The sequence below is a fragment of the Euphorbia lathyris genome, chromosome 4 (assembly GCF_963576675.1).
Source record: "Euphorbia lathyris chromosome 4, ddEupLath1.1, whole genome shotgun sequence".
NCBI lineage: Eukaryota > Viridiplantae > Streptophyta > Magnoliopsida > Malpighiales > Euphorbiaceae > Euphorbia > Euphorbia lathyris.
This window is the reverse complement of record NC_088913.1, coordinates 95,131,734-95,192,681: the sequence shown is the minus strand read 5'-3', so window position 1 is coordinate 95,192,681 and position 60,948 is coordinate 95,131,734. Positions and strand designations below refer to the sequence as shown.

The window sequence follows — 60,948 nt, the reverse complement described above, 5'->3', positions numbered from 1 at the left end:
TGAGGTTGCTCATCAGCATTTGTTCTTTCCTCAATTTCAGGCTCTTCTTGCCTGCTCCTTTTCTCAGCTGACTTAGGTTTTTCCTGACCTGGTTCAGCAGCTGACTTTGACTTCTTAGTCTGAGGCTCAGCCTTCTTAGAAGAGGTCACAACAGCTTTTCTCTTGCGGGCAGCTGGAGCCTTTGTCCTTTGGCTTTGCTTTGGAGCTGTTTCCTCAGCTTGTTGTTCAGCAGTAGCTTTTCCTTTCTTTAGTGGCTGATTGAACTTCAAAGCCCTCAACGAAGCAGCTGTTATTTCAGATCCTCTAGCTTTAACTTCATCAGTTAGGTCTATTTGATGATCAATGAGGATCCTGGTGATGAGCGATCCCAGCCTGAGAGTTCCAGTGCTCCTTATGAACCCAGCAATCAAGAATACTGGCATGTTGATAGGCGTATATGTCAGCATATGCCATATAAAGCATTGCTCGAAATTTGTCGCTGAGCTGGTGCAATTTATCTTTGGGTAAATAAAGTAGGTCAGCAGGTAATGAGCCATCTTTTCCCTCATTTTTTAACTTTAGCAAATTCGACAAATAGGTGGGATTGATGAAAATCGTTTTCCCCTTTACCACTGTTGTTAAGTAGTCCTGGTTATCGTCAGCGATTAAGAGATTGTGGTAGAACTCCCTTACTAGGTCAGGATAGGTGTGATCCCTAATGGAGAACAGCTCGGTCCATCCATTTTGCGATATCCATTCGTAGAAGGGTTGTTCGGATGTCACGAAGGCCTCAGAAACCCATCGCGAGAAGTCTACTTTCCATTCGCTAATGTTATCAAATACCTTGGTATAGGTTCTGATTTTGGTCGGTTTTCCTTTGGAGGAGGTAGCTTGCCCAGTTTTTCCTTTGCTAGGCATAGTGACCTTGGTGGTTTCAGGCACAGTAGTTTGCCTGGAGGGTTCATCGGAGCTGGTCTTAGGGTGACCGGCACCGGAGATGTTGACAGAAACTCTAGTCATTGTTTCAGAGAAGGGATTTGGAAGCTTTGAGAGTCTTAGAGAGAGAGAGAGAATGATTTGCCAAAGAATTCGGTAAGTGTAAAGAAAATAAAGAATGGGGATTTACCCATTATTTATAGCGATGAAGTGTGGATCTTATCAAATCCATGTGTCAGTTTTGCCTTGGGATTGTCAACCGACAAAGATCCTGGCTTTTATGACACATTCGGCGCATACGTCATCCTAGGTGGCTATTCGCGTGCTTTTGCATTTAATACAACGGATCTAACACTCAGCGTTTAGAATACTAAGCGTTTTATATTCTGAGTGGTCTGTAGTATATGAAAGGATGATTTCTCAGTTTGAGATTACTACTCGGTGTGCATATTTACTCAGTATTGATATGTTAAGTACTCAGCATAACATTTGCATAACTCATTCAGCATAGTAATTCACTCAGCATAAATTTACATTTTAGAACAGGAATTTACTGAAGTGGATTAAACATACCAATGGCTTCTCTCAGTATGCTGAACTGTTCACGAGCCAGTGGCTTTGTGAAGATATCCGCAAGCTGCTCATCCATTGGGACATAGGTCAGCTTTATCTCACCCTTGAGTACATGGTCTCTAATGAAGTGATGTCTTATGCTGACATGCTTCATCCTGCTGTGTTGAATTGGGTTCTTTGATAGATCAATTGCACTTTTGTTGTCGTATTTGACGTCTATTGTCTTTGTATGAATACTATAGTCTTCAAGCTGTTGCTTAATCCATAGGACTTGAGCAACACAGTGACCAGCAACAATGTACTCAGCTTCAGTGGTAGACAAGGCTACTGACGCCTGCTTCTTGCTGAACCAAGATACAAGACAGCTTCCTAAGAAATGACATCCTCCAGAGGTGCTTTTCCGTTCTAGCTTGTCTCGACCATAGTCAGCGTCAGTGTATCCGACGAGTGTAAAGCCATGAGTGTTGGGATACCATAAACCTGCGTTCACTGAGCTTTGCAAATATCTAAGGATTCTTTTTACAGCTATGTAATGAGATTCCTTAGGGTTAGATTGATATCTAGCACAATAGCATACTGAGAACTGAATGTCCGGTCTACTGGCTGTTAAGTAAAGTAGAGAGCCTATCATACCTCGATACAATTTGCTATCTACTGACTTACCATTCTCGTCAGCGTAGAGGACAGTATCAGTGCCCATAGGAGTGGATATTGGCTTGCAATTTTCAAGATCATATTTCTTCAATATCTCCTTGGCATATTTAGCTTGACTGATGAAGATGCCATTCTTTCCTTGTTTGATTTGAAGTCCAAGGAAGAAGTTGAGTTCTCCCATCATACACATTTCAAACTCAGTCTGCATTTGCTTGCTAAATTCCTTGCACATTGACTCATTAGTAGCACCGAAAATAATATCATCAACATATATTTGAGCCAGCAGGGTATCTTTACCCTTTCTCTTAATAAATAAGGTTGTATCAGCTTTGCCTCTGACATAATTTCTAGTCAGCAGGAAACTGGTCAGCCTCTCATACCAAGCACGCGGTGCTTGCTTGAGGCCGTACAGAGCCTTTTTGAGTTTATAAACGTGGTTTGGGAATTTAGGATCCTCAAACCCTGGAGGTTGATTAACATAAACTTCCTCGTTTATAACTCCATTAAGGAATGCACTCTTAACATCCATTTGAAACAGTTTAAAGTTCATGTAAGATGCGTATGCACATAAAATCCTAATAGCCTCTAGCCTTGCCACTGGGGCAAAGGTCTCACCATAGTCAATACCTTCTTGCTGACTGTAGCCCTGAGCTACAAGCCTTGCTTTGTTCCTGACTACGTTTCCTTGCTCATCCAGCTTGTTGCGGAAGACCCATCTTGTTCCAATGGTCTTCTGACTCCTTGGATGTGGCACTAGCTCCCATACATCGTTTCTTCTGAATTGATCAAGTTCCTCTTGCATTGCGCTTATCCAGAATTCATCTTCCTCAGCATCAGCGAAGTTCTTAGGTTCCTGAACTGAGACGAAGGCTACATTGCTGAGGTACCTCCTGAGTTGGTTTCTTGTCATCAGGGTATTCTCAGCGGCATCAAGGATTGCACTCTCTGAGTGCCCTCTTGGAATCCTTATCTCTTTGGGTAGATTGATGTCTTGTGTTGTCTGTGTTTCAACAATCTCTGCAGGTGAAGACTGGTCAGTGAAAACAATATTTGGTTCACTTTTACCTTTGGTCAGCCCTTGAGGGAATGACTCAGCAGCTGTATCTTGATCAGCGGGTGCTGAGTGTGGATCATCCTCGGTCAATGGAAGATGTCTTCCTGCAGGGTTAGATTCGTCGAACTCAACATGTACTGACTCTTCTAAAACTTGAGTTTGTTTATTGAAAACTCTGTATGCTTTGCTGTTTGTTGAGTAGCCTAAAAAGATAGCTTCATCAGCTTTTGAGCCAAATTTAGCTAGGCTATCTTTAGTGTTTAAAATAAAACATTTACAGCCAAAGGCACGAAAGTATCCAATGTTGGGCTTTCGTCCTTTCCAAAGCTCGTAGGGGGTTTTCTTTAGTATAGGTTTAACAAGAGCCCTATTAAGAATATAGCACGCTGTGTTAACAACTTCTCCCCAAAAATACTTTGGAAGCCTATGCTCACTCAGCATTGTCCTGGCTATTTCAACCAGAGGTCTGTTCTTCCTTTCAACAACCCCATTTTGTTGAGGCGTTCTAGGAGCAGAAAAGTTATGGTCAATGCCACTGGCTTCACAGAATTCAACAAACTGTTGGTTTTTGAATTCTCCACCATTATCACTTCGGATGTGAGCTAGTTTTAGGTCTTTATCATTTTCAAGTTTTCTAACCAAATTTGAAAATGTCTCAAAGGTCTCATCCTTGCTACTCAGCAAGATGACCTAAGTGTACCGAGAGAAGTCATCCACAATGACCAAGGAAAATCTTCTTCCACCCAGACTCAGCGGCTGGACTGGACCGAAGAGATCCAAGTGTAGTAATTCTAACGGACGTTTAGTTGAGAGAATGTTTTTGCTATGAAAAGATTGTTTGGTTTGTTTTCCAGCTTGACAAGCGTGGCATAATTCATCTTTTTCAAATCTAAGTTCAGGCAGTCCCTCAACCAATTGCTTTCTTGCTAATTTGGCCAGGAGGTCCATGCTTACATGACCAAGTCTCCTGTGCCATAGCCAGGAATTTTCTTCCTTTGAAACTAAGCATACAGTTTTTGAAAACTTTTTCTCTAAGTCTAGCATAAAGACATTATCAATCCGAGGGGCAGTTAAAATTAACTCATTTGTTTTTCCCTCGTATATTTTACATCCAGTAGCATCAAATATAACTTTTCTCCCATTGTCACATAGCTGAGCTACGCTGAGTAAGTTATATTTGAGTCCGCTGACTAGGGAGACTGACTCAATAGTAGGATTACCTCCGATGGTTCCTGACCCTACTATCTTACCCTTTTTGTTGTCTCCAAAACTTACGCTTCCTCCTCGTTTACGCTCAAATGTGATGAACTGAGTTTCATCACCAGTCATGTGCCTCGAGCATGCGCTGTCAATATACCACATCTTTGACTTCTCAGCACACCTCAGGCTTACCTGCATTGTAACTAGTTACTTTTAGGTACCCAATTCTTTTTGGGTCCTTGCTTGTTAGGTTCAACAGGTAAAGCATCATATTTTATTTTATGGCGGCATACTTGGACAGTATGGCCATTCTTTCCACAGAAGTCACAGCTGACCTTCCGTTTAGGATTTCTCACTGACTGGTTAGCACCCCAGTGCTGAGCGTGCCAGCACACCTTTGTGGTGTGTCCTTTCTTCCCACAGAAGTCACACTGGACATTCCGCTGGGGATTCCATCTCTGCTGACCAGTACTTCGGTACTGAGCATTCAGAGGAATATTTCTTTTGTTTTGAACCTTTAGTTGGTTCTGGATATTTGTGACGTCCTTTCTCAGTTTCTTTGAATCTGATTGGACTTCAGAGACAGACTTATGTATGATCTCCATATTATCATGCAAAGTTGAGTTGTCCTGAAGAAGGAATCTGAGGTCACTTAGCTTGACCTCTTCAACCTCGTCACAGCGCCTGCTGAGTGCTCTAATTTTCTTATTACACTTTTTGACAAGTGTATAGAGGTCACTCAGGGCATTACCCATTTCGTTTCTGAGCTGAGAAAGTGATATTACCTCATTTGATTGCTCCTCATCGTCAGATGCAATGGAGGGGTCAGCATGCTCAGAGACGCACGGCTCAGCAAGTTCGTCAGCCATGAAGCATATGTTTGCTGACTCGGTGGCCTCAGCTTCTGTTGATGAAGACTCATCACTGTCGCTCCATGTAGCCACCATTGCCTTTTTGCCGTTCTTCTTATCTTTCCTCAGCGTAGGGCAGCTTGACTTGATATGCCCAGTTTGATGACATTCAAAGCATGTAATGGGCTTTGAGTTGTCTTTCTTGTATTTGCTGTCGCTGGACTCAGCTTTATACTTATCAAACTTTCTGTAAGGCTTCTTAGAATATTTGTCATTCTTTCTGAACAGCCTTTTCATCTTCCTTGTGAACATAGCCATCTCCTCATCATCTGTTGAGCTCCCATCAGTGGAGTCAGCTTTCATGACAAGAGATTTCTGCTTCTTGTCTTCAGACTTTTCCTTCACGTCGAAGTTTTTCATTGATATCTCATGGGTCAGCAACGAGCCGATGAGTTCGTCATATTTGTAGGTGGTTAAGTCCTGAGCTTCCTCAACAACAGTCTTCTTTGCTTGCCAGTCTTTAGGAAGACTCCTGAGTATCTTTTTGACTTGTTCTTCCTCAGTGAAGATCTTCCCAAGTCTCTTGAGCTCATTGATGATGTTGGTAAACCTTGCATTCATGTCAGATATACCCTCATCATTGTTCATTTCGAACAGCTCGTACAGTCTCATCTGCTGGTTCACCTTGGACTCCTTTACTTTATTGGTTCCTTCGTAGGTGACCTCCAGCTTCTTCCAGATCTCTTGCGCCGACTCACAACCTGAGATTTTATTATATTCTGCAGCATCGAGCGCACAGTGAAGCATATTTATAGCCGAAGCATGATTTTGTAGCTTCTTGAGATCATCCTCTGTCCATTTGGCTTCAGCTTTAACAACTGTTTGGCCAGCCACAACTTCGACAGGTACAAATGGACCTTGGACTATGGATAGCCAGGCACTCATATTTGTAGCCTGAATGAAATTTTTCATCCTATTCTTCCAGAAGGTGTAGTTAGACCCGAAGAATAGAGGAGGCCGAGTAATGGACAGCCCCTCAGGTAAGATCTGAGTTGTTTGGTTTCCTGGGAGAAACCGAGTGATGTTTTCGCCCATAGTGGGGATCAGCTCAAGGTGGTTAAACCTTTTACAGTGAGCTTTTAAGCTCTGATACCACTTGTTGGTCCCTTATAATGTTACAAGTATAGTTCCAAGGGGGGTTAGGAACTATTTAAAAATTTTAAGCTAGGGCAGACTTCTTTTTCGTGAGAAAAAGGTTTGGACAGCGGCGCTGAGTGAATAGCAAGATACTGGCTTAGTCAACTAGTGACTAGGTCAGTTTCTTTTCTTGAGTCAGGAGATAGCACTTAGAGTTTATTCCTGAGCTCGGATATTCAACGCGCACAACTCAGCTTGACCTCTTTACTTGGTCAGTTTTTATTTAAGCAAGCAATAAATGTATGAAGGAGTTAAAGGTTAGAAATATGTTACTCAGCAGATTTATCCAGGTTCGGCCTCCAAGCCTACGTCCTGTCCCCGGAACACGTTCCGAGATTTCGAATTCTCTACTGAGCTCTTTAACGGTAGAGCATCAAACCTTTTACAATCTTAGCAACTGAGTATAACAAGAGTACCTTCCTCTATACCTCTACTCAATCATAATCTCTCGCTGAGTACTATAACCGAGTACTCAGCCTCTCCTTTCTAATCTCTAGAAATGATAAGTGTTTGTCCTAAACAATGATTGCTAAGACACCTTAGATGATTGAATAATCACTCTAGACTTTTACACAAAAGATATGAAATTTAGTGTAAGATTGCTTTGCTTTTGCTTGGAGAACTTTGCGTAGAAATTTGGTCAGCGTAATGGCTTGATCAAGTTCTCTCTTGAATGAAGCAACTGATGGCACTATTTATAGAGACGTCTGAGGCATCGGTCATTTCGAATTTCGAAATAACCGTTGGAGGGAAACGGCTTCCTGTCGTTGTCATCCTGACTTGCTCAGAGCTCTCGGCCAATCAGATTTGAGTATCTTCTGTCCTTGGTCAGCTTTTGGTCAGCTCGGTAGAGTGTCTCTCCATTTATGGTAATGTCAACTAGACAGCATACTGTGTCTTCTGAACTTTACCCAAAGTAAAAATACTTTGTCTGGAAGTTGTTCTTAGCCAGCTGCTGTCTTGTACTGTTTGTCGAATCAACTCAGCAGCTTCGTCCCGAAGTTGTTCCTTGAAGGTCTTCTAGATCCTTCTCTTGCTGAGCTGCGTTTTGTACATAATGACGGCGTTTTGACATACGCGGGCCGAGTTGCCTTAAACTGTTTGACTTGGGCTTTGACTTCCGTATTGGGCTTGGGCCTTTTAATCTTGTGTCTTATAAACAATTTAACTCAACATTGAACAAACACATTAGTAGAATAAATCAAAGCATTTAAACTTAGTGTGTTTAGAATATATTTTAATTATACTTAAACAATTTTGTCAAATCAAAATTATGTGGAAAGGTGTTTCAACAGCGGTCACGTACTCCGTCCACATTGGGTCATCCAGTTTGCCTCTGTTCTTCAGGAAAGACTGGTGCCACTCAAGAGCACGCGCAGTCAAATGATATGGGAGAAATTCTAGAGAAAGAAGAGAAGAGCTAAAAGAGAAAGATTCTAGGTATTTTCATTGATAACCATCCAAAGGACAACGTACAGATATATAACTGTTACACCAAAAGGAGGAATGAGGACAGCATGACAGACCACGTGTCATACAAGTTGTAACTACTCTTTAGGAAAAATGTAAATGCAAAACGCAAGATAAAATGATAAAACGACAGATGCTGATTTTCCACATAACACCTAGCGGATTCCCCAATTAAATCCCTGTTAACATTTGGTTTTTTATTTTTCTATATATTATATTTGTGATTTTTTTTTACAACTATATGTGATTCTTTTTAGAATTATTAAGTTATATCAATTTTTTTTACGTAACTCAACTCAACTTCCAACTTCAATTTTATTTGAATAATAATGTTTAAATTATATAGAAAATGATATTGATTTAAGTTATATTTTTTTTATTCCAGATCAAAGTCATGATTGTTATTTTACATTTATTAGACTTCATGCTAGTATACTGGTAGTGGTCTGCCTTCTCTCTACTTTTTCCTCTCTTTTCTTTGTTTCCTCTCTTTTCTTTATTTTCATACCCGGTCATTTCCGCTACTACTACTGACACCGTCACTTTTCAGGTTCATTTAGAGAAGGAAGAAGAAAGCTTGTCTTCCTTCTTCCTCCTCCCATTTATATTTTAGTTTCCGTTTTTAGCTTTATATCTACATATTCTTGTTAGTTTGAAATGTATATTCTTTCTTGAACTTCTTTTTCCGTCGGATCTACACTTGTGAGATATACTTCTTTCTTTTATTCTTTTCTCGGTCTTAGAAAGATCGGAAAATGTTTATCTTATCCGTAGATCTATAGATCTACGTGGATGCACAAACAGAAAGGACTCGGATCCGAACGTCCGGAAAAGCCTAAATGATAAAGAATGGTTTACAACGGTTTTTCAATGGGATTCCACTTACAAGAAGAATATGACTTCTATGTTTGTTGTACTTGTATCTTTTCTAGTTTTATTGCTCTTTGTAGTCTATTTCTTCCCTTTGTGGGTCTTTGCATGTATGTGATGGAGGTTTTATTCCTCTTTGTTTCGTGCTGTACCTGTATTTTTAAGTTAATGGAATGATATATGACATTTTATCAAAATAAAAAAAAAAGTATACCGGTAGTGGTCCGGATGGGGTTAAGTGCATCTTTGGTGACTGGATTTTAGGGGTTGTCTTAAAATTGTTAATAAGCTTCAATTTGTTTCGATAAAATCATCCAGTTTTTGTTTTTGGTTCAATAAAATCACTCCGGTGACTTTAAATGAAAATGACTATCAAAATCATGACATTGTGACCACATTAGAAATTTACCATAAACATAATATAATTACACACAATTTTACCTCATGAAATTTTAGGGATACCAAATCTTCATTGATCATCATAAGATTGCTAATTGGAATAGTGAAATTTGCAAAACAAACACAGTAGTTAACACCAAGTGAGAAATATAAACACAAATAATCAATACATTAAAATACGGTTAATCTAAGACTGGTTCTAGTAGTTCTTTTCGTCCGAAGTTACCAGAATGACTTTATTGAAACAAAAATCAAAGTTAGATGACTTTATTGAAACAAATTGAAATTCCGTGACTATTTTAAGATAAATTTCAAAGTTCAGTAACCAATGGCGCATTTAATTTGAGAAAAGTGAGTCTTAACTTCAGGTAAATGAAGATTAAGAGGGATTGAAGAAGGGAAGAAGACAGAGAGAAGGATTTCGTAATGATTTCGGCATATTTCTTAGATAGATCCTTCCATAATAAAGGCATTACCTCTATATAGAGACAAGGTTAGAATGGTTACAAGCACAACTATAACATATACATCTGGATAACTAATTCACTACCGTTAAAAATAACTAACTTAGGGAATAATTATAATAATAAAAGCAGAATAAGAACTAACATGTATTATTCGAATTTGCGTATCGTATGATTCGCCCCTATAGATCTGGGTTCGAAATAGACGAATCGAATCGAATCAGACTATTCGAATTGTGTATCATATGATTTTTGTATAATTTAGATTCTTCCTATAAATTCAGATTGAAATAGAATTTGTTTAATGTAACCGAATTGTATGATTTTGTTATAATTTAGATTTGCTCTTTCAATTCGATTCGAAATAGAGTTGAATCGAATCGAATAGTAGGATTTCGATAACAGTACTCCACAGTATTTCATGTTTTCTGTGCATATCATAAAACATGGAATATCACAAGCTTCAATTAATGTTATAAGATTAATCTTTTCTCTTCAAATTACATATAGGTAAATTACAGACATTGCCACTAAACTTTACTCATTTTTACGGTACGACCACCAAACTTTAAAACGTAATATAAAAGTCACTCAATTTTACATTTTTTAACGTTATAGCCACATATTTCATGTTTTCGGTGCATATCATAAAACATGGAATATCACAAGCTTCCATTAATGTTATAAGACTAATCTTTTCTCTTGGTATTACTCGGGTAAATTACACCCGTGGCCATTGAACTTTACTCATTTTCGCGGTATGAACACTAAACTTTAAAACGTAAAATTAAAGCCACCCAACTTCACATTTTTTAACATTATAGCCGCTAAATTTTAACTAACATGTCAAAATATCTGTTAATGACCTAAAAATGGAATTGTTCAATAATTAAAGTTGTTTAGAACGATATTTACCATGAAACTACGTTTTTTTTTCAAAATCACCATTTCTGAAGCGCACGCTCTCTCTCTCTCTAAAAATCCACTTTCTCTCCTAACCAAAGTCTGCCTAAATGACCTCAAAACGAAAATTTTGAGGAATTAAAGTTTTTTAGAATATCATCAATTCTTCGATTTTTTTATTTTAAGGTCGTTAACGGACATTTTGTAGCATTAATTAAAATTTAACGGCCATAATGTTAAAAAAAATGTAAAATTGAGTGATTTTTATGTTATATTTTGAAGTTTAGTGATCACACCGTGAAAATTAGTAAAGTTCAATAGTCCTTGTATTTTAATAAACACAATGTTTTGGTCCTAAACTTTTATTTTATTCAATAGTTCATCCCTCAAATATTTGAATTAGTCCTTCTGTAATGGACTAAATTGTTGATTAGAACAAAAATTAAGGACTAGACAACGTATTATTAAAATATGAGAACAAAACAGCGTTGTTAAATAAAAAAAGTACGGAGTAATAAATTATTTACCCATTTATATATTATTAAAGGACGGCCCGGTGCACTACACATTTCCGCTAAGTGAGGGTCCGAGGAGGGTCCCACCACAAGGGTGTATTGGAGGCAAGCCTTTCCCTGTCAATTTTTTTGACAAGAGGCCGCTCCTAAGACTCGAATCCGTGACCTCTCGATCACACAACAACAATGATTACCGTTGCGTCAACATTTTTTATCCTATAAACAACAGAAAATCATGGGAACCAAATGAAAATGTAAGTAACACTTTAATTCAATGACATTAAAACTTCCTTGTATCAAAAAGGAGGATCTATTGCTATTGCAAGAGTAGGATCAGGCAAGCTCGTAGGAACGTTAAATCCGGACATGAAATCATCCCCGAAAATTACAGCTCCCGCAGCCAAAGCCCCAGCGCCAAGTCCAACAATACCCGGTCTCACACCCCGCCCAGGTGCTGCTGCTGCCGCAGATGATGGCATATTAATGTAATCTGTATTCGGAAGAAAAGTAGGTACATAACCGACATTAGAAGGGGGCGGTGGCGGTGGGGGAGTGCGTGGTGGATGATAACTCGGTCCAGCTGTTGATTGTGGATGATAACTTGGTCGAGTTGTTGTTGGCGGACGATAACTTGGGTGAGCGTTGGAGTGATCGGTCTGGTATGGCATTGGGTGAGCGTGGTTGAAATTGGCGGGGCGTCTAGGGGGGGCGAGAGGCTGCTCGGACGGATAGGCTTGCGGGAAACTAGGCTCGGAAGAGAATGCTGTGTTATTGCTGTGAGTGTGTCCCATCAACACAAATTCTCCATCATTTCCTGTTTATACGGAAGCTGATTTGATAAGTAGATATGCTAAACAAATCTATTATACATAAGAAACTGAAATGTTATTTCTAAAAATTATAGCTAAGAAACAGTAACGAAAACAGAAAAGAAACTGAACTGGATACGGATACTGGATACGGATACAAAACACGAAAACACCAACATGACTTACTATTATATATTTGACATGCATTAAATCATCTAAAGAACGGGTATATTATATCAATGGCTACTAGTTGGGTTAAATCTAAAAATGGGTTTTTTTATTAAATTATTCTCAATCTGATGGTAACGGTTGGAAAATAATTTCCACACAGAAATTGTTTTAACTGAGTAATTAAAAATAGGGTAAATTTTAAATAAAACTCCTGTGATTTCACTAATTTTTACATAAAGGACTGTAATTTACTTTTTGTCAAAACGAGGATTGAGGTTTCGCACTTGGATTAATGCTACTAAAACCATCTTTAACATCCTGAAAATGAAAATTTTCAAAAGTTAAAGTTGTTCAATGTCATATTTTTTATGGAACTAGATTTTCGATTTTCGAAAATCATCTTTTTTGGAACTTTCTCTCTTTAAACATTAATTTTCTTTCTCTTTACCAAACATAATCTAAATAATCTTAAAATAAAAAGTTGAAGAATTAAAGTTGCTTACAATAGTAGTACTTAAAATATATCATTTTTGAAGTCGTCAATGGTGATTTTAATAGTATCAATCAAAAAAGTCCTTATTTTGTTAAAGTTGAAAACTTCGATACTCGTTTTGACAAAAAGTAAATCACAGTCCTTTATCTGAAAATTAATAAAACCACAGAGATTTTATTTGAAATTTACCCTTAAAAATAATCTCATTAAGGAACCTTAGACACTGTAACGATACCATTACGGTGATGGACCCATCGTAATAGTACAAAAAATCTACCTTAGTGACGGCCAATGCCATAATAAGGATGTTTTTAATCACAATTAAAAACCACTCCTTTAAAAGAAAGATTTTCTAACTGCGTAAATTACACCCATAGGCATTGAACTTTGATTTTTTTTTATTTTTTTAAGGTACGAAACGCTAAATTTCAAAATTTAATATAAAAATCATTCAATTTTACATTTTTTTACCATTCGTGACAATTAAATTTTAACTAACTCTTCAAAATCACCCTTAACGACCTCAAAATGAAAATATTTAAGAATTAAAATTATTCAGAACCATAATAACCATGAACCCACATTTTTTATTTTCTAAAATCACCATTTTTGGAGGCTTCTTTCTCTAAAAGTTCACTCTATTTCCTAACCAAACAACACCTAAATGATCTTAAAACAAAAATTTTCAATAATTAAAGCTACTTATAATATTATTAATTCTTAGAAATTTTTATTTTAAGGCCGTCAATGATCGTTTTGAAATATTATTAGTCATGAGTGTTAAAAAGTGTGAAGTTGAATAACTTTTATGTTAAGTTTTGAAGTTGAGTAGTCATACCGTTAAAAAACAAAATTCAGTGGCCATGTGTGTAATTAGCCCGGAATAATTCCCCTCAAAATGTTTTTTATTGGAATTTAACACATAATAATTTGGGATAAATTACACTAATGACCACTGAGCTTTACCCATGTTAACATTGGATCAACTAAACTTCAATTCTTAACCGCGTGATAACTCAAACGGTGTGATAACTCAACTTTACATTTTTTAACATCAGTGGTCACTAAACTTTAACTAACTTCCCAAAATAACCATTAACGATCTCAAAATAAAAAAATTCAAGAATTAAAATTATTCAATACGACATTTACCATGAAAACGCATTTTTTATCTTCCAAATCCACAATTTTTGGATTTCTCTCTAAAAAAAATTAACTCTCTCCTAACCAAAATTTTCAGGAAGTAAAGTTACTTAGAATATTATTAACTCTTCGAATTTTTTATTTTAAGACCGTCAATGGTCATTTTGAAGCGTTGAGTACCCACGTATGTTAGAAAAATATAAAGTTGAGTGGCCGTATCATTAAAAAGAGCAAAGTTTAATAGCCATGTGTGTAATTTACCCTAGAATAATTGCATTAAAACGTTTCTTTTTAAAACCCTGAATAATTTGGGAAAAAGTACAATTCTTTATTCTTGTGGCTAGAACTGGAAATTAATCAACAAAACAAATTAAAGATATACCTGCAAACGAACTTTGATCTCCCCTATCCTCCGAGATCCGAATAGAAACATCAATAAACCCATGAACTTTACCAGAATTCCTCTTCCGCAATTGATAACTTCCGACTTCCTTCCCGGAAACCTCCGAACTCTTACTATATTTCGTGACATTGTGACCACATTAGAAATTTACCAACTAGATTAAAATAATACGGCTTAATGCTTCTCCAGCCTCATTAACTTGTCCAAATTAGTCATTTTACCTCTCCAACTCATCGAATGTTCTATTTACCTCCTTAACTCCATAAAAATGGTATTTCTCACCCCCTTAACTTGTCCAAATTTATCATTTTATCCATTCTCAACTCATCGAATATCCTATTTACCCCCTTAATTCTATAAAAGTGGTATTTCTCACCACTTATGATCCTATTTACTTTCTTAACTCCATAAAAATAGTATTTCTTATCCCTTTATAGTATGCAAAAAAGTTGAAAAGAGAAAGAGCGAATAAAAATACAAATAACAAGAACATTAATATAAACAAGTTAAATACATTATATGTAGGGATAATGTACCAAAATAGTCCTATGATTTTTAGAAAAGTATCAATTTAGGTTCCACTTACAAAATAGCATAAATATAGGTTTAACGTTTAAAAAAAAGTTATCAATTTAGGCTTCGATAACGGATTGTAAGGAGTGAAAAATACCACTTTTATAGAGTTAAGTGGGTAAATAGAACATTCTATGAGTTGAGGGGATAAATGGACAAGTTGAGGGGGTGAGAAATACAACTTTTACGGAGTTAATGAGGTAAATAGAACATTCGATGAGTTGGGGAGGTAAAATGACCAATTTGGACAAGTTAAAGAGGCTGGGGAAGCATTAGGCGACATAATATAATTACACAAAATTTACCTCTGATGAAATTTCAGGGATACCAAATCTCCATGATCATAGAAGTTTGTTAATCGGAATAAATTATGAGTGAAATTTGCAAAACAAACACGCGGTGAAATATAAAAACAAATAATCAATATATTTAAAAATACGGTTAATCTAAGAATGATTCCGGTAGTTCTTTTTGTCCGTCAGAGTGATTTTATTGAAACAAAAACCATATTGAAACAAATTGAAGTCCCATAACTATCTTAAGCCAAATTTCAAAATTCATTGACCAACGGTCCATTTAATCCTAGGAAAATGAGTTCTAGCTTCCGTTAAATCAAAATTTGGAAGATTAGGATCATTCCGTAATAAAGACATGACCTCTATATGGAGACGAGGTTAGAAACGGTTACAAGGACATCTATGACATATATATATATATGGATAACTAATTCACTACCGTCCAAAATAACTGACTTACGGAAAAATAGTGAAAGCAGAATAACAACTAACATGTATTATTCGAATCGCATAAGGTGTGGTTCGCCTTATAGAGCCGGTTCGAAATAGACCTAAATCGAATTGAATCCTACAATTCGAATCATGTACTGTAGGATTTTGTTATAATTTAGATTTGCCATATAGATTCAGCTCGAAAATAGAGTTTAATATAATCGAATCAAATTGTGTGATTTTGTTATAATTTAGATTTGCCTTTTAAATTTAACTTTAAATAGAATTGAATCAAATCATATCGTAAGATTCCGATAACAGTCCTAATCCTTCCCATTATTTCATGTTTTCGGTGTTTATCATAAAACATGGAATATCACAAGCTTCCATTAATGTTACAAGACTAATCTTTTCTCTTCGTATTACTCGGGTAAATTACATATATGGCCACTGAACTTTACTCATTTTTATGATAATACCATTAAACTTTAAAATAAGATTTGTAATATATTTATTGTTGTTTATCGAAACCTAATTTTCTAACTAAATCCAAAGATCAAAGGTTTGTTAGGTTTAGGGATGGCAATGGGTAGGGTACCCGCGGGTAGTGCTAATCCCAAACCCTTACCCGTTTATTTTTTCATTACCCGTACCCTTCCCATTACCCTAACGGGTATATGTTTTGAATCCCATATTCATCCCATTTAATTCACGGGTACCCTTACCCGTTAAGAATCAATAAATAAATAAAAAATATTACAAATTTAGTAAAGTATAAATTTAATAAATCATCCATCTAAAAACTTAACAAATTGAACCTTAATCAATAAAAATAAAGTAGTTTAGTTGTATCACTTAATAGTCGAAAAACAAAAGGTTGTTGTTCAAATCTCACATCTTACATCTAAAACACAATAATATTTTTTAATATATAAAAATTTATGGCGGGTAACGGGTACCGGATACCCTGGGGGGTCTTCCCATATCCGTCCCATTACCCTAACGGGTAATAGTTTTGATCTCATACCCGTCCCATACCCTTTTATACAGGGTACGGGTAGTCCCATTAGGGTCGGGTAGTGTCGGTACCCACGGGTAGAGTACCTGTTGCCATCCCATCTTGCCTAAGTTGAAAATTGTGATGAAAATTTAATAATAATTAATAAATAAAAATTTAAAATAATATATATAATAACAAATTAATAAAATATATATACTAATTAAAAAATAATTGAATCTATTAGCTAACTTTTGAGTAAAACCTAATAAAGCTCTAACTGAGGCTTATTATTGCTTGAATCAATCCCGAACTTGAGTCGAACTCTATTGAGTCAAGTTTTAAACGAGTCAAGCTCGAATATTTTGCAAACTACCGTAACTCGCTAAACCCCATATCCACAGTATTTCATGTTTTCTGTGCATATCATAAAACATGAAATATCACAAGCTTCCATTATCCGTAATCTCTTTATTATTCTTCTTCTACCGCAGACTTATTTGTACAGTTTTAAATATCGAAGACCTATTTGCAAATCGCGAAAACACAATGAAATCATTGTTCCCCAAATGAAAATGTAGGTAACATTTTAATTCAATGGCATTAAAACCTCCTTGTATCAAAAAGGAGGATCTATTGCTATTGCAAGAGTAGGATCAGGCAAGCTCGTAGGAACGTTAAATCCGGACATGAAATCATCGCCGAAAATCACAGCTCCCGCAGCCAAAGCCCCAGCGCCAAGTCCAACAATACCCGGTCTCACACCCCGCCCGGGTGCTGCTGCTGCTGCAGATGATGGCATATTAATGTAATCTGTATTGGGAAGAAATGTAGGTACATAACCGACATTAGAAGGGGGTGGCGGCGGTGGGGGAGTGCGTGGTGGATGATAACTCGGTCCAGCTGTTGATTGCGGATGATAATTTGGTCGAGATGTTGGTGGCGGACGATAACTTGGGTGAGCATTGGAGTGATCGGTCTGGTATGGCATTGGGTGAGCATGGTCGAAATTGGCGGGGCGTCTAGGGGGAGCGAGAGGCTGCTCGGGCGGATAGGTTTGAGGGAAACTAGGCTCGGAAGCGAATGCTGTGTTATTACTGTGAGTGTGACCCATCAACATAAATTCTCCCTCATGTCCTGTTTATACGGAAGCTGATTTGATAAGTACATATACTAAACAAATGTATTATATATATTGTACGGAAACTGAAACAGAAACGGAAACAAATATCCGGAAACATTATTTCTAAAAAAAATTATAATTAAGAAACGGTAATGAAAACAGAAAAAAAAAACTGAAACGGATACGAAACGCAAAAACATTAATGAAGAAGAGTTTCCGTGCAAGATGGCTTATTATTATTTATTGGGTAAATAATTTATTACTCCCCACCTTTTTTACGTAACATATTATTAAACTGAAACGGATACGAAACGCAAAAACATTAATGAAGAAGAGTTTCCGTGCAAGATGGCTTATTATTATTTATTGGGTAAATAATTTATTACTCCCCACCTTTTTTACGTAACATATTATTTAGTCCCCTTATTTTGAAAAACACATTATAAGATTCCAATGTTTTGTCAATATTAATCTTTTGGTCATTTTGTGTATTTTTTAGATTTTTAACCGTTATATTTGGCATAAATCGACATAAAAAAATAATAATACAGTAACATGATCATTTTGTATTGTACTATGGTTGTCCTCAAAGCTAAAATATGTTCGGTTCAAAACCTAAGAAAAAATAGACCAAAAAACCAAAAGATGACCTTATAATGTGTTCTTAAAAAAGGAAGGCTAATCAGTGTGTTAGGTAAAAATTGGAGGACTAATAAATTATTTACCCTTATTTATTTGACATCCATTGTGGTCACCATCTAAAGAATGGGTAAATTACACCAGTGTCCATTAAACTTTAACTCAACTAACATTATGACCGTTAAATTTCAAAACGTAACATAAAAATCACTCAATTTTATGTTTTTTATTATGGCCACTAAACTTTAATTAATGTCTCAAAATAACCATTGATAACTTCAAAATAGAAAATTCCAAAAATTGATAATATCATAAGAAAAATCTAATTCTTCAACCTTTTTGTTTCGATGTCATTTAGATTTTGTTTGGTTAGAAGACAGAAAGTTATTGTTTAGAGAGACAAATACAAAATACAGTTATAAACAAGACCTAAAACATTTGTTCTCTTATAATCTTTCCTTGCCTGGTGAACTTTTAAAAGTTTCAAATGACCGTCTATTCTTATCCAGTTACATTCAATATTCTCATATTTCTTAATAGAATTGTCTTTTTAAAAATTATGAATTTTGTCATTTTGTTCGCATGTCTGTCATTTTGTTGCATATAATTAAAAGATCACAAACATATATATACAAGCAGAAAAAAATAAAAAAATTATATTGTTTTACGAGTTGAAAAAAATTAATATTTTATCGAATTTAAAAATATTAATATCAAATTCTATTATAAAACGGTTTATCTAACCTGTGCCTCATGGCACAGGTTTATGTTTAATGATTAAAGCATTAATTGTCTTGTTGGCCGCGTTGGTGATTCTTTTTTGGCAGTAAGTATAGAGTAAATTATATCTATGGCCACTGAACTTTATCATTTTCACATTATGACCACTCAACTTTATTTCTTTCCGGTATGACCATTGAACTTTACACTTTTTAATACTGGTGGCCACTTAACGCCTCAAAACGACCATTGAAGGCTAAAAATTAAAAATCCAAAACCTTAATGATATTGTAAGGAACTTTAATTCTTGAAAATTTTCGTTTTGAGTTTATTTAGATGTTGTTTGGTTAGGAGAGAGAAAGTGAATTTTAATTATTTAAGTTTTTGGCAGTAAGTAATTAAATTTTCTCTCTCTAAAAATTCACTTTCTAAATAAAAAACTTCAATTGAGCCCTTATCGAAACTCATTGAGTCCGGCTAACCTATGCTTAGAATATTAGAGAGAAAGTATAAAGTGAATTTCGATAAGGCCTCAATTGAATTTAATCGGTACAAAAAAAACCTGCCGTAATGACAGGCCCAACGCCATAATGAGATTGTATTTAATCACAATTAAAAACCACTCCTTTAAAAGAATTATTTTCTAACTGGGTAAATTACACCTATGGCTACGGGACTTTGATTTTTTAACACTATGGCCATTAATTCAAAACTTAAAATAAAAGTGACTCAACTTTACACTCTTTAACATTTGTGGCCGTTAAACTTTAACAAACTCCACCAAATGACCATTAACAACCTCAAAATAAAAATATTTAAAAATTAAAGTCGTTCAGAAACGACATTTACCATGAAAACACATTTTTTTATTTTACAAAATCACTATTTTTGGAGCGTTCTTTCTAAAAATTCACTATCTCTCCTAAACAAACAACACCTAAATGATCTCAAAACGAAAGCTTTAAAAAATTAAAATTGCTTAAAATATCATTAATTCTTAGAATTTTTATCTTAAGACCGTTAATGGTAGTTTGAAGCTTTGAGTGGTCACAGGTGTTAATAAAATTAAACGACTTTTATATTAAGTTTTAAAGTTCACTGGACATACCATTATAATAAATAAATAAAAAACAAGGGTAATTAATTTATTAGTCCCTATATTTTGACAAAACACACTGTTTAGTCCCTGTATTTTCAAAAACACATGGTAAGGTCCCTAACTTTTTTTTCAGTGAACTGTTTAGTCCTTCCGTCTGTTTGTTAGATTTTTTACCGTTTATGACATTCGGAAATGACTAAATTACCCTTTACTATTTACCTTCAAACTTCAGAAGAGGAAATCCAATTTAGAAGATGAAGTTATTTGTATGAAGAACAACAAAAAGAACAGACCCAATGCTTACGAATTTGAACGATTAAGAAGAAAGTCAAGAAGAAGAACACTCAAAGTTGATTTCAGATGCATTAGAATTTAAAGGAAGGGAAAATAAAGGAAAAGAAGGACGCAAATCCAAATTGACTAACAGAATCTTCATGAGAGTCTAACGGTAGGGACTAAACAGTTCACCGAGAAAAACGTTAGGGACTAAATAGTTCACCGAGAAAAACGTTAGGGACTTTACCATGTATTTTTAAAATATAAGGACTAAACAATATGTTTTGTCAAAATATAGGGACTAATAAATTAATTACCCAAAAAACAAAGTTAAGTGGCTATGGCTGTAATACACCCTATAATAATTCCCATGTCTTTATTTTTTTTTTCGGAATAATTTGGGTAAAAGTACAATTCTTTATTCTTAGGGCTAGAATTGGAAATTAATCAACAACAAAAAAAAAAAATAAAGAGGATAAATTAGACCCTGACCACTAAACTTTACCCATTTTAATATAGTGTCACTAAACTTTATCCATTTTAATATAGTGTCACTAAACTTTAATTCTTAATATTATGGGAAAAGTATAAAAATAAACCTTGTGGTTACATCCGTTTTCGAACAACTACCATGTACTTCATTCCGTTAGCAAACACATACCAAATTGACTAACGGTGTTAAAAGTCAAAGAGAAAATAGTTAATTTGATCTTTATATTTATTTATTCTATAAATTAACTTTCTTTATTATCTAATTATCACAAATAAATCTCAAAATAAAAATTAAAAATCAAATACACTATCTTCTCCATCTTTTTAATTTCTTATTTTTGTTCTTCTTTCTCGCTCTTCTCTCTCCTCTTTATTGAATTTCAAGGTATTTGCTTTTATTGTATTTTTTTTTTAAAGAGATTGTTTTCCTTAACAAAGCAGATATCTAATACATAATCATGTAAGCATAGATACATAACCGTTTCTGTGTCAAAAAAGATACATAACCGTTTGATAATATGTAAATGAAGAGTGAGGCGTTGGATTAAGCCTTTGTTTGGGAGTTTGAAGGTTAATGGAGGTGAGAGTTAAAGGAGGTAATGGAAAGGGAAGGGAAGTGATGGAATGGAAAGTTAAAAATTAACCTGTTTGGGAGTTTATAGGATATAAATGAAGTTAAATGTTTAACCTTGTTTGGGAGTTTAAATATGGAGAGAAAGAAGGTTAAATTTACTCTGCAGAGACAACAATTTTTAAAAAAGTTTACGTTACTCCCATTAACCTCCAATTTGGAGGTTAGAGTTTGGAGGTTAGAGAAAGTAAACATTTAACCCTATTAACCTCCATTTACTCTGAGAAAATAACTCTCAAACAAGGTTAACTTAATACTTAACCTTCCATTACTCCCATTTACTCCCATTTACCTCCTCCCAAACAAGGGCTAAGGTATAAAACGTAAAGAAGAAAGAATTGCAAGAAGAAGCCGAACATTATAAATATAAAAATAAGGAAGAATTGCTTGGTAATAGCAATGTTAATTTCCTGCCTATCTTCCATTCTACTTTTATATTAAGAAAAAGACAAAATCTAAATATTGAACGCGCTCTCTACTCTGTTCTCTTCTTCTCCAATATCTAAATATTGAAACTCAGAAGATTTGTGTGTGTTGTAATGGCGGAGGTATCTAGAATCCGGAACTTATTGACGGAATCGGAGATGGCCGCTGCTCAACAGCTGATGCAGCTAAGCGATGAGGAGAACAGCAACAGCATTATGAAGAAGAAGAGGAAGAAAGAAGACGAAGATAATGAGACCACTTCCAACAACATTCAACAAGAAGAAGAATTTGATCATTGGAGAAATGAAATTACCGATCAACGGTGGAGGAAGAAAAGATACAGGTCTTTTGTAAACATTTACAACTCCACCATCCTATCAACCTTAAATCTGCTCAATCAATCCCTAATCCAAGTTTTTGAATTAATTAATAATTTTGTTAGATATCTGCTGTATTAAGGAAAACAATCTCTCTAAAAAAAATACCATCAAAGCAACCACCTATTCAATTGATTTTAGAGATGAAAATTAAGAAAGAATAGAGAGAAGAGAGAAAATTGATTTTAGAGATGAAAATTAAGAAAGAATAGAGAGAAGAGAGAAAATTGATTTTAGAGAGAAAAATTACAAAGAGGAGAGAGATAAAGAAGAACAAAAAAGTTAAAAATTAAAGAGATGGGAAAGATGGTATATTTGATTTTTATATTTATTTGTGATAATTAACAACCTCAAAGTGAAAATATTCAAAAATTAAAGTTATTCAAAACGATATTTAGTACGAAATTTCATTTTTTATCTTCCAAAATCACAATTTTTAGAGTTTTCTTTATCTAAACGTTTACTCTCTTTTAATAAAACAAACACTTTAATGATTTAAAAACCAAAATTTTCAATAACTAAAATTGCTTAGAATAACAATAATTCTTAGAATTTTTTATTTTAAGACGGTCAACTGTTCTTATGAGACGTTCAGTGGTCACACGTGTCAAAAAAAAAAAATATAAAATTGAAAAACTTTTATGTTACATATTAAAGTTGAATAGCCCTGCCCGTTCAAAAAAAAAATCAAAGTTCAGTGGCCATGGGTGTAATTAACCTAGAATAATTCCCTTAAAAATGTTTTTTTTAATTTAACCCACAATAATTTGGGTAAAAGTAACAATTCTTTATTCTTAGGGCTAGAACTGGAAATTAATCAACAAAACAAATTAAAGACATACCTGCAAACGAACTTTGATCTCCCCTATCCTCCGAGATCCGAATAGAAACATCAATAAACCCATGAACTTTACCAGAATTTCTTCTCCGCAATTGATAACTTCCGACTTCCTTCCCAGAAACCTCCGAACTCTTACTATATTTCGCCAGAAACTCTTTCAAAACAATAGTAGCAGTACCTTGAAGTTTTTCTCTAAGAAAAAGAGGCTCTCTGCTGTAAACTTCAACATGTAATGCCATATCTTCGAAATTCGAATCTTCAATCAAGGTAGCAAACTTCGTGTTCCATGTCGGATTAGCATTTGCAGAGGCGGATATGTTTGTGCAATATCTGTTGTTAGACTCGATCCATCCGACCGCGAACCACTGATGCTTGAAAAATGACGAAGTTCGCCGGAGTCCGCGCGCTGAAATTAGGCAGACTTCGATCCAGATTTTGGCCATGGCGGCCGGTCTAGCTGCTGAGATCTGAAAAACAAGAGAAGAACCTGTTCTTGATCGAGGCTTTAGTTCACTTTTTGCTAAAGTTGGGAATACATTTGGCTTTATTCGTTAGGCTACTTTACTTTCGAGGTAAATTACATAAATGGCCCTTACAGTTTCCATTTATTTTATTATGACACCTGAACTTTTATATAGAGATACCTAAACTTTAAAACTAAACATTATGTTCCAGAATTCTATATTTACTAACAGGTAAATTACACAAATGGTCACTAAACTTTACACATTTTAACATCGGGGTTATTGAACTTCAATTTTTAATAATATGACCACTGAATTTTACATTTTTTAACACCGGTTGCCACTCAACGCCTCAAAACGACCTTATGCGGTTTCAAATAAAAAATTCGAAGGGTTAATGATATTCTATGGAATTTTAATTCTTGAAATTTTTTGTTTTCAGGTCATTTAGGTCTTGTTTGGTTAGAAGATATGGTGAACTTTTAAAGAGAGAAAGTTCAAAAAAATATGATTTTGGAAAATAAAAAATGTGATTTCATGCTAAATATCGTTCTGAACAACTTTAATTCTTGAATATTCTCATTTTGAGGTCGTTAACAGTTATTTTGATGAGTCAGTTAAAATTGAGTAGCCACCGGTATTCAAAAAATTGTAAAGTTCAGTGGTTATATCACTATAAATTGAAATCCGATGGTCACAATATTAAAATATGTAAAGTTCATCTAATTTATCCATTTACTAACCTAGTAGTCACTTTTTAGAGAAACCAATGAAAATTATTTTGAATCTCACTATACGGACGTGATTTGTGGAAAAAAAACTATATATATATATGTTTCGTGAATTCATAGGTCGGAAAATATTACTCCATAGATACCCTAAAACTTTTCCATTCTTAATTTTGATTAATATGATCACTCCGATACAAATTAAGTACTGATATATCGAGTCCAAAACTTCAACTACACCCGAATTTCTGTTCGTAATTGATAGATAACTTCCGACTTCCTTCCCGGAAACCTCCGAACTCTTACTATATTTCGCCAAAAACTCTTTTCCATTTAGGTGTTATTTGGTTAGGAGAGAAAGTTGACTTTTAAAGAGAGAAAATTCCAAAAAACGTGGTTTCATGATAAATTTCGTTCTGAATAACTTTAATTTTTGAATATTTTTATTATTAGATCGTTAATAGTAATTTTGAGGAGTCAGTTAAAGTTTAATGGTCATGGTATTAAAAAGTGTAAAGTTCAGTGTTTATATCATTATAAATTGAAATTTGGTGGACACAATATTAAAATGGGTAAAGTTCAATGATCATGGGCAATACTCCGGGAGTAATACTACCGATCAATAAAAATAATTTTGAATCCCGGTACATGAACGAACATGATTGGTGGGAAAAAAAAACTATATATGTATGTTTAGTGAATTTATTGGTTGGAAGTATTACTCGTCAGAATACTCTAAAATTATAAAAAAATACATTTGCATCCTATATCGAGTCCAAAACTTCAACTGCACTCCGAACTTTCTATTCCGTAATTAATAGATAGCTTCCGACTTCCTTCCCAGAATCCTCCGAACTCTTACTATATTTCGCCAAAAACTCTTTCAAAACAATAGTAGCAGTAGCTTGAAGTTTTTCTCTAAGAAAAAGCGGCTCTCTGCTGTAAACTTCAACATGTAATGCCATATCTTCGAAATTTGAATCTTCAATTAAGGTAGCAAACTTCGTGTTCCATGTCGGATTAGCATTTGCGGACGCAGATATGTTTGTGCAATATCTGTTGTTGGACTCGATCCATCCGACGGCGAACCACTGGTGCTTGAAAAATGACGAAGTTCGCCGGAGTCCGCGCGCTGAAATTAAGCAGACTTCTATCCAGATTTTGGCCATGGCGGCCGGTCTAGCTGCTGAGATTTGAAAAATAAGAGAAGAGATGGAGATTGAAAAGAACCTGTTCTTGAGTCGAGGATTTACTTCACTTTTTGGAAAAGTTAGGAATCTATTTGGCTTTATTCGTTAGGTTACTTTACTTTTGGGGTAAATTACATAAATGGTCCTTAAACGTTACATTTATTTTATTATGACACCTGAATTTAAATCAGAATATTATGATCCTGATAATTGTCATTTTTAATGTTGATATGATCACTCCAATAGAAGTAACTCTCCCAAAGAAATGATATTGTTTTGGAATTCTTTAGGTGTTGTTTGATTGTTTTGAAATATCTAAAAAATTATGATTTGAAAAATAAAAAATAATAGTCATATGTAAAATTTGGTTTTAAACAACTTTAATTAAAATTGAGGTGATCAATGGAAAATTTGGTTCCATAGAAATTTTTTTATACCGGTTGTGATCATCTTTCTGTCCTTTCGTAAATTGATTTAGGGATTAGAGCAGAAAAGCCAGACAAGACAATAATCCCCTCTGGCCTTGTTTTTATGGAATCGCAAGTTGACAAGTGGACAAGATTCAATCGCATCACTATTGAAAGACTCTAAAGATCTGAAAAATAGATGGTTAATTTGTTTCGAAGATTTAGAATCGCAAATTAGATCTATAATATTAAGATTTTGTGTTTTTTTATAGCTCTAGATAAATTAAAATATCTATCCCTTTAAACAATCACAAAAGCTAATAAATCACTATAAGCAAGTTCAAAGAACGAGACAAATTGAGGAGTCAATACCAATAATACACCCTCAATTTTTTTTTTTGATAAAGATGCTTAAACATTTCATTAGATGATAAAATATAAGTATATCATGAAAATAGCAAGAGATAAAATCTTACACAAGCAGAGGTTAATGTCTAATACTGTTAGGGATTATTGCCAGTTAATCAACTGTGGCGCAGCGGAATTGCGGTTCAAAATTTATTTCTAATCCCTTTAGTTTGATCTTTGTCCGTTAACCATTAATTGAATAAAAACCTTTTGGATCCGCTTAGGGATAAAAACTTACCCGGATTGTCTCTTCTAGAGACGGCTGAAGAATCCACAAGGTAGTAAGATCTCCGTAGTCAGGTGCACGAACAGCTATTGAGCCAGAACCGGTGCTAGCCGAAGAACGAAGAAGAACGGGAGAGATAATGTAATTAGCCAAGAAAAAAAACCACTTTTCCCACTTGAATTAGTGGCTGGCGAATTCACTTTCTCTGTGAATGTATGGTGGCCGAATGATGTGTAGTTAGATTAGGTTTAGAGTGTTTTAATTTATATATATAGTGTATTCCTAAATCTAATTGGTTTAGGGTTAATTGGTTAATTACAAAACTAATCCAATCCTAATCTAATTACATAAATAAATACCAATAATATTTATTCTATGCAATTAGTTGTGATTAGATTAAATTAATTACCCCAATTAAATGAATAACACTAATTAATAAATTGACGTATTAATCTAATTTTTTTTTTTTTTGGTAGAAAAGGAAAAGAAAAACGAATAACAACAAACTACCCAGGAATTAGCCTAGGGAAGCTAACCCCAATCCTATCTTCTAAGAGAAGATGAGAGATGAAACTAGGGGAAACAGGAAGGGTAGTAACGCCTAACGTCCCTTCATGGCCCGCCGCCGCCAAGCGATCAACAACACGATTCTGCTCTCTAAAAATGTGTCTGAACTCTATGAACTCAAAGGAGGAGCAAAGCCTTATAATAGCTTTGATGAGGTTGCGACTGTTAAGACCCATAGAATGATTCTCAGAAATCATTTTGATTGCTTCCAAATTATCAGACTCCACAGAGAGCCTCTTAACACCCAGCCTTTTAGCAAGATTGATTCCAGTAAGAATAGCCCAGAGCTCCGCAGAAAAGGAAGAACCCAACCCTAAATTCTGGGAGAACCCAGAAAGCCAGACGCCCCCTACATCTCTAAGCACACCTCCAGCCGCAATCTTACGTTACTGAGGCAGGAACCATCAGTATTCAGCTTCACAACCCCCTCTCTTGGCCTGCTCCATCCCACGAGATGGACATCACAACACTGAGAGGCTCTGGCAAGGGACTCTCCTTTGAAACTATCGATAATAGAGAAAAGTTTTTTCGAGAAGAAATCAGCTAAGTTTGTCATAAAAACAGTTTTATCTCCAAAAATCTCCTCGTTTCTCCATTTCCAAACTTGGTGACAGATAATAGCAAAGAAAATGTCACCATGCTCCATGTATGGAAGCAACTTTCCTCTAACACCATCAGAGAACCAGTCGACCTCAGAATGTGCCATGAAGGAAGAGAAAATATGGTGTGGGAGAATTTTCCTCCAAACCTCTTTACTATTAGAGCAATCTCTAAGAGCATGGCACAAAGTCTCAACATGACCTCTGCATCTACTGCAAGCTCCAGAATCAGTCAAGTGCCTTCTGTGCCTATCCGAATTAGTAAGAAGCCTGTCCTTAACACCCAGCCACAGGAAACTCCTAATACGGAAAGGAACTTTAAGGGTCCAAATCGACTTCCACACATCCGAGGGAGGATCAGATCTAAAGAGAGAGAAAGCTTCAAAGGCCGATTTGCAAGAATAAACTCCATTGTTAGTCAGCGCCCAACAGTGCCTATCCAAGTCTTCCTCTTGATTACTCACCTTCACTCCCCGCATTCTAAGGAGAGTCTCAAGGCTAAAGAAAGTATCAAACTTTGACCAGATCCAGTCCCCTTCCGAGTCAACCACATCGGCAATCCTCCAGTTGCGTATATCACTAGGCGGGGGGGAAGAACACACCTCAATTAACGGTTTATCCCCAATCCAGTTATCAAACCAGAAACTAATGGACTTACCATTCCCCACCTCCAGGCCAACTCCCGAGCAGAACTCATCAAACACAGCACTAAGTCCTTTCCAGAGGAAGGAACAATTAGCAACTCTCTATTTCGGGCCCCCGAAGATTTTGTCTTTCCGATATTAATCTAATTAATTATTCACTGAATGCAATTTCATTAATTTACAAATTAATTAATTACATCCCGCAAACTAATTAATCAATTAAATACCCAACACTTAAGACCATTAATCAATTACCTTGATACAAAGTATCAATTAATCAATTAATTAACCACCAATTAATTACCTTGACATTTTACTGTCAATCAATTAATTAATTTCATCTCTCCAATATACCGTTCTATAAGTTCTAACTCAGATGTTCGATGTGCACGATCCTATGGGACTGTCCTTAGCTAGCAGTGGGCTTATAGCTCACAGACAGTAAGTGGGTTCTAGCAAACCATTACTGCCCCTAACTAAGACAGAGTTTCAGCAGTCTAAAGATGCAGAGACCCTGTAGTTATCTCTTAACGTCTTTTACCATTTGATATCGATATTATAAACTAGAGGCATGGCGGCTGTCATCCTCTCTGATGTTTATGATATTTCTTGATCTAAAGTAGATTGATGAAACAAATAAGTAAACTACTTATTTGGGTGTGGCCACACACTTATCAATCTCACTTATCAAGTGGCCTATGATATCATCTCACTATTACATGAGTGGTAATTCCATCACTTCAATATCAATACCAACGTATTCACCTGTTCACCTAATCATACCCGTATTTAGCATCCTGTTACAGACCTGTTAGGCGTATGTCAAAGTGAACCGGATCCCATATTGATATTATAATGAAATCTGGTCTGAAGATAGTTAGAGACCTACTTAAGAAAACTAATGACACAACCACCATGTAGTTTTCTTAGGCGGATCGATCCAGTCACATGTATGCAACATGTACCCATATTCACAACTGACTTAACAAGTGCTATGGCTAGTATTATTTACTACCATACAGTCATGAAATATACAAGTTTGTGGTCCTAATCATTCCCATGATAGAATAGACTTGGGATATGGTTTTACGATTGTCAATCAATGGATTCTCTATTCATATTATAGCACAAGATATAAATGAACTAGATTAATGCCTTTATTAATGTGACACAAATACATTTTATAAGAACCAATGCCTATGAACTAGGGCACACCAACAAATACAACACCCTCAATTCTCCGATGGAAAGAACTTTGGCCAATCTAGTATCAAATCTCGGATAGACTAGTCATTTCCATATAGTGTTTTTTATGCGAACTTGTGACCAGGGACCCGCCTTGATCGCCTAGTTACTCTCCCCTATTTAAGATTCTCAAATTACATATATTCACCCTCCCTTGTTGCATTGTATATTTGGTCCAAAACTTCAATTACACCCGAACTTCTGTTCGTAATTGATAGATAACTTCCGACTTGCTTCCCGGAACCCTCCGAACTCTTACTATATTTCGCCAGAAACTCTTTCAAAAGAATAGTAGCAGTACCTTGAAGTTTTTCTCCGAGAAAAAGCGGCTCTCTGCTGTAAATTTCAACATGTAATGCCATATCTTCGAAATTCGAATCTTCAATCAAGGTCGCGAACTTCGTGTTCCATGTCGGATTAGCATTTGCGGAGGCAGATATGTTTGTGCAATATCTGTTGTTCGACTCGATCCATCCCACGGCGAACCACTGATGCTTGAAAAATGATGAAGTTCACCGGAGTCCGTGCGCTGAAATTAAGCAGACTTCTATCCAGATCTTGGCCATGGCGGCCGGTCTAGCTACTCAGATTTGAAAAATCAGAGAAGAGGTGGAGATTGACAAGAACATGTTCTTTTTTTTTCTTCTTGAGTCCACGATCTACTTCACTTTTTTTTTCGCAAAAGTTTGGAATATATTTGGCTTTATTCGGTAGGTTACTGTACTTTTGAGGTAAATTACATAAATGGTCCTTACAAATTTCTATTTATTTTATTATGACATCTGAACTTTTTTCATAGAGACATTTGAACTTTAAAACTAAACATTATGATCCTGAATTCTATATTTACTAACGGGTAAATTATACACATTGCCACTAAACTTTACCTATTTTAACATTGTGTATACTGAACTTCAATTCCTAATAGTAAGATTACTGAACTTTACATTTGTTAATATAGGTGGCCACTCAACGCCTCAAAACGACCTTAGGTGGTCTCAAAATAAAAAAAATCGAATAGTTAATGATATTATTAGGAATTTTACTTCTTTAAATTTTTCGTTTTGAGGTCATTTAGGTGTGTTGTTTGGTTAGGAGAGAAAATGAATTTTAAAGAGAGAAAGTTTAAAAAAAGGCAAAAAGCATCCTGAAGCCCCTGATCTTTCATTGTTTGGTGCATTAAGCCCTCGATCTTTTATTTAGACACATTGAGCCACTGATCTTTCACCATTTAGTGCATTAAGCCCTCGATCTTTCATTTAGACACATTGAGCCCTTGATCTTTCATATATGGGTATATTAGATCCTTTCATAAATCAATTAATATATAGGTTTATTAAGGGCATGTTTGGTGTGACAACAAATGATGTTCTAAAAGTAATAAATTCTAAAATAAAAAATATATTATACAAATTAATAAAAATAATTTAAATAAAAAACAAAAAAATTATTGAACACAATAAAACCTTGTTTTTCGATAATTATGTTTTAAAAATAAAAATAATGTTAAAATTGAAGCACATTTTGTGGAAATAAGAAGGGTAATTTTATCAATAACAAGTAACTACAAACAATTGTTCATGAAAAGAGCATTTCGTGAAAAGCTCCAAAATGTTGCAGTGTCCAGAGAAAATGCGAAACGCTGCAGTTATATAAACCTAACCAACCATGCCCTTAATAAACCTATATATTAATTGATTTACGGAAGGGCCTAATACACCCATATATGAAAGATCAAGGGCTCAATATGTCTAAATGAAAGATCGAGGGCTTAATGCACCAAATGATGAAAGATCAGAGGCTTAATGTGTCTAAATAAAAGATCAATGGCTTAATGCACCAAACAATGAAAGATCAGGGACCTCAGGATGCTTTTTGCCTTAAAAAAATATGATTAGCATTTGCGGCCACTAAGCCTTTGTTTGGGAGTTTGGAGGTTAACGGAGGGGAGAGTTAAAGGAGGTAATGGAAAGGGAAGGGAAGTGATGGAATGGAAAGTTAACAATTAACCTTGTTTGGGAGTTTATAGGATGTAAATGAGGTTAAATGTTTAACCTTGTTTAGGAGTTTAAATATAGATGGGAAGGAAGGTTAAATTTACTCTGCAGAGACAAGAAATTTTAAAAAAGTTTACATTACTCCCATTAACCCCCAATTTGGAGGTTAGAGTTTGGAGGTTAAAGGAAGTAAACATTTAACCCCATTAACCTCCATTTACTCTCAAAAAAATAACTCTCAAACAAGGTTAACTCAATACTTAACCTTCCATTACTCCCCATTTACTTCCATTAACCTCCTCCCAAACAAGGGCTAAACGTTTTGATTATTACTTATTTATAATTTGAATCTTCAATCAAGGTCGCAAACTTCGTGTTCCATGTCGGATTAGCATTTGCAGAGGCAGATATATTTGTGCAATATCTGTTGTTGGATTCGATCCATCCGACGGCGAACCACTGGTTTTTGAAAAATGATGAAGTTCGCCGGAGTCCACGCGCTGAAATCAAGCAGACTTCTATCCAAATTTTGGCCATGGCGGCCGGTCTAGCTACTCAGATTTGAAAAACAAAACAAAACAGAGAAAAAGATGGCTTTACTTCACTTTTTTGACAAAGTTGATCTGCCAAGGTAAAAGCTGGAATCTATTTGGCATAATTCGATACACTACTTTACTTTTGGGTAAACTACATTTATGGGCCTTTGAACTTTGCATATATTTTTTATTAGGCTTAATACATACGCAGCTTTATGAATTTGTCCATTTTTTTCATTTTAGAGCATCTCCAACAGCTTCTTAAATTGGCTCTTAAGTTAAAATTTGAGGGAGGGTTAAAAATCAACTTCAATAGTCTCTTAGTGGCTCCTCAAATAACTAAGAACCTCCTCATCCTCTCTATTAATAGAGAGTCTCTATCCACCTCTTAGTGACTCTTAACTCATTTTTTATTAATAATTTATTATTAAGGAGTCTCTCTCCTTTCACTATTGGTAGATAGAACAATAATTAATTATTGATTTGTCTCTCTCCTTTCACTATTGGTTAATATAACAATAGTTAATAACTTTAATAATAAAATAATAAATAGAGTGTGAATATAAAGAGTATTGTTAGAGATGATATGTATTAGTAACTCTTAAATCACTAAGAGTCAATTTTTTATATTATTTTTAGGGAGTGAACTAAGAGCCTGTTGGAGATGCTCTTACCTCCTAAATTTAAGGGACAACTTATTGACCCTCTAAACTTCCAAAAAACCACCCAATTTACCCTTTTTCTCCGACGTGGCGCTGACCTGCCAAAATACAAAGCTGCAATAATCCAAGCGCCACGTCGGAAAGGAAGGGTAAATTGGATGACTTTTTGGAAGTTTAGGGATCAATAGATTGTCCCTTAAGTTTAGGGGGGTAAAATGAAAAAAAATGACAAGTTCAAAGGGCTACGTATGTACTAAGCCTTTTTATTATGATACTGAACTTCAAAATTTAATATTATGGTCTCTAAATTCTATATTTACTAACATCACTCCAATAACAAGTAACTCTTCATTATATGATACGAATTAATGACGAAAGCGTTGATTTTGATCTTAAATCAACAAAGAGTTTCTTCTCTAGCTAGATTTACGAGCTAAAACTTGTAGGATTCAAAGATTTATATTGATAAAAGGATGAACCCTAATACTTCTCAAAGAGAAAGATAATAAGTTGATTTATAAACAGTTAAACATTACAAATGAAATAGATTAATTTATATAATCTCTAAACATAAAGATGAAATTACATGGCAAATGCATATAATTAAGCTTAAAGGGTAAAATGGGATAGATGTAAATGAGTGGCATGAGTTGTAAATAAAGGGTGACATGAGTTGTAAATAATGAACGGAAAAATTATAATTAGAAAGGAGTTGGAGTAAGGGGCAACATTGATTTTATAAAGCATTTACTACACCGCGTGTGGGGTTTTTTTAATTCGAAATTGAGCTAGTGATTTTGGAAGTTCACACGACGTGTGATTTTCCAAAATGAGAATCAGGAGTTCAGCATTGGATCCACACGGCGTGTGGATTTATTTTTCAACAAAAAGGTCTTCTCTTTGTCTTGGTGTGTTGCCCCTTTGACCCGACTTCGTCCACCACTTATCTCTAGGGTCGGTCCTGACAATTTAGGGGTACTAGGTAAAATAAGCAATAAGGGCCCCTTTAATATAAAATTTATAATTTAGGGCCCCTGTAGGAAATATTAAATTTTAAATTGATTTTTATTCATATCATTACATAAATTAATTTTTAACTTTCAAATTTAATTGAATTAAGGTAATAAAATGAAACTTGCCTTCTTACCCTTAACTAGCCGTATATATATCATTTATATATTAAAAAAAATTACAAAAGTGAGAATCAAACTCATGTCCTCTTTAGTTGGAGAACAAGGTAATACCATTCTGTTACTTTGAATTTATTTATTATACTTAAAACATAAAATATTTATTTATAACTCTAAAATTTTTTTTTAGATCCCCTCCAACCATGGGCCCTAGACCGGCCCTGCTCATCTCCTCACATGTCGTTGACTGGATGCCGCGTCATTATAGAATTGATAGAAATGATATTCTGAATAATCTTAATTTTTGAATTATTTGATTTTGAGGTTGTTTAGGTGTTGTTTTATTAGCACTGAGAAATAAATTGTTTGAAGCAAAATATTCAAAAATTGGGATTTGAAAAATAAAGAACGGTGGTTTTGTAGGGAAATTTAATTCCAAACGACTTTAATTGAATCTGGCAACGTTAAAATAAACCATTATGTTAATAATATATAAAGTTCAAGAGCTATAATATTAGATTTTGAAATTAAAAGCCATAGTGAAATAAATGCAAAGTTTATGGGCCATAGATGTAATTTTCCCTTTACTTTTGTGGAGATTAAATTCTTATACTTAAGCATAATTAAAGGATTACTCCAAGACAAAAAAAGATGCCAAGAATATATGCTCCCTCAGCTTGTGCAAAAAGTTCTGATTGGTCCCTAATTAAAACCCTAAATTTATTAATAGGCTCTAAATGTCTTAAAAAATAGAAAATTAATTTGCTTGGAAGATTTAGAATCATAAATTCGACTTTTATTATTAAAATTTTGAATTTTTTTTTTATAGATTTGTAGAAATTGAAATGTACATCATTTAAACAATTTTATACACTAATAGACATGGTCGGCTCTGGGCTATGATTGGAGGGGCGTTCATCTAGGGCCCATAAAAATAATGGGTCCAAAAAATGTATTTGTATATTGTACTTATAAAAGGGTTTTCTTATTTACCGTCCCAAATTACTTATCACTGCCTCTAGTTGGACAATTTTGCCCTTTGCATCCGTTCGGCCCATGGTGGAAACGAATGCCGCATCCGTTCCCGCCATGGACCGAACGGATGCGGCATCCGTTCCCACCATGGGTTGAACGGATGCGGTACCCGTTTAGGCCAAATTTGAAATGTGCAAAATCGTAAAAAATTTAGTGACGAAAAATACTAAATCGTTTAATTTTTTGTGACGAAAAATGCAAAAGCGTCATGAAAAATATGTATTATTTTCATGAGTTCTTTGATAAAAAAAATATAAATTTTAATGTTTCTGACTCGTAATCATCCATTTTCGGGGTTCCGATTTTTTATTTTCATAATTTCAATTATTGTTGCTCGGGTTTATGATTTTGGAGAAAGAATTTTCAGTTTTTTTATCAAAATTATGAGAAGGGTAAAAAAGTCCAAATGGAGGCGGTAATAAGTAATTAGGGGGTGGTATTTAACAGCTCACTAATAAAAATAGAAACAAATACAAAAATTACGCCTAATTAGTTCAGTTGGTGTAAGGAATTGTTTAATGTAGAGTTTTTTTTTTTAATTAACATAAAATGTGCGACTTCAAACCATATGGAATGACCAGAATGATGGAGGTTTAGACCAAAGATTGGGTTAACTACGGTCTCTGATATCATGTAAATATTGAGAAAAGTAATTGAATAATTGTATTTGGCTTATTAATTAGGGTTACAAAAAGTATGAATATATATATAGTGAAAAAACCTAAATTTATACTGAGTCTAACAACTAAAGATACAAGATAAGAATAGAGAATATTAATTACAGCGAAACTCTAATTCTGTGTAAATGATATGTACGTACTAACAAGAATGATGATAGAACATGAAATTACACATAAAAAAAACATCATTATGATATGTCAGTAATGATTGATAAAATGACTCATATGTGAAGTGTATATGACAAGATTCATAATCAAGAAGACAGTTTGATGACTTATTTCTCAAATTGACCTAACTTGACAACGTTAGAGGTAAAATTACTTTTTGCTGCTAGCGTTAGAGGTAAAATTGGACCATTTTAGATATTAAGGCCTCGTTTGGTACGTTGTAATAGATGTTGTAATGGAATGACCATTACAATTGAGGTTTATTATCATGTTTGGTTAGTTGTATCATTTTTGTCGTAATGGAATCACCATTACATCATTCAAATTTTCTTCACAAATTTATGTAATGGGTATTACAACCAAAATAGACATGAATCCTCATTACGATTAGCCCTTGTATTTTTTATTACTAATGGCAAAATACGAAAAAAACACGAAAACATAAAAACCAAAAAAATGCAAAAATGTGAAAAAACCCGAAAACGATAAAAAAATGCAAAAAACGAAAAAACATGAAGACGAAAAAAATGGAAAACACGAAAATGTTAAAACAAGAAAAAACACGAAAAAATGTGAAAAACCGAAAACAAGAAAAAAATACAAAAAAAAAATGAAAAAACTTGAAAACGAGAAACAAAAAATGAAAAACACGAAAATGGTAAAACGAGAAAAAAACACGAAAAAATGTGAAATGAAAAAAAAGGAAAAAAACATGAGAAAAACAACGAAAAATGAAAAATTAATTTGAAACAAACATGAAAATCCGAAAAATGCAAAAAAAAAACATGAAAACTGTATTTAACTAATATAAACACACGTATTGTAGTGATAATTGCATTTTATGAATTTTATTAAGATTTGCCAACCAAACATGGTAATGTAATCATGATTCCAATTCCATTACATTACACATTTGATTACATTACAACTTTGATTATATTACATTACATTACAACGTAAACAGACTCTAAGTAAAATATTGCTTCTAGCTGTGAATTTTAAGAGTATTTTATGAATTTTATTAAGATTTGCGAACCAAACATGGTAATGTAATCATGATTCCAATTACATTACATTACAACGTATGGATTAACATTAAACGAATCATTATATTAGTAAAAGGGATAAGGTGTAAAAAAATACTCTTAAAATTTACAGCTAGAAGCAATATTTTACTTAGAGTCTGTTTACGTTGTAATGTAATGTAATATAATCAAAGTTGTAATGTAATCAAATGTGTAATGTAATGGAATTGGAATCATGATTACATTACAACTTTGATTATATTACATTACATTACAACGTAAACAGACTCTAAGTAAAATATTGCTTCTAGCTGTAAATTTTAAGAGTATTTTTTTACACCTTATCCCTTTTACTAATATAATGATGTCGTTTAATGTTAATCCATACGGTAACTCCAATAACAAGTAAACCTTCATTATAGAATTAGTGAAAACGGTATTCTCAAGAACTTTAATTCTTAATTCTTATTTTGAGGTCATTTAAATATTATTTGATTATAATAGAGAAAGTGGTTGTTTAAAAAGAAAAATATCTAAAAAGGACTTGGAGAATTAAAAATGGTGGTTTCATTACAAATTTGTTTATATATGACTTTAATTGAATTTGATGTTGTTAACATTAAATGACTCATTATGTTAGTAAAATGTAAATTCTAGAGTTGTAATGTTAGGTTTTGAAATGTAGAAGCCATAATTAAAATAAATGCAAATTTCATGGGCCATGGATGTAATTTCCCTTTACTTTTGTGGAGATTAAATTCTTATACTTAAGCATAATTGAAAGGATTACTCCAACACAATGGCAAGAATATGCGCGCTACAAGAACCCGTTCATAGTCTTGATAAATATCTTAGGCATGGGAAATTTTACAGTATTTCTGGAGTAATACTTCCGACTAATGAAAATCGTTTTAAATCCAACTACATAAACATAAGAAAAATTATATATGCATGTGTCGTGAATTCATTAGTCGGAAGTATTACTCCAGGAGTACTGTAAAATTTCTCCTTAGGCATCCATCAACTTATTTAAAAACTTTGATTGGTCCCTAAATCTAAATATTGTCAAGTTTACTGTCTAAACTTGCCTAAAACGATATAATTAACCCTTGAAATATGTTAAAAGACTTTAAAGGTCTAAAAAGAATAGAAGAAAATGTCTTATGGTTTTTTTTTTTTTTTTTTTTGCAGATCTGTATTTGTGGTTGACAAAATTTTCAAATTTTTAATTTTTTTTATTAAAAGAGTCATTATCTTATTTGACTTTACTCGTTAGGCTATTTTATTTTTAGGGTAAATTATATACATGACCTTTGAAATTTGAATTTACTTTTATTACGACTCTTGAACTTTCAAACCAAATATTATAATCCTAGATTTACATTTATTAACGTAATGGTCATTTTTAATGTTGATCAATAATATGATCATTCCAATAGTAATAGTAACTTTTTTCATTATAGAACTAATAGAAATAATATTTTCAGAAGTTTTAATTATTGAATTTTTATTTTAAGATCATTTAGATATTGTTTGGTTATAAGGGAAAAAGTGGTTGTTTAGAGTTAGAAATATCTATTAATTGCGATTTGGAAAACAAAAAAGATGATGATTCCATAGAAAATTTGACGTTAAAAAAAATTATTATTGTAATAAAATGTAATGTTCTGAAGCCATAATATGAAGTTTTGAAATATAAGAACGCAATTATACTCTCGAGAAATTAGCCCCCTCTTCTCGACATAGAAGGGGTTCAACTAATGGTATGTATCGGTTCGGTTCGATCGGCATCAGTTTTAATTTTAAATGTATTTTGATATATGGTTCGGTATGACAAAATGTAAAAAAATCGAACCGTACCGAATTACACACATGCATATTTTACATTTTTATATGTATAAACACATATATTTGATTTTACAAGTTTAATTTTTTTTAATTGTTGAGATAATAACCCAATATAGATATATTTTGAAAGTATTTTAATTTATTTTGTTATTGAGGTAAATTTAATGAGAAAATATAATGATTTTTATTTATTATTTTAACTTAATTTGATTTAAAACCAAACTAAATATTTCGGTTCGGTTTCATTTATTATTCGATTAGATGTCGGCGTCAATTATTTTGATTATTTCTGTATTCGGTTTTTTCGGTTCGGTTCAATTTTAAACCGATACACACCCTTAGGATCAACTCTAATCTCCTTTTTTATCGAGAAGGAGAAGTGCTCTAGCCCAGTCCAAAACGGGATGGACACTTATTATTTTAATTGGCCCCTTATCCTAAAAATCAAACTCCGGTCGGCCACTACTTTTTCTCGTACCGGGCTGCCGTCAGGCGCCATCACATTTATGTAATGTTTCCTTTTTATCTTTTTCTCTGATCTGAACTTATCCAAAAAGTTTGACTGACTTTCTGAACTTTTAAAGTATTCCGAAATCTCTTCAACTTGTATAAAATGTTCAATTAACCCTCTGAACTTGCATAAAATGTAATCAATTAATCATTCAGTTGCATAAAAATTCTGCATGCAGAAGATGTGTCGCACGACACCTTAGAATGTTATTACATAGTTCACATAATAGATTAAGAATGAAGTTCTTATCTGCTCAACTATAAAACTTATCTTCTCTAATATTAAAACCGTATACCCGGCCTTATTCATTTTACTGTTTTGTATGATACGTGCAATACATCTTTCGCATTTAACTTACTTTTTTTTTGCAACCGTGTGCTTAATTGATTATATTTTATGGAATAGCTAACTGGAAATTTTATGCAAGTTGAAGAGGCTATTGAACTTTTTAAAAATTCCGGGATCAATCAATCTTTTTGGATAAGTTCAATGGGAAAAATGATGTATTAAGCCTTTAAATTAAATTCGATTTATTTTGTTTTAGTTTTTTTAATTTGTAAAATTAATCTTGTTAATTTAAGTTACTTTGTTTTAATTTAGGAGTTTTAAATGGGGATTTAATTTAGATTTTTTAATTTAGTGTTTTGATTTAGAGGGATTTATATTTGCGGTTTTTGATTTGGGGATTTAATGTAGTCAGTTTTTTAACTTGTTAATTTAAGTTTGTAACATATTGTTTTTTTTTGTTTAATTATAGAACTACAAAAAGATGGACAAATTTATTATCGGATTAAAAACCACTTCTTGAATGAGAATGGTATTTTGACTATGTCCTTACTAATACAAACACTCACTAATTTAAAGCCAGTTCTCGATTTAGAACCATGTCTTAACAAATTATTGTAATGCCAATAATATCTCTATGAACACGCAGACGCAAACCTGTATGTTGTAAATCCATTTTTAGTAATAAATAATGTTAAACATATTTTCGTGAGCACGTGCCCTCATAGCCACATGCACATAAGGCATCTTTAAAAGAAGTAAAAAAATAACTCAACAAATGTCAAACGACTCAAAATAGTCACGAGGAAAAACATATTATTAAGAAGCAATCCACAGGGAAAAAACATACACCCTTGAATTGAGGAGGTTCGCGAGTTTACACTTTCAGTTCAGATAAGTTCACATTTCATAATTCAAGACAAACAACACCTGGATATCTCCTGAATGTACCATTATCTTTAGAAGCATCTGCACACTAACCAGCCGCACTTACTGTAATCACTCTATGTCTTTATTAGGATAATGTAACATGTCGTTATCAATCAACTATTAATAAACATTCCTCCAAACCTTGCACTCGTCAATATTACGGTTAGAAAAATGTTAATGGTGAGAAAAAGTAGCCTACATAATATATAAGCAACTTCCAATTTTGAAAAAGTCACAACCCTCTTCATTTAATCGCCATAATAAAATTTCTCTCAAAAAAATTACCATAATAAAAATCAAATACAATGCTACTTATAGAGCTAGTTCTAACAATTTATAAGCTTCCGATGAAATAAAAAATAAGGGCTCCTTTAACAATTTCATAATATATATACCTAGATTTTTTTTTTGGCCCCTCCAGCACTGTGCTCTAGGCCAGCACACTTCCTACCTAGGTTAAGGGCCGGCCCTGGTTACCCACGTCCAAAGTTTTCTCTCTTCACTCTCAAATTTTTTCAAAAGAATAAAAAAAAAAGGGCCTAATACATCCACAACCTCCAAGTTGTCCAAAAACTGCAACTGACCCCTAATATCCAACTTGCTTATTTGGTACAAATAAGCCCTAAAACCCCCAAAAACATTCAACATAATATTAATTCAGAAATAGAAGATGTCCTAGATATTGGTTGCTACATCTAATTAATCTATTGATATATTAACGAAACGAAAAAAAACTCTCAAAATCACAAATATTAACCTATTTGAGGGGTTATTTGTTTCAGTCTCCTTCGCTCATGGAGTAGGCATACTGCCGAATCACGTAAATCTCTATGTCATTATTTTATTGTTCTCTTTTATTTTGTTGTCAATTTATTTACGCAAACTAAATATTTCGTTTTGATACGAGGTTTTCTCTAACAATGATAAACACATTAGATGACATCTCCAATATGATATTAGCATATTTTTAGATAGTTAATGATAAGGTATATGAAACAAGCCCATTTAAACCCACTAGGAGTACTGGTGGAAGTCCAGGCCCACTAACAGAGGCCTATAAATACGCTCATTGAATTAAGGTAAAGGGGACGCTCTCACATTGGTTCTTCGAATAAATGCTTAGCTAACACCTTTGAATAACTAACTTTCTTGATCGTCGGAGTATCCGCAGGGACCGCTCCCCGCACAGGGACGATACTCGAAGGACCCAAGGCGTCGAAGAGCTTACCGAGTCACTGTAGTTCATTACCTAATTAGTTAATGTTAATTCGTATTAATCCAAAAATGATAAAATATTTTAAAATATTACCATATCCTCCTATAATTTTAGAAGTCATCATTAATACACATACATATATATAAATCCTAAACCACAATATGAAATCAATACTAACCCTGTTATGATGCAAAAGTTTTTGTATTGAATTAAAACTAACCCGAAATTGACACTCGCGAACCTAATAATTTCCACATTTACTTCAGACGTGATTTTCGATTAATTTCGAAGTTAAAATTAATTATTTGATAAATAATTAATTAATTTGTGAAATTTAACAAATAAATCTTACACCATTAAAATTTTATAATTAATTGTCTAATTAAAATAATATTTAGGAAACTGGACCGGACAGATAATTGATTCAACCAATAGTGAATCGGATGATGTCATAATATATATATATATATATATATATATATAAACAATTCCTACCAAAAAAATAAATATAAGCAATTTTTTTTCAAAGAAAATATATAATCAATTATTTATTAAAAGAAAATATATAATCAATTACCCAATCAAATTATATTCATGATAAAAGTTGGGCTTTAACATTATATTGGAAGTAGGCCCAAAACATTACTTAATGTCAGCAACAACTCAACAAGCCCATCTCTTTCTTTGTGCCCTTCTTGGTACCTCTTTTCATTTGCGCTATTTAATCACCACACAGATTTTAATATAAGATATATGATTTAACCTTAATTATCAACTCGAACTTTTAGTCTAAATGGTTCCATAACATATCAGTTTAACTAAATGGTCTAGCGTTCGATTTCTTACAAGCTCATTTATTGATTTAATTGCATCACATAGTGATATAGATACATGTTGTACACTTTACAAGCCCAAAAGATATTTGCGTGTCTTAATAAGCTTGAACTTTTGCAGGTCTTAACGTATTAGCTTGAGAATTAATTTTTTTTGGATAAGTTTAAGAGCAAATGATTATTAAACCCTCATAAATATTTTATAGGTCTTTTTTTCCTTTCTTTTGTCTTGATTACTCCCCTCTCTCTTCCAGCAATATAGGTTGCTGTTCCTCATTTTTTTCATCTGCTAATACTCTTCTCTTTAGTTTCAAGTTTCCCAAAAATATTATTTTCTTGCTTTGTCATCCCAATTTGCCGGTTTGATATTTCTGACCCTGAATATATATAATCGGACAGAATACATGATCAGTTCGTGATCCAACCGGTCGAACCACCGGCCAGTTTGATCCTCTGAAATTTTCAACTTGAGAGAGCACAATCTTCACCAGCTCTTCAATCAATAAAGAATCAAGACGAAGGATAATTTTTGTGCAAGTAAGCAATTTGTACAGAAACAATATTGGCACGTGGTTTTTTCTTCTTTTTCTAAAAGAATATTGACACAAGTTTGATCTACAAGCTATAAGGAAGCCAACATAGTCGGATCAGGGGGTTTGAGTATCCACAGATCGCCGGAAAACGTCGAAAATTCCATGAAAACTGTACACGGCTTCAATTTATTTTTATATAAACACACCTGAAAGATATCAATTTAGACCCATAAATCACAAAAGACCGCCACAAACACCTCCTGTTAATGCATCTTGAATCCGTTACTGGAAACGGATCAAAGGTGACTGAAAAGCTGTAATCGTTCTCATTAGATCAAAAGTTCAGCCTCCGAGTTAGATGCTGTTCCAATCAGTAATTGCGTAATTTAATGTAAACTACTGAATTCCATGAAAACTGTACACGGCTTCAATTTATTTTTATATAAACACACCTGAAAGATATCAATTTAGACCCATAAATCACAAAAGACCGCCACAAACACCTCCTGTTAATGCATCTTGAATCCGTTACTGGAAACGGATCAAAGGTGACTGAAAAGCTGTAATCGTTCTCATTAGATCAAAAGTTCAGCCTCCGAGTTAGATGCTGTTCCAATCAGTAATTGCGTAATTTAATGTAAACTACTGAATTTCGTTTCATTTCCATTGTTAGCATTTCAGTTTAAACCATACTTGTACAGAACTCTTACTACGGTTCAGATGGAATCCTGAGTGATGGAACTAATAGAAGTTTTTGACCTGCATGTTTAACCATTTGCTCACCTTCGGAATTAGTTGGATTTTTTCTCAGAATAATGCTCGTTTGCAGTATTATTCCTTTCAAATGGCCCGATCAAACATTATTCTCTGGATAATGCTAGCTTTTCACCAAGTTTGTCCGACTTCCAAACTGTAAAAATTCAAACGAAGTTTGTCCAATTTCTTTATGCCTAATGTAACCCAAACATTAAACTCGGGTTACGATTTCTAACAAGGAAGTCGGATTCCCGTTGCAAAAAAGTCAGATGAACTTCATCCGACTTCCTGTTGCAAAAAAGTCGTATGAACTTTATCCGACTTCATTGTATTTAATTTTTTTTTTTTTTTTTGCCAATTTATTTGGCAAGAGGTCGCTCCTAAGACTCGAACCCATGACCTCTTGGTCACGCGACAACAACGTTTACCGTTGCGCCAAGACTCGCTCTCAGTACACCCTTGTGGTGGGACCCCTCCCCGGACCCTCGCTCAGCAGGGACGCGTAGTGCGACCGGGCCGCCTTTTTTTTTTTTTTTTAAAATAAAAGATTCATGGACAAAGACCTTATTCTCTAGTTCTCTCTCCTGCTCACCAATACTGACTGCCTAGACTAAGGAACTGAAAAATTGTAAAGAAAACAAACATATAACCCATCAACTATTTCTTTTTCTTAATGCTTGGGTTACGCAGGTCTTAAAAAAGTCGGATGATCATCCGATTTCTTTACAGTTTTTAAATCCGATTTCTTTACAGTTTTGAAGTCACCTTAATTAAGCCAGAACTATTTGGAGAATAATCTTTAACTGAGCCATTTGAAAAGAATAACGCGCCTTTGGAGCATTTATTCCGAGCAAAAATCCGAATTAGTTGGAGCAGTTCTTGTATACATCATTGTAGTGGAACCCAATATGTCATCTCCGAAACCACATGCTTTGAAGAATAACCTAACAAAAATATCAAACACCTCAGCATTACAATCTCTGCTCTGGTTTTCATCTACACAGACACATGAGCATTAACACGAATAAAATAGGCTTAATAATCTTTACCTGTTTACTCTTGAACTTGCTTAAAGTGACCAATTGAATCTCGTAAAGCTACCTATTAGCTGATAGGGGTATTTTACCCCTATCTTTTAGCGTGATTTACGGGTTAATTTTAAAAGAAATAAATAAGTTTATCGATAACTAGATGAGGTCTGATGCCCACTCGCTTGAATGAAAAAGAGGGTTTAGGTTATGTAGGCATCTGTCCGCGTGCAGAAGGAAGTAGCGGAAATTCGACCCGATAAAAGAGGAGATAAGATTCGCCGACATCAGAATAGGTTGTGCAAGACAGAAGATAAGGAAGGTAAATGGAAGAGGAAAGACCAGATCAACCAGTATACGGCCTTTGAAAGGCAAGCAACTAGTTTTGATTCCGAGCAAGAGCTGGTTGACACATGAATCCATAGTTTTGAATCGGACGAGTTACCGATCGGCTAATAGTCTGAGTAATACTATTTACCGCTCAACCGCAAATAAGAGAAAAGTGAAAAAACATCTTTGATAAATTTAATTCCCTCCCATCCGAATGACATAAGCCTAATCCTGTCAAGTAAGATAAAAACTTAACAAGATTCAATATCATATGAGAACATACGCTGTAACTAACCGAAGGAAGAAGAAGCGCTTCGTTACGCTACGCTTTTCCCTAGGGCTTTCTTGTCTACAGCAGTTCAAGTACGAGAGAATTCATCTAGCTAAGTTCCCTGTCGAGAGGGAAGAGAGGTTCGAGGCTTAAGGTAGTTAAGTCACCCTGAAATAACGAAATAAAAATAAATTCCGTGCTTTCAGTCAATTTTCCTTGTTTTTGATTAATTTAGGAAATAAAAACGTCAAGCTAACTCGGCCCTCGAGATTTGTGTTTCAGGTTCGAGCAATGAGTGAAAAATCCACTCAATACACGAGGCGCCTCATTCCTTACGCGGGGCGTGAAACATGGAGTCAGAAATAATTGCCCTATCCACAAGCATCATGTGGAATCTAGTCAGCATACGCGAGGCGTATGCCAACCTACGCGAGGCGTATGACACATGTCAGAAATGATTAGCCTAATCCTGAAAGTCAGACTGCATGGTCTCCTTGAGTCAATTATCCCTACGCGGGGCGTACTACCTTACACGCGGGGCGTGTGAGGGAATTCTTCAGCATTAAAAGTTCAGAGACTCATTTACGCGGGGCGTGCCTCAAGCTACGCACGGCGTAAAAGGACCAAATCAAGCAATAAAAAGTCAGAGTCTCAAACACGCGAGGCGCATCCCAGTCTACGCGGGGCGTGTTTGAGACAACACGATCTGGAATTAGTCCACATGCAGGAGATTTCTGACGGAATGGGCACACACGCAGGGCGTACACCACCATACGCGGGGCGTATTATGGGATTTCTGCACAGAATTATGTTCCTCCATGCTTGCACCTTGTGGAATTACAATCTTACCCCAGCTTGATGTATAAATAAGAGTGACTAGCACTCATTTAGACACCTGAGACACTAGATTTTAGACCATACACATTAGATACCTTACATCTTGTAATTCTTAGTCTTAGGTTTTGTTTTTAGGCTTTATATAGCCAAACTCTTCCATCTTGAGAGCTTGTTCGTTGATTCCGGCATTCCATCAAAGTTCCGCTCCATTTCCGTGCACCAAGCTCGAAAGCTCCACCATCCAAGTCCTAAGAGACGGCTTTGAGTCCGGTTAGCTAGTTCCGAGAGTGGATTCTTCCCTTTTCACTTGCTAATTAGCTTGAACTCATCCTATGTACTAGGCTTGGTTGTAATTCATATTTACATTCTCCATATTTATAATTTATGATTCATAATCTTCTTTTCTATATATGTGTTGATGTTTGTTACTTGTTTTGATATTCATAATTGATTATTGTGTAGGAGAACGCGATTTCCGACGCCATTCGGGCTATCTTTAGGGATTCATATAGGTGTTGCCTTACCGGAAGTGACAAACCGGAAACCGTAGGAATTGACAAGCCACGGAACTTACGGGCCCTAATTTCTGGTCCCAAGCATTAGACACGCCTTGACTAGGAACCACGTAGTCTAAGTACTTCACGGGTCGGTTATACTACACGTAGTCGTCTTTGCAAAAGCAAACCATCAACCGTATAAACACTAGAAGTCGTTATTTGTCATAGTTATAACTTATCGCATCCATATCACTTCATAGAGTTTTGTTATATAAATTCGCCTCACCCGTAGTTAGAAGTAGTTTGTAGTTGGTTCCCACATCAACCCCAAAGTATTCACCGCTTAAATAACGTATAAAACCGAGTCGTTTAATACTTGTAGTTATAAATCCCGTGGATTCGATACCCGGTCTTAACCGGATTATTACTTGATACGACGGGGTACACTTGCCCCTAAGTAGTGACGTCTAGCAAAGATAGAGCATTTAGAAAGATCACATCCATAGTCAGAACGCACTTAACATACATTTCATCGTAGAAAACACTACGCTAGACGGCGCGCCATCAAGTTTTTGGCCCCGTTGCCGGGGAATTATAATATCTTGCAATATTAGACAAAAACGTTTTATTGTTAGTTTAAGCATTCTTTTTGTATAAATTGTTTATATATACTTTTGTTAACATCATTCTTTCTTGTTGATATTATATTTTCTTTTTATGCATACCCGATCTCGAAGTTGCCCTCTCGTTCCTATTGATTTCGAAATTGAACGTGCTCTTTGTAGGTTTCGGAGAGGAAAAATGGCAAACCCCAACGCCGAGGTCAACCAGCCCGAAGGAAACCAAAGGCCGCATGTGAACAACATCCGTGGGGGCAACGACACACGTTCGATGATGGAGATCCTTGCTCCGCATCGTCCCCAAAACCGTAACGGAATTGTCGCCCCCACAATACCGGCCAACACGTACGAGATAAAAACCGGCATGATCCAGCTAATACAACAATGCGGTCAATTCGGAGGGGAACTCAATGAGAACCCCAACGAACATCTCGACAAATTCCTTATGTGTGCCGACACCTCTCGGCAAAATGGTGTTCCCGTTGAGGCTGTGAGACTAAAGTTGTTTCCTTTTTCTTTAACAGGACAGGCGTTGGAGTGGCTACACTCGTTGGAGGCGGGATCCATCACGTCATGGGAGGAGCTCGAGAAGGAGTTCCTTTCCTACTATTTCCCACCGTCCAAAACGGTCAAGTTACGGACTGATATCACGTCTTTTAGGCAACTGGAATGCGAGGCCCTTCATGCAGCTTGGGCTAGGTTCCGGAAGTTGCTCCGAAACTGCCCCCACCATGACATCCCAAAGCACGACTTGGTAAGTACCTTTTACCACGGTTTAACCCCCACTAATCGTGCGACTGTTGATTCCGTTGCAGGTGGGCATCTATTTCGGAAGTCAGCAAGTGAGGCCTATGAGCTCATTCACGAGCTCGCGAGAAAAAGCGTGCAGTGGCAAGAGGATCGGCTTGCCGGACCGTCGCGACATCAAATGTTCGCTGTGGAGAAAGAGGCTCCGAAAAGTTCCATAGCAGAGATGAATAAGAAACTTGACTCGTTAATTGCCCAGCTAAGCCTCAACAAAAGTGCACAGGTCTTGATGTGCAATCACTGTGGTGGAGACCACGACGGACTCAATTGCCAAGCCGGTAGCCCTTTCGCCAGCGACATCGAGAGTGTAAGTTATGTAGGAGGCAATCCAAGGTATAATCCTAATCCGAACTCCTATCACCACCACAATAATAATAACAGCGGTTGGCGGCCTCGGTACCAACACCCGAACTTGTCATATGGCAATAATAATGTGTTGAGGCCCCCATCCGGCTTTGAGCAAGAATATCGGGAAACGGGCTCGGGCAATCACAAGTCATCCCCGGTAATCGGAACGCTCCACCTCCCGACAATACATGGCCAATCGGTCACGTCTTTGTTGAAGGATATATTAACCCGTCTTTCCGATAGCGAGGTGTTTTGCAGGGATCTTAGCCGCCAAGTAGCCCATCTGAACCGTCAGCAGCAAGAAAGGCCACTAGGAACCCTCCCGGCGAACACCGAACAAAATCCGCGGGGCAAAAATCGGGAATCCGGACAGGCGATTTTTGTTATATAAATTCGCCTCACCCGTAGTTAGGAGTAGTTTGTAGTTGGTTCCCACATCAACCCCAAAGTATTCACCGCTTAAATAACGTATAAAACCGAGTCGTTTAATACTTGCAGTTATAAATCCCGTGGATTCGATATCCGGTCTTAACCGAATTATTACTTGATACGACGGGGTACACTTGCCTCTAAGTAGTGACGTCTAGGAAACTTAGAGCATTTAGAAAGATCACATCCATAGTCAGAACGCACTTAACATACATTTCATCGTAGAAAACACTACGCTAGAGGGCGCGCTATCATTAGCCCCTAAACTTTTTGAAAGTGATCTATTAGTCCTCTGAACTTGCTTAAAGTGTACACATTTCACACTTTTCCAAAATCTCTATTTACTTTACCACGTGGATTTTAGGGGTAATAGGTCACTTTAAACAAGTTCAATGGGTAAATTGAATATTTTAAAAGTATAGGGAGCAATTGACTTTTTCGGACAAATACAAGGAGTTAAGAATGTATTAAGCCAATATAATTACAAGGAATATATTGACAATTATACTTAATATAGGAGAAGAGAATCTTGAGTTTGAGAGATACACAATACATGTGAATAAGCAAGCGCAAAGGAAAAGGTAAATAATTTATTAGTCTCATACTTTTTATCTAACACACTGTTTGGTCCTCCTATTTTGAAAAACACATTATAAAATCCCTATCTTTTGTTAATATTAACCATTTGGTCCTTTTGTCTATTTCTTTTAAATTTTTAACCATTATATTTGGTATAAACAGACAAAAAATGAAAGAATAACATGGTCTTTTTGTATCTACTATGGCTGTCCCAAAAGCTAAGATATGTTCGGTTAAAAATCTAAAAAAACTTGACAAAAGGACCAAATGGTTAATATTGGCAAAAGATAGAGACCTTATAATGTATTTTTCAAAATAGGGGGACTAAACAGTGTGTTAGGGAAAAAGACGAGGACTAATAAATTATTTACCCTAAAGGAAATGAACCTTCATTTGTCGGCTTCTAATGGGTCTTCTCTAGAATTACTCCCTCCGTTATATGTCGTTTAAGGTTTTTCATCAAGATCAATGCAATATTAATTAGATCATTAAAATAATTAACTCAATCTTAATACTTCTCTCCTAAATTTCTATTCACTATGTAAAAAAATTCTCTTTTTTAATTTTTGTGGTTTAATTAGGATTATTTGTGTTAAAATACAAAACCTCTCTCCTAACATAAATAAAGGCAAATTTTAAAAAATACAGTTAAAAGTACATTGAAAAACTAAAATGACATGATAAAAAAAAAACCAGAGAGAGTACCTTTCATTAACAGAGCAAAGGGCAGAAATATCGTATATGTCTCTGCTTGTAAGCATTCTGGAATAGAAAACACCAAAGTTGATATGACAATAGATGGAGGTATCTTTAATTAAAATACATCACCAAAGTTGATATGACAATAGATGGAGGTACCTTTCATTTATGTTTGTGCTTCAGCCACCACAAACATAAATGAATAGCCAAAATAATGACAATAGATTATTCTGAACAATCTTTATAGTTGATATGCACAAGATGGAGGTATCTTTAATTAAAATACATCACAAAACACCAAACTCAACTAATTTGATCATGTTGATATAGATACATTATCATTTGTAGAAGGCCTAATGCATCAGTAACTCTCTTATATTAACTTAAAAGGTCGGAACTTGCAAAGCATCTCGTTAACCTCCTGAACTTAGTTAAAATGATCTATCGACCACCTTAATTTATTTGAAGTAATGTATTACCCTCTGAACTTCCTTACAGTAATCCATTGTTCCTTTGAACTTACTCAAAGTGATATACATTTTAATTTATCAAAAACAATTTTGTCCTACCACGTGAACTTAATGAGTTAATCATGTCACTTTAAACAAGTTCAGGAGGCTAATCATACACTTTGTAAGTTCGAGGGGCCAATCAAGAGAGAGGTAGGGGAAAAGCCAAGTTCAGGAGGCTCCTAATGTATTAGTCTCTGTAGAATTGAGGTATGATACAAATAAAATTGATTATTGGGTAAATTACATACGTGGTGTACAACCTTTACCCATTTTCACATTTTGGTGTATAATCTTCAATTTTGCACAATAAAATGTACAACCTTCTGGTCACCTCCCTTTAAAGTGTACAACAGGTAAAAATGACCGGTCAACCCAGTCAACATGCCAAATCATCAATTTTAACCCATTTTTTTTTAATGAAAGTGGGCTCTCTCTTCTTTTTCAACCTTATATCTTCATTTTTTTCTCTCTACTCTATTTATTTTTTTTGTCAAATATCATTTTTCTCTCTAACTCTCATCTCTCTCATTTTCACTTTCTCCCTCTAACTCTCATCTCTCTCTAATTCTCTCTTTCTCTCTCTAACTCACGAGCATTGACAAAAAAAAACATTAAACTTGCCAGAAAACTCTCAAATAAAGTTCACCAAAGAAAAGGATTAAAAGCATGATTAAAGTTGGGAGATTTTTTCTTGGTTCTAACAAATCCACAAATTATAGCAACATTTAATGGGTTCTTGAAAAATGAATCCAATTTTCCCAAAAAACAAAAAAAAAGAAAAGGATGATAAATTGTGTATTGTATATGATCAATCTAATATTCTTAAGATCTTATCCAATAAAACATGGTTTCTAAGACCAATGGAATTGAAAAGGACTTCATGCGTGTATTGCATTTCTCACCATTGCATTACTCCTTGATAATAATCATTCTATTAGCTTATCATTTATCAATTATTTTCCCAAAAAAAAAAAGTTGCTCAAAAAACTAGGCAGAAAAGAATAGAGAGGAAGAACATGGGAATATCAAGCAGAAACAATAATTGCGGCAAGAAGTTGGGGATCTTGGGAGATTTGGGTTAAGGATGGGGATTGCTCGTAATATTAAGAAATGAAGAAGGAAGATATGTTAATAAATTTCACTCATAACAATCATGTTGATGCTCAGTTTAGGAACATGTTTTCGAGTTTGGGAGTTTGCTGGCAAGTGTAATTCCTTTTTTATTGTCAATGTCGTGAGTTAGAGAGAGAAAGGGAGAATTAGAGAGAGATAGAGAGGAGAGTTAGAGGGAGAAAGTAAAAATGATAGACATGAGTTACAGGGAAAGAGGACTTAGAGAGAGAAAGGAAAAGAGGTGAGATATGAGTTGTAAGTAAGGGGATGAGGGCATTTTAGTAATTTCATAATAGTTGTGTCAATTTTTGACTTTTAGAATAGTCAAATTGCTGATGTGGCAGTGTTGACTTGCGTTGACCGGTTACAAATACCGACTGTACACTTTATGGGAGGTCACCAGAAGGTTATACACTTTAGTGTGCAAAATTAAAGGTTGTACACCAAAGTGTGAAAATGGGTAAAAGTTGTACACCACGTATGTAATTTACCCATGACAAACTCTAACAGCGGCGGACCCATAAAATTTTGATATAGGAGCGAAAATCTTACTAAATTTTTTTTTTTGTCTTAAAAACACTAATTAGGTCTCTAATGTATGCTGAAACTGTTAATTAAATCCCAATATAAAATTTGTTTTGATTATGTTTATAATAGGCTTAATATATCCAAAGCCTCCGACCTTGGTCCAAAAAGATGATAATCACCTGAACTTATAGAGTGTCTCATTATTAGCCTCCCCCGACTTACTTAAAGTTTAAAGTGACATGATTAACCGTATAAATTCATATGGCAGAATAAGAAAACATTTTGACAAATTAAAAACTATATCATTTCATTCAAGTTCAGAAGACAATAGATTACTATAAGCAAATTTAGGGAGTCAATAAGTCACTTTAAAAAAATTCGAGAGCTAACAAAACAATCGGCAAGGGGTGGCGAAATGTCCCTTTAACGGTGATGGGATCATAGGGGCAGGCGGCAAGAAGGGACAGCTCCCCTGCCCCCTCTAGATCCGCCACTGAATTCAAATAAGAAGGTATATACATATAACATAAATATTATTTCCTTATACAAATTGCACTTGACTAACCTTATCATTCTATTAACTATCATCTTCCCGATTCCCCTCCTTTGTAATGAAGGTGTAACCTGGGAGGCACTGAAACATAATTATATGAAGAAAAGAAGAGTTAACTATCTGGATGAAGGCAATAAGCATAAGCAAACAAAAGTGTATCATCTTCTATAGAGGACATAAAAGAGTACTATAAAAAACAGGATTCGCAATTCGAATCGTGCAATTGGATTTGATGCAACTCTACTTCGACCTGAATCTATAGGCGAATCTAAATTATAATAGAATAGCGATACGTGACATTTCGAGCCGGATCTATAAGACGAATCTAAATTATAACATAATCGGATGTGAATAGTTGGAATCCGTGGTGAATCAACCGAATCGGTTGAGTTGGCCGATTCCACATATTCAAGAAATATGCTAAAGAAATCGTGATAGTAACTACTATAGCAGATTTCAAATTGTAGTTTAGGAAAATTAGAAGTCTCCAATGAAGGAATGAAATAAATTAGTGGAAAAGAACCAATCAGAAATTTAAAAAATAAGAAATAAAATTAATTATAATTAATCCTTAACAAATCAAAACACATTAACATATATGACTTTTCATCGTTCTTCATTACAAACTTCAACAACACTAACTACTAAATCCACTCTTCTCTAATCCGATTGTTATTTATCAAGTTATCAACTCAAACTAGTTACACTCCATCATTATCAAGTTGACGACAAGGCAAAAGAAACCGAATCAGAAACTCAAACTCTCCATCTCCACTAAGTTATTAAACAAAGTCAGTTGTTGCACTATGACAAAGCAAAGTGTCAAAGAGGCTGTCTGAATCGGATGGAATGAAACTTGCTTATTGATTTGAAATTGGAAAGTCATATATGTTTATGTGTTTTGATTTGTTAAGGATTAATCGTAATTAATTTTATTTTTAAAATTTCTAATCCGTTATTTTCACTAATTTAGTTCCTCCATTTATTAGAGACTTTAGTTTTCCTGAACTACAATTTAGAACTACTGCAGTAGTTATTATCACGATTTTTTTAGCATATTTCCTTAATCAGTGGAATCAGTCCACTCGGCCGAGTCACATCCGATTAGGCTTGTAGATCCGGCTCGAAATAAAGCTGAATCGAATCTGATTGGTGTAATCGGCCCAATTCGGCCAATTCACAATTGGCTTACATATCCGACTCGCAATAGAACTGAATCGAATCAGATTGTTATCACTATTGTTTTAGCATATTTCCTTAATTGGTGTAATAGGCTGACTCGACAGAATTAGCCGATTCACACCTGATTATGTCAAATTTAGATGCTCAGGCACGAAATAGAGCTGAATTGAATTGAATCTGATTATTATCACTACTTTTTAGCATATTTTTAATTGGTGTAATCGGCCAACAATTTAGATTCACCTGAATCGAATCCGATTACTATCACGATTTTTTTTAGCATATTTCCTTAATCAGTGACCGATTAACATCCAATTATGTTATCATTTAGACCCGCCTCATTATGAGGCGAATTAAATCGAATCCAACAAGATTCTAATGAAATATAGCTGAATCGAATTCGAATCACGAATGTAAATTGTGATAACATTTGGCGAACTTAGGTGCATTGCAAACGAGCAAACTCGCTTATCAACAAGCCAGAAGCTCCTAGTATCATACAAAGGCAAAATCAATTGGAGATGGAAAAAATTTACCATGACATCGTAGATAGCAGCCGTCAATCCGAGATCAGAAACTGCGCGACCAAATCCGACTAATTGGGCGTCGGCCGGAGATACAAGTGGCAGAGGCATAAATGTCCGCAATACATCTCCCAACCCCATCAACGGACCGTCTCCTTCTCTAACTTCACGCTCCTTATCATTAACAACTACATCTCGTAAATTGCAGAAGACGGAGACGAGAATAGAGCTGTGAGAGAGAGCAACACGAAGCTTTTTCAAATCAACCGCTTCTACTACCTTCCCGTTCCGATCCACCGCCGGAAATCGATGGCACGAGTGATTACATCTGGTGTAGAGCTCTTTTAGGTCGTCGGGATTTATGAGGGATGGGTTTGTAGATATGAAAAGGGGAAGTCTAGTCGATTTTAAGTTTGAAAACACTTTAATTCCTCGTTTCCTTCTGTTTATTGATCTTAATTTCATCTTCTTGATTTCATAACCTCCACCGTAAGCGTTCAACGGCGTGGTGGTCATGGCACCTACCTCCATCTTTCCGTTCCCTTTCTCGGTTGCAGAAGGTGTGACAAATGTTTGTCTGTTTTCGTAATGGATAACATTATTTAGGGAAATTACAAAATGAACCCAATCTTTTGGGAAGTAAACCTCTGTTTGGGAAAAAAAAAATAAAATAAAATAAAATAAAAATTATTACATAGTTGAAATTTATTTTCTTTAAAGGGTTATTAGCTAACAGCTGAACCAGTCATTAAACAGTTAACAGTTTACTGCAACTGCAAACAGCTAACAACAAACGCAATAGCTATTAGCTAACAGCTGAACCAAACAGGTTCTAAATATTTAACCGTAACTTTTCAAGCGAAGTGCAGATTTTACCCTAATGTATGAAATTGTGCAAATTTAGCACTAACGTTTCCAAGGAAGATTAATTTTAATCATACGCTACCGAAATTTTGAACAAAATTTGTTTGACTGTTATTTAGCCACGTCAGACCTTCTAAACCAGTTTGTCGATAAATTGAATCAGTTTCATACATTTTTTTCGTAACTATAATATAATAAAATATTTTAGACAGTTTCAAAAAACTAAACCTGTTACGTATAAATTAATCACAAGAAATTAATCACAAGGACATCATTATATTTTAGTGCATTAATAACAAAAAAAAATATTTAGTGCATTAATAACAAAGTAAAATATTTTAGACAATTAAAAAAAAGCGTGTTTAATTTATATTTAGCCGGTTTAGTTTTTATGAAACTATCTAAAATATTTTACTGTGTTATTATTATAATTACAAAAAAAAATCTATGAAAGTGCTTCAATTTATCGATAAACTGGTTTAGAAGGTCTGACGTGGTTAAATAACAGTCAAACAAATCTTTTCAAATTTGCGGTAGCGCATGGTTAAAATTGATCTTACTTGGAAACGTTTGTACAATTTCATACGTTAGGGCTAAATCTACAATTCGCTTGAAACGTATAGGTTAAATAGTTAGTGCATTACTAACAAAAAGAATATTTAGTGCATTAATAACACAGTAAAAAAATAGAATATAAAATATTAAAAAATAATTGGATGGAATGAGTAATTCAAAAAATAAACGGATAATACATCACGTGATGCCACTGCAACGATTGCAGGAATCCCTTAGGGATTCCTGCCTTTGCCTCATTACGGCGCCAACAGCGCCGTAATGAGGTAAAATAAAATGCTTTTTTCACCCATTACGGTGGATAAAATGCCGTAATGAGACTGTTTTTTTAACTAAGGTTAAAAACAACATCTTCTAAAGAAATAAATTTTAACTATATCTAAATTAAATTTTTTTTTTAAAATTAACATCATTCAAAGGTTTAATCCATCTTTTGGCTAACTTTATTTTGATTAATATTGTACAAAAAAAGCTTAACTTACTGTTTGACTCGATTTATCCAAAATTTTATTATTTGACTCTTGATTTATTGTTTGGTCACATATAGGAGCATATATAGGGGTCAGGGAGTCCGTGCCCTCCAACCGTCGAAACGATCATGACTAGGAATATTTCGGCTCTTTTCTCTCGATAAAATTTAAAGATTATGGTGCTAAATTGGTGATTTGATTAGATATTGATTAGATATTTGATAAATTTAGTATTTGACCTAAAACTTTACTTAGAGTATTTAATAAATTTGTCTGATTAGGGGTGGTTCTGGCCCCTTGTCTCCAAGAAATATTAATGGCATGTTGGTTTAGCATCGTTAAAATGGCCCGAAAAGTGTTACGTCCTTCCTAAATCCAAATTTCTATTTTTTTAAGCCATCTAAATATAAATTTTTAATTTCGTTTGTCCCGTTAAGTGTGAGCAAGTTGAGTGACTTTGTGAGTTTCTTTGTATTCTAATCTTTCTCAAATCCAAATTTCTAATTTTTTTACCTGTTAGTCGATCTCTATGTTGTATATTAGTCTTTAATATTGGTATTGTGGGAATTCCACATGAAAAGAATAAGAAGAAAATCTGTATTTTATATTGTCTAGAGACATCTGTATTGTCCAGAGACATCTGTATTGTCTAAAGATATCTGTATTGTCTAGAGACATCTGTATTTTGGATAAAGATAAAACAGTTTTATAACTGTTTGACAACAAACTTTTTGGTTATGAATATCCTCAATCCTTCATATCTTTTCACTTACTTTTTTTATTATTCAAATACGTTCATAGGGAAATTAGTGAAATTGTTATCAATAATTTTATGTTAGGGAAATCCTAGAGGAAACTTAGTCAGAAACCCAATAGGAATTGATAGTGGGGGCTAATATTTCCTTAAGGACAGTGATTAATTACGTCCCTATTTTATGTTTGTGATCCCAAATTTCTAACAATCTTAAGGAAATATTATGGAAAACGCGCTGAAGAATGTTGGTGATGCTGGTAAACTTGATCGGTTTGATGGGACGAATTTCACTCGTTGGAAGGAGACTATGAAATTCTTTCTAATCACTCTGAATTTTTTTTTACATTCTGGACATTGATTTGCAATCTATTCCAGAACCGAGTGACAAAGATACTGATGGAATTGTGGCTGAATGTAAGAAGCGAGAAGAAGACGAGGCGCTATGTAGAGGATATATTCGGAACCATCTCTCTGATCGTCTTTATGATTTGTACATTCCTGTACAAAAGGCAAAGGATATATGGATATCTCTGGAGACAAAGTATAATTCAGAAAAGCAAGGGGCAGATAAGTTTATCACTATGAAATTTTTTGAATTTACTATGAATGATTCTGCATCTGTACTTGACCAAGTCCATGAATTTCTTATCTTGGCCTCTAAATTTAAGGATCTTACTATAGACATTCCATAGAAATTACTTGTGGGGGCAATCATAGCCAAATTACCTCCAAGTTGGAATAACTATAGAAAGAAACTGTTGCACACTTCTGGGGATTTTAATTTGGAACAAATTCAGAAGCATTTACGAATTGAAGAGGAAACTCGAATTCGTGATAAGAAACATGATGTTGCTTCTAGTTCTAAAGTTAATTATGTCAGTAAGAATAAGAAGGGGGGCAAAAAGAGGAAAGGAAATTATCAGAATAATCCCAACAACAACAAAAAGTTTAAGAAGAATTTGTCTGATGTTGTTTGTTATAATTGTGATGAAAAAGGACACATCAAAAGATTATGTAAGAACCCCAAGAAGACAGATAGCAAAAATCAGAATAAGGAGAGTGAGGACAAAGCAAATGTTGTTGAACATGTTGACAATAATGAAATTATTGCCATGCTTTCTGAGTTGCAAATTGGTATTATCCAAGAATTGCATATGGCATCTCTTACCATAAGCAATGATTGGTGGTATGATTCTGGTGCAACTACTCATGTTTGCAACAACAAATGACTCTTCAAGACTTATATTGATTCTTCTCCAGACCATGAAGTTCTGTTGGGTGATCATCACTCTTCCAAGGTTGAAGGAACCGGGACTGTTGAAATTCAGTTTACTTTTGGAAAGAAAGTTATTCTCACAAATGTTCTTCATGTTCCTCAAATTAGGAAGAATTTAGTTTCTGGTTTTATGTTATGTAAGAAGGGGTTAAAGGCTGTAATAGAATCTGATAAAATAATTTTATCTAAGGCTGGAGCATTTGTTGGGAAAGGTTATGTCTGTGATGGAATATTCAAATTGTCTATTAATAAAGTTGAGAATTCTGCTTATTTTCTTGTGCATGCAATTGAATGTACTTCTTTTCATTTGTGGCATAATCGTTTAGCACACACCAATTATAGAACCATGAAATATATGTCTAAAAATGGAATGATATCTTATGGTAATGATCATGAAGATAAATGTGAGGTATGTGTTCAAGCAAAAATGAAAAGGAAACCATTTCCTAAAATTGAAAGAAGTACAGAAATATTAGAACTTATTCATTCTGATATTTGTGAATTTAATGGAAATTTAACTAGAGGAGGTAATAGGTATTTCATAACTTTCATTGATGATAGTTCTCGTTTTACCTATGTTTATTTGTTGAAAACAAAAGACCAAGCATTTGAAATGTTTAAATGTTATAAAGCCATGGTAGAGACACAAAAGAATAAGAAAATTGAAATTTTACGCAGTGATAGAGGTGGGGAGTATTTTCCTACGGAATTTTCTTCTTTTTGTGAATCTAGCAGAATTATACATCAGGTTAGTGCTCCTTATAGGCCTCAACAAAATGGAGTGGCCGAAAGGAAAAATGGTGTTTTAGGGGATATGCTAAATGCAATGCTTGTTAATGCAAATTTGCCACTTAATTTGTGGGGAGAAGCTCTACTAACCGCATGTCATATACACAACAGAGTACCTTCTAAGAAATTTAAAGTTTCACCTTATGAAATTTGGAAGGGAAGGAAACCTAATATAAGTTACTTTAAGGTGTGGGGTTGTCTTGCATATTACAAGGTCCCAGATCCTAAGAAAACTAAGTTAGGACCAAGGGCTTTGAAGAGTGTTTTTGTGGGCTATGCTGAAAATTCAAAAGCATATAGGTTTTTGGATTTGGATTCTAATGTTATAGTGGAATCACGAGATGCTGAATTCTTTGAAAATAAATTTCGTGACGATTCCACAGGAATAGAAACCTCAATAGCACCACAAATTGCTTCAAACTCAAATGGGAAAAGAGTTGTGCCTGATTCTTCTAATGAACCTAGAAGAAGTGAAAGAACTAGAAAAGAGAAGAATTTAGGTCCAGATTTTATTAATTCTCAAGCTATTCTCTTTCTGCTGGAGGAAAATAGAAATGAGGTTACTAATAAAATACCAATTATACTTACTGTAGAAGATGATCCCAAAACTTTTCAAGAAGCAATGGCTTCTAGAAATTCAGCTTTTTGGAAAGAGGCAATTAATGATGAAATGGATTCATTGATATCAAACAATACTTGGTATATTACGGACTTACCTCCGGGGTCCAAAACTGTTGAATACAAATGGGTATTTAGGATTAAGTATAATACAGATGGATCTATAAATTCTTTCAAAGCTAGATTGGTTGCACAAGGCTTTACTCAAAAAGAAGGGGTAGATTATTTTGACACTTATGCATCCGTGGCTAGAATTACATCCATTACAGTACTTATGGCTTTAGCTTCTATTTTGGTCTATACGTACATCAAATGGATGTGAAGATGGCTTTTTTCAATGGGATTTAGAAGAAGAAGTGTACATGAAACAACCTGAGGGTTTTGTTCTCCCTGTAAATGAAAATAAAGTTTGCAAATTGGTTAAATCCTTGTATGGATTAAAACAAGCGCCTAAACAATGGCATGAAAAATTTGACTCTGTTATTTTGTCACATGGTGATGCGAACCCACGAGGAACAGTGCCTTGAAAACCCGACAACTAGATTTGATCCTTAGGAAAGCTAACGAATCAGGGTCGGACAGAAAAGAACCCTTACAAAACTAGGTTGTAAAGACCCAATCCCAGTCTCCAACAATTAAGGATTTAATCCTGAACTGTTCAAAGTAGTGGCCCAAAGAACACAAGAGAAACCACTCACAACTCTTTAAGAGTAATATTTTTATTAAGATGAAACTTGTGTGTTACATATGAAAAAGCTCATCTTAAATAGGTAAAGCAAATACAAATAATGACTTGAATTGCCCTTACATATCTTTGATAACAATAATAATATAAAGGCATTTAAGTACTTTATTTAGTCAACCATAAAAACAAAATACTACATAAATGTTTCCATACAATGAAAACCCAATAATGAAAAACCAAGTCAATTCATATGGAATTGATAAGGTTCACATTATGTTGAAATTGTCATTTTGACCATTGAAATAATTAAATCAATTCATATTGAATTGATTTTATTTTTCCAATAAATCCAAATGGTTGAAACTCATATGGTGATTTTTGAATCAATTTTATCTTCGTGTAACTCGAAAGTGATTAAATTATTTCATTTTGA

General features: G+C 34.5%; 2 protein-coding genes across 2 annotated transcripts; both read right to left on the bottom strand.

The window, feature by feature from the left end:
• Positions 1-16,813: 16,813 nt before the first annotated feature.
• Positions 16,814-23,555, bottom strand: LOC136227479 (protein SRC2 homolog). Its single transcript, XM_066016163.1, has 2 exons — positions 23,008-23,555; positions 16,814-17,519 (listed from the first exon to the last, which is right to left on the bottom strand). Exons 1-2 carry the CDS (start codon positions 23,447-23,449, stop codon positions 17,002-17,004), a joined length of 960 nt encoding a protein of 319 aa, XP_065872235.1. The 5' UTR covers positions 23,450-23,555; the 3' UTR covers positions 16,814-17,001.
• A 20,400-nt stretch (positions 23,556-43,955) lies between these two features.
• LOC136226254 (GCN5-related N-acetyltransferase 3, chloroplastic) lies at positions 43,956-55,079 on the bottom strand. The gene is made up of 4 exons (XM_066014621.1): positions 54,499-55,079; positions 52,793-52,851; positions 50,081-50,137; positions 43,956-44,573 (listed from the first exon to the last, which is right to left on the bottom strand). Exons 1-4 carry the CDS (start codon positions 55,015-55,017, stop codon positions 44,471-44,473), a joined length of 738 nt encoding a protein of 245 aa, XP_065870693.1. The 5' UTR covers positions 55,018-55,079; the 3' UTR covers positions 43,956-44,470.
• Positions 55,080-60,948: the final 5,869 nt, after the last annotated feature.

Excerpts from the sequence above, each read along its gene's own strand:
- LOC136227479 (XM_066016163.1), bottom strand. The coding sequence starts at position 23,449 with ATGGCCAAAATCTGGATCGAAGTCTGCCTAATTTCAGCGCGCGGACTC. Across the intron at positions 17,520-23,007 it reads AGATCAAAGTTCGTTTGCAG|GACATGAGGGAGAATTTATG; the intron begins GTATGTCTTTAA and ends CCGTATAAACAG.
- LOC136226254 (XM_066014621.1), bottom strand. The coding sequence starts at position 55,017 with ATGGAGGTAGGTGCCATGACCACCACGCCGTTGAACGCTTACGGTGGA. Across the intron at positions 52,852-54,498 it reads CTGCTATCTACGATGTCATG|GTTACACCTTCATTACAAAG; the intron begins GTAAATTTTTTC and ends AGTGCCTCCCAG. Across the intron at positions 50,138-52,792 it reads ATAGTTAATAGAATGATAAG|AATGCTTACAAGCAGAGACA; the intron begins GTTAGTCAAGTG and ends TTTCTATTCCAG.